This window comes from Lactuca serriola, chromosome 1 (genome assembly GCF_051521515.1).
Source record: "Lactuca serriola cultivar US96UC23 chromosome 1, Lser_US96UC23_V15, whole genome shotgun sequence".
Taxonomy (NCBI): domain Eukaryota; kingdom Viridiplantae; phylum Streptophyta; class Magnoliopsida; order Asterales; family Asteraceae; genus Lactuca; species Lactuca serriola.
In genome coordinates, this window is record NC_136408.1 from 194264999 (window position 1) to 194337087 (window position 72089).

The following is a 72089-nucleotide window of genomic DNA, read 5'->3' on the forward strand; positions in this document are numbered from 1 at the left end:
AACTTTACTCATAAATAATACTTCTTTATTTAATCATGAAATGTCAATTACATTTATCTATTATAAGTTTCTAAAACTATCTAATCTAAACTAATATCATCCTTCAGCCCAATACTCCTAGCATGCTGCATGTGCTTAACCCTACTCAGTCCCTTCGTAAGCAGATCTGCTGGGTTATCTTATGATGATATCCTCCTAACCACGAGATGTCCTTCTTCTACTCGATGTCTAATAAAGTGATATTTTTTGTTGATATGACAAGACCTACCATGATCCATCAGTTCCTTGGTCAAGGCAACCGCTCCTTCATTATCACAGAAAATTTCCATAGGCTCCTTTATGGCAGGTACAACTCCAAGATCACCAATGAAGTTCTTCAACCATATTGACTCCTTCGATTCTTCTCTTGCTGAAATGTACTCTGATTCGCATGTTGAATCAGCTATGGTTTCTTGCTTGGAACTTTTCCAAGTTACTGCTCCTCCATTCAGGGTAAAGACCCAGCCCAACTGCGAACGGTAGTTGTCCCTGTCAGTCTGAAAACTGGCATCACTATACCCTCGCACCTTTAAGTCATCACTCCCTCCGAGGACTAAAAACCATTCCTTGGTCCTCCGAAGGTATTTAAGGATATTCTTGACCGCAATCCAATGGGCTCTGCCAGGGTTCCCTTGATATCTACTAACCATACTCAAAGCAAAGGCTACATCAGGGCGAGTACAAGTCATAACATACATGATTGAGCCAACTGCGAAAGCGTAAGGTACTCGGCTCATCTCTGCTATCTCGGCTTCGGTACTCGGACTTTGAGTCTTACTCAACTTGGCATTACTTTGTATCGGTAATTCTCCCGTCTTCGAATTCTCCATACAAAAACGTTTTAGTACTTTGTCTAAGTAAGTGTTCTGACTAAGTCCTATTAGTCTCTTACTTCGTTCTCTCACTATCCTTATTCCCAAGATATAGGAAGCCTCTCTGAGGTCCTTCATAGCAAAGCACTTCCCGAGCCAGGACTTAACCTCCTGCAGTGTCGGGACGTCGTTTCCTATAAGTAGTATGTCATCAACATAAGAAACGAGGAAGCTGACTATACTCCCACTGGATTTGACATATACCCATGATTCATCTTCGCTTCGTACAAATCCAAACTCTTTGACTTTCTCATCGAAGCAAAGATTCCATCTATGAGACGCTTGCTTAAGCCCATAAATGGACTTCTCAAGCTTGCACACTCTATTTGGATGATTTGTATTGACAAAACCCTCTGGATGAGCCATGTAAACATCCTCAGCCAACTTCCCATTAAGGAAAGCGGTCTTGACATCCATTTGCCATATCTCATAATCATGAAATGCAGCTATGGCTAGCATCACTCTAATAGACTTTATTTTCGCAACTGGTGAGAAGGTCTCATCATAGTCAACTCCGGGAGTTTGAGTAAAGCCCTTCGCAACCAATCGCGCCTTATATGTGTGTACATTCCCATCCACGTCGGTCTTCTTCTTGAAGATCCATTTGCACCCAACGGTCTTACGTCCGGGTACATTATCAACCAAATTCCAAACCTGGTTGTCATACATGGATTGAATCTCGCTGTCCATTGCCTCTTTCCATTTTACAGACTCCGAGCTTGCCATGGCTTCCTTATAGCTATTAGGTTCATCTAGATTTATTAGTGTACCATCACTAATATATGTGTCCCCTTCGGTAGTAATATGAAAACCATAAAACTGGGGTTGAACTCTAACTCTGTCGGAACGTCTAAGAGGTAAGGACTCGTCAATTGGTTCAACCGGAGTTTCCTCCTCGGGTTGAGCACAAGCGGTAGAGGTTCCTTCATCACTCGATTCTTGAATCTCTTCAATTTCGATCTGCCTCCCACTGTCTCCTTGTCTTATGAGTTCTCGCTCTCGGAAAACTCCTCTCCTTGCAACGAAGACAACATTGTCATTCGGTCTATAGAAGAGATATCCAAAGGATTTCTGCGGGTAGCCGAGGAAAATACATCGCTCACTACGAGGTTTGAGCTTGTCGTGAGTATCTCGTCTTACGAAAGCCTTGCAACCCCAAACCTTGATATGTGCTAACGAAGGAGCTTTCCCTGTCCACATATCGTGAGGTGTTTTGGCAACCTTCTTAGTAGGGACTCGGTTAAGGATATGGGCGGCAGTCTCTAAGGCATACCCCCAAAATGAGATAGGTAGTGAAGCACGGCTCATCATAGAACGAACCATGTCTAACAAGGTTCGATTACGCCTTTCTTCCACACCATTCAACTGTGGTGTCCTAGGTGGCGTCAATTGCGAAACTATTCCGCATTCTTTGAGATGGTCGTGGAATTCAAGACTTAGGTACTCTCCTCCTCGATTGGATCGAAGCATCTTGATTTTCCTGCCCAATTGATTCTCCACTTCATGTTTGAATTCTTTAAACTTTTCAAATGTTTTTGACTTGTGCTTGATTAAGTAAATATACCCATATCTACTATAATCATCGGTGAAAATCACATAGAAGCGGTTCGCATCCTTTGTGGTGGATCTAAATGGTCCACATACACCGGTATGTATGAGATCCAATAAACCCTCACCCCTCTCACAAGTACCAGTGAAGGGTGACTTGGTCATCTTTCCAAGCAAACAAGATTCACATGTGTCATCTTCCCTAAGGTCGAATGACTCCAACACTCCATCCTTTTTGGAGTTGGGCTATGCGCTTTTTGTTGACATGTCCAAGACGACAATGCCACAAACATGCTTTATCCATACCATTGGAAGAATCCATGCATAAAACATCATTTCCTAAGTTATCTACAATCATAACAGTCTCATAAATTCCATTACAAGGCATTGCTTCAAAATATAAAACACCATTTAGATAAGCATAAATCGAACCATTCTCATTATTAAATGAATATCTAAATCCTTGTCTAAACAAACCATGAAATAAAATGATGTTTCTTGCCATATCTGGCAAGTAGCAACTATTATTTAAATCTAAACTTAATCCATTACTAAGCACTAAAGAATACACTTTAATCTTGGTGACAGGTGACGATCTTCTGTTTCCCATGATTAGATTTATTCTTCCATGCTCCACATCCCTATTTCTTCTTAGTCCCTGCAATTCAGAACAAATGTGGTAACCACACCCAGTATCAAGAACCCAAGAAATAGCATGAGATGAATCATTAGATTTAATTGTGTAAATACCTGCGAAAGACGGCTTGATCTTTCCATCCTTGATGGCTTGCAGATATTAAGGGCAGCTTCTCTTCCAATGCCCTATTTTGTGGCACTCTGCCTCCTTTGGGTTAGGGTTGGGTTTAGCAGGATCAACCTTGGTCCCACTAGAAGAGGAACCATCTCGGGACTTTCCCTTGCGGTGGCTCTTTGACGGAGCCTTCCTCTTTTTGCCCCTTCCCTGCCCTATAGCCAAAACGGGAGCAACGGATGGATTGGGAGTTTGTGCAACAGACTTGTCCTTAAGGTTGCTCTCAGCAACCCTTAGGATACCTTGGAGCTTGCTTAGGGTGACCTCTTCCTTCTTCATGTGGTAGGTCATCCTAAATTGGTTGTAACACGGAGGCAAGGAGTGAAGGACCATGTCGATAGCCAAGTCTTCCCCAAAGTCGACATTCAGCTTGCGAAGACGATCGATATACCTTTGCATCTTTTGCAAGTGAATGGTTAGAGATTCTCCATTTCCCATTTTAGTAGTGATCATGTTAGTAAAGATCTCGTAACATTCATGCCTCGCATTTTGATGGTATCTCTCCAATAAGTCTTGATGCATCTCGTACGGGTACATGTCCTCATAGGACTTTTGGAATTCGGCGTTCATTGTGGCTATCATGATGCAATGAACCTTCGTTGCATCACGCTCGTGAGTCTCAAAAGCAGTCATTTCAGCCGGAGTAGCGATTTCTGGATTGATCTTTTCGAGCTTCTTGTCAAGGACATACTCCTTGTCCTCGTAGCGAGCAATCGTGCGAATGTATCTTATCCATTCGCTAAAGTTCGTTCCATCGAAAATCACCTTTTGGCAAAGGCTCATTAACGTGAACGAGCTAGCAGCAGCGTTGTTTGCGTTCGACATCTACAAGTAGAAAAGACAAAGTTTTGATTAGAATTGAATCCCTAATTATCACCCAATATGAAAAATTAGGGCTAGGATCCAACAACATTATTTACATATTAGAAAAGGGATGCCGTAATCCAACATGCAAACAATTTGAAGGTAAGTGAATGACGATTCACTAATTCTCCATCACAAAACATAACCTTAAGTTTTATTTAGAATTCCTAGATTTCGATGAGATTCATTGAACTTCTCAATGGCATGTTTAAATCTCGATATGCCCCTCTCGTTTGTGACTGGGATGCCGAGGATCACAAAGCGGGTGTGAATAACCATGCAAATCTACACGGTGCCTTCATTGTTACAATCACCTATTCGATGTGTCGGTAAACCACACACGCTCCACCGAACTATGATAAACAATGAATCACCCTTTGCCACCTTTTCTTAGAACCAATTAGTGTGCCGGTAAACCACACACGCTCCACTAACTTCTTAGCAAGGGTGCAAAGTGTAATTTCATGGGTTTGCATCAATTCACTTTTCCTAAAGTAACTAGGATTGGGAATTTGAAAAACATGTAGTTACTTTGTATTTTAATATTCTACTTTTAATGAGGAGATAGGGTTGCCCTATCCTACCCGTTCGGCTAACGACCCTCCACCGATCAAGCAAGCGGTGGGTGTGAGTGTACACCCATTAAGCGCCATTTTATAGGCAACAACCTTATACCCACCTTATAGATTGGTTTCGTGAATGAGGCCTACTAACGGTAAGACTAGCATTTTAATTATACATACATATATATATATATATATATATATATATATATATATATATATATATTAAGCTTGTAATCATATAGTAGTATAGGGTTGAATTTTAAACTTGTAAAATTCTAGGGTTTGAAATTTAAATTGTTTAAATTAAACTTTTAATCACAAAACTTAAATTTCAAAACTTGAGGACAAGTTTTAAATTTTTCAAAACATAAGGGATCAAATAACAAATAATTTAAATTAACCATTTAATCTTATAATTATCCATATTTGATTTATTTAAATGTTTCTTGCAAAACAATTTACCAATTTAATTAAAATAATCAATTAATATCATATAAGGAAATTATTATTCAACTAATTGGTAAATATCTTTTGTTAGGTCAAGAATATACTCACATATATGTTAAAATTCGAATTTTATTGACCCATAAAGATTAAGACAAGTTTCCATAAGAAAAACAGCAAGAAATCCCGAAACTAGCTCCTTCTGACGCTCGAACTCGCCGAGTACCACAATGGACTCGCCGAGTTGAGGCCTACTCGCCGAGTCCACTATGGAACTCGCCGAGTTCATCAGGCAGAGGGAAAAAATCGAATTTGGCAATCAACAAGCAATCAATTAATGCATCAATTCAATAGAAACCAATCAAGGCTCTGATACCACTGATGGGTTTGAGCCATAAGAACTTTCCTATGTGCACATGCAAACCCTAATGCTTGGATCTAGGTTTCTCTAATTGAACATGCAATGTATCCAAGACTTTTATTGATAGATCTAGTGAAAACATTCAAATCATAACATATGAAATCAGATCTAAAGGAATACCTTGAATTGCTTGCTTGAATCTTCTTGTCTTTGGAGCTTAGAGTCACAATTGTCACTCCTCTAATGGCTTACAAACACCAACTAGCAAGAGGATGATAATAGAGAGAGAGAAGGGTGAGAAAATCGGCTCTAGGGTTTCTTGAAATGCAAGAGTGCCGATTTCCTCCACCTTAAGGGTCTATATATACTATTGGCTACTAGGGTTACACCTTAAACTCTAATTGAATAACTTAGGCCCTAAGCAATCCAATAATCCCTATGGACTAGGCCTTGGACGATTTCTAGGTTTCTACAAACCCTAAAATCATCCACCCTCTTATCCATAGAGATTCATAGCCCAAAATACAACTATCACACATTTGACAGTTTATGCCCTTTTATTCAATTAACCTCTTTAAGTCACCAAATTAATTCCTAATTAATTTATGACTTATATTAATCAAATAACAATATTATTATTATTTATATTATTCTCATAATATATTAATAATATTTCTTCTCTCATTATAAATCATCCTGTCAAGTTGCTATGGTGAAGGCAACCCAAAAGGACCATGCTCAACCGGGTCAAATACTTGCCAAATATAGTTACAGCCTTAGACACTATTCCAACACACCCAACGTACCCTCTGGTACGCCCAACATACTAGGTGGCTTCCGCGTCAAAAGCACGTATATGATTACGTTGAGCATACACTTGCGTACGCCCCGCGTACTCATTTACCACATTTTCTCAATAAGGGGCTAAAATGGACAAGTACTCAAAAGATCAAGGGTTTCAAGGTATACCTGAACTCAGGATGTTATAATGGTATAGAGAATTTGAGTTAAAAACTTAATGGATTAAGTCATATGTAAGCTTAATTCATAGAGCTTAATCAGTTTCTTGACATGAATTTTTCAAGTTAGTATTTTGGGACAAAAATATGATTCTGGTGAATTGGAATGTTTTTAAGATCTTAATCGTTTAAGGTGAGTTCAGAGGAATTTATATGTTATGTGAATATGTATTTAGCAAGAGATTGATCAAGCTAACCAATTAGATATTTGAAGCAAAAAATGGTAGTTAGTCTTCACTAACTAAACGTGTGGGTAACCACACTTCTTTCTAGGTATATGTATCTAGATGTGTCACACCCCTAAACCGGATGGCGGAAACGTTTGAGGGTGGAACGAGAATCACAGTATCACAATAAATGTATACATTGAAACACACGTACATAAACAACCATCATATCATATGATTATATCAGTTACATGACCTAATTGTTACTTAGTATCAATATACATTACAAGATTTGCCTGTTATCAAATAAGTAGTTCCCGTAATGATATTTGGTGTCTTGCCTTCAAAAGTAGATCCACTGGCCCGAGCTTAATTGTTTCCTGAGATTACAAGTCGTTTTAAAAGTCAACATAAAGTTGGTGAGTTCGTAAGAGTTCATTTGTAGAAAAATCGAATATTTTTCATTGTGTAAAAATTGTATCCTTGTAATGTGTTTGTACGCCTTCAGTGTAAAAGAAGAATGTATGTGTGTAGTATGTATCCAAAAGCAATTATAAAATAAAAGTTCCCATAAATTCTAAAGTTATAAAAAGTGTGACTTGTAATGCGATTATTATCTGAAAAACGAGTGTATAACTAATTAACCATACTTATAAATGTAATATATAAGTAAATAACCATATGTATAAATGTTGTGTATAAGTAAATAACCATACTTATAAATGTTGTGTATAAGTAAATAACCATACTTATAAATGTTGTGTATAAGTAAATAATCATACTTACAAATGTGGTGTATAAGTAAATAACCATACTTATAAATGTTGTGTATAAGTTGTCACACCCCAAAACCAGGAATGGCGGAAACGTTCTGGGGAGGAGGACGTCAAGTACAGTATCACAACAATGAATAGTAGTAAACAAGCAACAACATCATCGATTGCATTAAATATATAATTTTAATACAAGTGTTCTGACATGCTTTAATAGACACTAAAGTATAAATCAAAATGAAAGATGAGTCTTGAACGAGCTCCATCTTCTTTAAAACCTTGCATCGGTACCTGTCTACTGTTGAGCTGAGGATACAAGCTATTTTGAAAGAGAGTATCAGCTTTAAAGCGGGTGAGATTATAAGTATTTTAGTGTCTTAATTTGTAAGGAAGTATTTGTAAGTATGAGAAGTGTAAGTATGTAAAAGTTTTGAACCTCCTAGAAAACCCTATGTTTTCTACTAAAAGTAGCCTTCTACCCAGGGCATCTAGTATCTGTGCATGTCTCTTTGTAAGAGTGTGTATTTTCCCAAATCCGACTATCATTAACCAAAAATATAGCTTTTACATTACCGTGCATCGTGTGAATGTTCACGAAGTGAATGTAATGGGAAAAATATTATAGTACTGTAGTATTATAATAAGTGAATATTGTTGTACTAACTACCTTAAACCAAATGTAATTTAAAGTACCATGTGATCGGCCTGTATCCTGCTACCGACTCAATAGTAAAACGACGATGTAAGACGCCGTAAGAAATAACATTTGGCACTCGTAGACTTGCAAGTCCCACTGTAGCGAGTAGCAAGGTGTAGGATAGTCAATCTAGTATAGATCTATACACAAACTCATACGCTCCCCAATTAAGGAGATTCTGGATACAAAAACGGACATGGCAGGTAGTGCCATGCTCCGTTTAGTGGCCCCCATAACTGTATGAATGTATATGTAATGAATGTGCTAGTTGTATTGTATGTTCTCCCTCTGTCTAGCCTGTATGTATTGTAATGTTTTGCGTGTACTAGCTGTATTGAGTGTTCTCTCTCTATGTAGCATGTATAGTAATGTACTGTGTTCTCTCTCTATCTAGCAAGTAGTGACTCATGTATGAACTGACTCATTGTATTGCTCTAGTATAGTATTAGTAACTTCCTAAACTACGCCTATCGTAGTTTACTAGTAATATGACCTATACGTATGAACATGAACGTCTACCCTCGCTACCCAAGGGTATTGAATTGTGTAACATCCCGAATATTAAATAAATAAATAGATAAGGGTTAATATGAGTCGAAACCCTATAATAATAATAATAATAATAATAATAATAATAATAATAATAATAATAATAATAATAATATGGCAAGGTGTTGGCCTCGAGTAGTTAATTGTCACGATTTAAGCAGCTGGGGGTTAAAAGTGTAAATTCCAGAGTGGTTTGTATATATTTTCAAAGGCAAGGGCTGATTTGTAAGTTACTGGGACTTAATTGAATAGATTTTTGGGAAGAAAGGACCAGATTGTAAATTTTGGATTCAATTTGTAATGATTTATGAGGGCGGGGGTTATTAGGTAAATTTTGTACTTAGTTTGAAGAAAATCGGGTAAGGAGGGGCTGAATGTGATAAAATGAATGGAAGTTTGGAGGGATGCGAGATCAGCCGGTGATCTTTATTCCCTCCCGTGTTCATGAATCAAACCCTAACCACTATTCTATCGAGCCGCTGCCGATTGGGAGTCCTCCTTCTGCCGCCACTCTTCTTTCCGGTAAATCGTGATCGGTGAGACCATGACCAGCCATCGGAGAAGCTGCTGCCAGTAGCGTTGAGCAGCACAACGAAGTCAGCAGCGAGCCACCACTGCCCAGTCGAGATTGTCTACCACGATCGCTACCGATGAGACCTTGAACCGCCGAGCGCTCTTCTGTGATGCTAGCGCCGACGAAGCCGGATACCAGGAGCCAAGCCCCACAAGCTGTCGTCGCCACCACCGCCCTGTGGTTATTCCAAATCTGCTAGCGAGCTCCGGCTGCCGCCACGACGAGGGCTGTGTTAGGGCGTATTTGGTGATCTTCATGCAGGTGTGTGTTGCTGTTTCCATTTCAGATTTGTGTGTGTTCTCCTTGTGGTCGAAAACCCACTGCCACCACCATGAGGTGGTGGCTTCCATCCATTTGTGTTTTCTGCCACCCTCTGCCGCCACCAGCCGCCATGGGAGGTGGCTGTGGGTGTGTTTGTGAGTTTATGTTTGAGTATAATTATTGTTTTCGGAAATTATGAGGTTGAATGGGTGCTTGTATGGCCGGGAAACACCCCCCCCCCCCCCACCACCGTGAAAGTGGTGGCCGCCGCCGTGAGCCGCCACTGACCACCACTACCTAAGGTGGCAGTGGGTGGTCCTTGGCATAGTGAACCCTAATCAGCCCAAATGCTTGATATGGGCTTGTTGGATGGTTTATGGGCTAGAAACCCTAATTAGGGTTTAGAAAACCCTAATTTTGGGGTTTGTTGGCTTGGGCCTATTGGGACGCGCATTTGGACCAATGGACTGAAGTTATAACCCATGACGATTTTATTGTATGATGGCTTAGTGGAATCATGGACTTAATGGGTTAAGCCCTTAATGGGTTAAGTGAGAAACACTTAACCCTAATCATCATTTTATGTTGAAACCCTAGTTTCTACTTGGGTCGTGTGTTGAGCCTTTTATTAGGCTTTGGTGATTGGGCCATTGATGAGCCATCCAAGAGCAGTCATGTGGACTAGAATATTTAGATGAGCTTTAGGGTAAGACCTGTGTGAGGGTTTGGGCCCAATTTGGAAAATTGGGCCATGGTTGGGCCAATGGAGGACTGTTTGTGAACCCATTTGGTATTGGGCCTTGGCGGGCCCATTGGGGTTGGATTATTTATGGACCGGATTGGTGGACCATATTTAGACCTAATAATGTGAAGGTTTGTCTTATATCCCAATAGGGTTATTTGTGGGTTTGGCTTAGTGATAGAAGCTAGAGTGTACCAACAACATTTATAGGATCTGTTCGCTATCCGAGGTGAGTCTTCTCACTATACTTTACCTTGAGTGGTAGTTATGAGTGAGCGGAAGGTCTTACGTGCTTACATTGAGTATTATGTTATCCTGTTGTATGTGATATGCTATGCATTATGTCTTTGTGATTTATGCTATGCGGAATTTATAGACCGGACCGAAGGGTCCAACGATTTATGAGGCCGGAAGGCTTAAGCAGACCGGACCGGAGGGTCCAACGAGCTTAGGACCAGAGGGTCCACACAGTTAGGGCCAGAGGGTCCACATAGTTAGGGTCGGAGGGTCCACAGAGTTATAGCCTCGAGTGGCTAATATGTGTTGTATGTGGTATTTTGGGGGACTCACTAAGCTTCGTGCTTACCGTGTTATGTGTTATGTGTTTCAGGTACTTCTCAGGATCACGGGAAGGCGACGGCTTGATTGTACACACAAGATGAAGAGTTATGTTTTGGAGGATCCTGGATTATTAATCAAACAATTATGGATTTGTGTTTTTTTAATTTGATAATTGTGGATTTTTGTGTAATGTATTATGAGAATTTTATGATTTAACAATGAAAATTTTATATGAAAATTTTCGGTGTTACAAATTGACTAATAGAACTTTTATGTCTATATATGTATACATAATATATAACTAATATTTAGACGACCTCCAGACTAATAACTGATGCGTTAAAGCCACATCTAAACCTGGCAATGGGGCAGATTTGGAGCGAATCGACCTTGATCCAAACCCTTTTAACAAATTTCAAAATCCGATCCAAATCCGCTCCGTAACCCGTAGGGTTTTGAATAATCAAATCCATACTCTTATCCACCGAATCAACGGATATCCAAACCCGCCCCATAACCCATAGGCTTTTTGAATTATCAAACACATTTTAATTAATTCATAAAACAATATTTCTTAAATAAAAAAAATGTTGATTTAGAAAACACATTACATACTTGAGGACTTCCGATTGGAATTAAAAATCACTATTGTAGTAACTTCTGATTTATTTTTTACTGTCAATTGTAGTGATAGAAAATAGCAATGACAAACTTTCTTTCTGTTGATGAATGAATTTATTGATTTATGAATGAAATATGATGACTGCTTGATGAAATATAAATGAAATGACATCATAATTCTTAGTAGAAGACTGAAACTCTAGAAGTCGACTCCTTGATTCTTATGTATAAACAGTTTGGACTTTGGCATTTTCCCTTTGTATTTTTGATTGGAATTAAAATTAAACTTTAAGCAATATAAAATATAAACCAATAATTCAAAAATTATATGGGGCGGGTTATAAACGGAGCGGGTCAGTGATGATCCATACCCGACCCTTTTAATAAAAGGGTTAGCAGGTATGGGTCGTTAACGGGTAAACGAATCAAAAACTATGCTCCAAACCTATATAATTCTTAAGGGTTTGGATCGGATCAGGGTCAAAACCTGCACCATTGTCAGACCTAGCCACATCCCAACGAGGAAAAGGAGATAAAGCGAGCTAGCCTTCCTAAGTCCTTTAAACATTACTTATATAACTATACATATATAGGCATGAAATTGACAATATAAAAGCACAAAAGAAGTTTTGTAAAACCATTGAAAAGTTTAGTAACTAAGAAAGGATGACTTGATGTTAGTTTGTAAAACGATTTGAAAGCAGTTTATTTGATAAGAACAGTTTTAAGTATAAGGAAAACCTTTGTTTGAAACACAAATGTAACAGGGTTTGAAAAGAAACATTCATTATGTAAGACAGTTTAACAAAAAGTTTTTAAACGAGTAAAAATGTTTTGGAAAGCCATTTGAAGTAATTTGTTTGGTAAAACAACTAAAAGAGTAGTAAATCCATTTGTATGCTGCTTATTAATCACATGTGATTGATATAATAACTAGCATGATTCAACTTGTATCCCCCCATAAAAGCATTTAAAAACATTTAAAATATTGATTAAGGGGTATGAACTCACCTGCAGTGAGCGGATCGGATGGAAGTGTCGGACAAGTGCTTGGTGTCAAGTGAAGACTTAGACACACACAATGATCCTAATAACATATGAAGACATATATATATATATATATATATATATATATATATATATATATATATATATATATAATTAGTGATTATAACACTAATTAAACATGTATAAACATCCTAAAGTGAGGAAAACACTTTGGTCAAAGTGTCAGGAGGCCATTGGGTTGCGACAAAGGAGTGCAATGTCACAACTAGCATTTTTGCTAGGAAATTCTACTCTCATGCAATCATACACCTAGTGTAATAACTTGTACTTTAAGTGAATACAATACTTCATTCAAGCACTACAAATAGTCAACAAAGAATTGGAAAACCCTTGAAATCCCGGTTTAAGTCCATTTTGGGCTAGGATTTCTTTATTGGACCTAATGGACCAATAAGTTTCCAATTTAACTATCTTGAACCTAGAACTCTCAAATGGGCCCTAATTGGACCCATATACATGAAACTTAATATTTTGGGCCTTATAAGCCTAAAATGAACTATGTTATCTTTAATGGGCCTTATTGGGTCACAACAAATTTAAATTAGCCCTAATAGGTCATAAAAATCATTCTTTGATTTTTATTGGGCCAAAAATCATCTAACTTAACCATAAAATGGACTTAAGCATACAAGGCCCAATTATTTTTCCTTCCTCTCTCTTTTCCTCGGCCCAACAACACCAAAAGAGGAGAGTTGACTTCTCATGGCCACCTCACTATTATTTGTTGGGTTTCCATGGAAAAATCCCATGCTTCCATACAACCATCACCTCATCCATTCTCTCTTCTCCTCTCTTTTTTTTCTCTCGGCCAAAACAACACAGACACATTTCACTCAAACTCTCTCTCAAAGAAACTCTCTCCATTCTTCATAAAAATTGCGAGATTTAGAGCTTGATAAGGAGATTCTTCCACAAAAATCATCATTCAAGGTAAGTTTATGTTTAGATCTATGATCTAGATACTTCTTTTTGTCTAAAATCTCTTCCTAATCTATTCAAACTCATAATCATCATCTTAGAAACACCTAAGTTCGAGATCCTCTAAGGAAAGCTTACTAGGCCAAGATTTGCACCAAAATTCTTCATTTTTCTCTTCAAAACCGAAACCACAACTCAAGGTAAGCTTCGTACCCCTCTCTTTTCGGTTTTTATGTGTTTTATGGGGGAGAATACAAGAAAATGTGTAGATCTATATGTATATGTGTGCTAAGTGTGATTTTCATGCATGTATGTGTATATTTATGTGTTTTGTGATAAATATGTAACTAAAAAGGGGTGAATCTAGAGATCTATGATATGAGAAGAAAAACAAACATAATCTAAGTTATTCTACACTAAACAATTCAAGAATAATAATCTATAAGATTATGATAAACATATTTCAACATAAAAATCCATTTTGGGCTTAAAATGTGAATATATTCAAAACTAGGGTTAAAAATGGCCAAGTCACGGTTTCTTAAGGGCCAAAAGAGTCAAAACAGTTTCCATAATTGTTTTTCTGAATAATAAAGTTTTCAAAGGACTTGAAATGTAAATGACAAATTAAGGGGCTGAAATGAAACTTTCTTCAAAACAGGGGACAAATAGCATAATAAAACTATTTCAGGGGTCAAAAATGCTTTTCATTATAAAAAAGGACCAAAAATGTAAAGTTTTTGGATTTTGGGCCAAAACTATAAAAGTTGCGAAAAATTGGGTTTTAACCGAGAAATACCATTTTGGAAGGGCTGAATCTGTTAATAAAATAATTTTTGGGTTAAAACTATCTTTTTAACAAATTTATGATGCAAAAGTGTCAAGAAAAATGTTTTAAGGACTAAAAATGAAATTCTTTTATATAAAGGACTAAATTGTTATCTTTATAAAAAGAAAGGTAGTGAAAAGGTCAAACTTCTACTTTTAAACAAATTAATTCATTAAGTCAAAATACAAAACCTACGACTACCGACAAACGGAAAACAAATACACGTTCCAAATATCGTTATAAACGAATTGATTCGGTCTTGAATCAATACAAAAACAATAACCATTAAATCAAACACTTCAATAGATACGCGATAACTACGATGAGTAAACTTACAAACTTTGGGCTTGAGAGTTTCAAATCATGCTTGATGGATCTTGCAAGTCCATCAAAATGATCTTTGGGCCCAAAGGGATAACGCTTACGTGTTATTGGGCCTTCTATGACCCAATTACGTGTAAAAGGACTTTCAATAGCTTTTATGTGCTATTAGGCCCTAGTGGCCCATTAGTAAGGCCGGTAAGGTCAAAGTAATCAGATGCGAGCTGGACCATCGTGTCTTTCACATCCCCGACAGCCTAAGGTACATACGATAGTAGCATGACCTAGTGCTCCTCTTCTCTTCGTTCGCTAAGGCTTATGAGAAATCAAAGTAGACGGGATTAGGACGATATTCAATGTGGAGTAATCAATATTCATTCGATATGACGATACAAAAATAAGTAATCACGGATACCTTTCAACATCGGAAAACATCGGGTTTTCCGGGGAATTCGATACTACTCGCTCGAAATTTCTCTAACTGTAATACAAAATACCCTTCATATATATGTTTTTGAATTCATTCATGCATCAACTTATAGATCTTCACACTTTGATAAAGAAAAGTCTTTTCAGAAAATATCGGATTTTCTGGTGGTTTTCAAAGCTATACAAATCATTTTCACAAACATGCTTATGAACTCACCAACATTTTTATGTTGACCGTTTTCAAAATAACTTGTATTCTCAGGAAACCGTTGAAGCAGGATGAACTAAACAAACTAATGGATATTATGTTATATTTTGTTTTATCATACTCTTACTATTTTGGCATGTAATATTCAAATACAATATTCAATGTAAACAATGAATGTTGTTATATTACATGTGTGATGATGATCATGTTATGTTTCAATTATACTCACTGTAATAATATTTCAAGATGAAGTCACGCACAAGCCCCCGGACGTTTCCGTCGTCTGGTTCGGGGGTGTGACATGCAAGGCCTTATATGGGAGTTCATGGTCAATGGACCATGTTTGTTGGTGTTTATGGTCCAGGGGAGTTTACTCCTGAACATAAACTCACAATTAGGTCTCCAAATGAGGCTTAAAACTATAAAGACTTAAGTGGTTAAGTGCTCCAAAGCTTAAACAAGAGGCTAAGTGAGTTTAAGGTCCAAAAATGTCCCTAACTTGTGTTTACGGCCTGGGGACCACTTCCCCATGATTTTACGGCTGTAAACTCATGGTAAGAAGTACCAAATTGAAGTTTGAAGTCCCTAACTCAATGGTGTAAGGTCCCATGCTAATATCCAAGGCTTATTAAGGTGTTAAGGGCATCAAAACACTCTTTGGGGGTGTTTACGATTTTGGGAGATTCCCAAACTGTAAACTCATAATAATGGGGGGGGGGGGGTTGGTGTTTTTTAGGCGCTACACTCATCAAGGAAAGGTTCTATGCTAAGTCCTAAGCATAAGGAAGGAGCTAGGGCACACTTTGGCACCCTTTTTAGGGTTTACGGTTCAAGAACATCTTGAACCGTAAACACCTTTGATCCTTGGTTTCTTGGGTGATTTCTTGATGTATGGAAGTGTAACAAACCTTAAGATACTCTAGGATAGAAGTACTTACAGGATAAAGACTTGAAATGGTACCAAAAGGCCAAGAACACTAGTGTGTGTTCTTGGTGAAACTTGAAGATCTACACTTTTGGAATGATTTCACGGATAGAAGTGTGTTAGATCACTAGATTAAGTAATATATCAACTTAATAGGGCTAGAAACACTTACAAGTTGAAGATCTAGGAGGAAAAGTCGGCTGCTACTTGAGAGAAAATTGAATTTGGATCTTGAAAAGTGAAAAAGTGAGATAAATGACTAAGTGTCATATATATAGTCACTAGGGTTTACGGTCCAAATACCATTTGGGCCGTAAACTCGAAACTCTTGGAGTTTTGGGAACTTTAGTGATGCACAATAAACCTTAGGGCATCCTCTCTCCTGATTTCTCCTAAAGTGCTAATCCAAAAATGCTCAAACTTTTTCCAAAAAGCTTGAAAATTAGCAGAAACTGTTCTGACTTCTAATGAAGTGATGGGTTGTACATAATAGAAATTTTGGTTTGTCACATAAGTAAATAACCATACTTATAAATGTTGTGTATAAGTAAATAACGATACTTATATTGTATCTTGCACTAGAATTTACTATTCGATGTTATAGTGAGTCCTTATAATCGAGCTATTGACTGTAATGCTGCACGCCACGACGCTTCTTCGGACATCGTGAAATGTTAAGACAATTGTCATCCCAAAGTTTTCGGTCTAGCTGTAGCTAGTAGCTTAGGTGTGGATTGTCAACTGTGACAACCCGAAATTTCCATTATGTACAATCTATATCACTTCAATAGAAGTTATAGTGGTCACTGTTAATTTTCAGACTTTTTCACATAAGTTTGAGTAATTCAGGGTTTACACTTCAGGAAATATCAGGAGAGTGGGTGCACTAGGGTTTTGTGCAACACTATTATTCCAACACTCTATTATATTAGAGATCATTTCTGGAATAAAAATATTTTCTGCCAAAAATATCTCAGGACTATAAATAGATTTCTGAACCAAATTCATTCATTATTCACATTTCCGACTAGAGAAAAGCCATTTTCTCTCTGACGGATCTTCGGGTTTTTATCCCAAATTGTGAGTACCCTTTTCTAGTAGTGTTAGAATGCTTATTATGTGTTTATAACATGATTTAGAAGGCTAAATCACTAGATCTAGGAGTTTACTCCCCAAGGTGTTCTTGGGCGGTAAACTCCCGAAACGAAGCCAAAACCGACCCTTGTGTTATACAACTGCTTTAGACTATTATGTATGTGTGTTAGGGACAAGAAAACATCCATAAATCCACCCAAGTTTGGGAGTTTACGGCCCAAGAATATCATAGGCCGTAAACTCCATTTTCAAACCTCAAAATGGTGTTTTAAGGCCACTAAATCATTAAGGCTTTTATCTAGACTAGATCCCATTTAATCTAAAGCCTTAAACACATCAAAGAACACCAACAAATGAGAGTTTACGGCCCAAGTGTATCTTAGGCCGTAAACTCCATTGAAATGGACAAAAGGGGTGTTTTCATGACACCTAAAGCCCTAGACCTTTACAAGAAATTGTTACCCACTTAATGGAGGGACCAAACCACATCAAAATCACTTAACAAAGTGAGTTTACGGCCAAGACATGATTCTTGGGCCGTAAACTCCTAAAAAGGGCACCAAGGTGTGCCTAATGCCTTCATATGCTAGGAATAAAAGTCTAGAACATATACCACAAGTGCAAGAGGCTTGAAAGCAACAAAAACAACACCCCAAGGGAGTTTACGGCCGTAAACTCCAAGGGGAATGGCCTTGAGGCCGTAAACTCCTATTTGGAGTATTTCTAGACCTTAAACCCTTCCAAGGACTTAGCCACCAAGTTAGAATAATTCTAGAAAGCATTTTGGACTTCAAAACACACCAAACACACATGTTTGGGAGTTTACGGGCGTAAACTCAAGAGTTTACAACCGTAAACTCCATGTGTGATGGTTTATGGGGAGTAAACTCACATGTAGGGTCCTTTGGAACCCTAAACACAAATACCTTGTCCCACAATAGCTTAGATGCAATCCTTAAGGCTTAAAACACTTATATAAAGTGTTTATTATGTCTAGGATGTCTTAACATTATCAATTAGTCATTTGAGTCTAATTGAGTGCATATATGTGTGATTATATGTTCATTAGGATCGTAGTGTGTGCACAAGTCCTCGCTTGACACCTAGCCATCCTATATCGTTCAGTTCATTCCAATCACCAACTACAGGTGAGTTCATACCCCTTAATCAATGATTTAAATGATTTTAAATGCTTTAATGGGGGGGGGGAATACAAGTAGAAAACATTCTGTTATTAAATCAATCTTATGTATTTTATAACTGTGTTTTCACTCAGTAGATTTCACATATTTCAAAAGGTGTCACATGAAATGGTTTTCTATCTTAAAATACTTTGATAACAAAAGTATTAGTTTTGAAATGTTTAATGACATCAAGTCACTCTAAATTATTGTTCAAAACTCCTAGATATCTTACAAAACCATTAGTTTACCTTCTTGAATAAAACTATACTTATGTGCATATGTTCATTTATATGTTAGAGATTATAGTTTTCATCCTTCGTTCAGTTTCCCGCACCCTGGTGTATCGAGGGTGCATAAATCTACTTGAACAACCACATACTTTCCAGTTAATTATCATAGGGATAGTTAGAAGAAACAAAACATTATTCCACTTACAAGGAATCACACAAGAGTCAGTTCATTCATGAGTCCACGCCAGTACATTACCTGATACATGAGTACAATTACAGTTGATTACATGATACCTGAGTACGTTTACATATACTTACTTGATACATGATTACGCTTACATGAACACATTACATGAATACCATACAGGAACACTGTTACTTAGGTGCATTATCCTGTATTTACTTACCTGGATACTTGTACTTAGAACTACGAGGATGATTTATTAGTATTTACTGTGTAAATTATCTTTCCTACCCTAGTTCAATGGGATAATTCGGCGGGACTTACCATTCCGAATCCCGCTGATTAGCACCAGTGGTCGATGAACATCTATGGATGTCTAAGGTTGTTACTTACTTAGTAGTCAAAGACGGGACTAACCATCCCTCTGTCCACTGTTGCAACAGTGGATGAGATGTGAATCTTCGGAGGATCATTAGGTTGACGATCTGTATTAAGAGATCGATACGGGGACTAACCCTCCCTCCACCCTGCTGCCGCTACAGAGAATGAGGGGACACTCTTCGGATGTTCCATAGGGTCTATCTTTCGCTTCAGCGATGTCGTGTTTTTCCTGGTAACCCAAGACAATAACACTTACATGATTATATTTTCTTGTTTACTTTATTTTGTGATACTTTCACATAAACGAGGAGTTAGACTAAGTACTCAAGTACTAGTCAATAGAAAGGAAAATCTATCATATTACTTACAAAACATTCGGGTCTTGGTAGAAGACTACACTTCATACTGATAGAACATTCGGGTCTTGGTAGAAGACTACATAGTCATAACAAAACATTCGGGTCTTGGTAGAAGACTACACTTCATACTTATAGAAAATAAGGGTTTTTCTAGGGTTTTTCATACTTACATCAACATCTTCACTTAAAGGTTTACATGGCCTTCAGGATAGATTTTCATAAACATGACAATGACATTTAAATACTTATGAATTCACCAGCTTTAAAGCTGATACTCTCTTTCAAAATAACTCTTATTCTCAGGTCATCAGTAGACAGGTACGGAGGCCAGGTTTTGAGAAGACGGAGCAGACAAGTCTCGTCTTTTATTTTGATTGTATATTTTTGGTGTCTTACTACAATGAAAGAACACACATGTATTAAACTTTACTTATAATGCAATGGATGATGTTGATGCTTGTTTATTATATTACACTGTTGTGATACTGTACATGACGTCCTTCACCCCTGAACGTTTCCGCCGTTCATGGTTTTGGGGTGTGACAGATTGGTATCAGAGCATTGTTTATAGTGAATTAAGTATATCAACCCATAAAAGATATACTAACTATAAATACATGGGATTAAAACACTCTGTCTCAGAGTTATACGTTTAAATAATAAAATATTTAAGTAAGTATACGTGCCTGCATTCATACTAAAATCAGTGTCACAACGACAAGAACAAAAGTATTACGATTTTTGAATATCACAAGTAAGCCTGGGGATATATGGTCAGTCTTGGGAATGGCATAGCCTGATCAACTATGCTGGTCCGAGGAGTGACTAGAATATGCCCAAGAATGGTTGTGACATGGCAACAAGTCTAAAAACTTACCAACACAACCATAAAGAAACTCACCATGGCGATCCGTACTTCCCGAACGAAGGCAATGCTGGTTGGCTAGAGGCAGAACCAGAAGATGATCACCCAATCCCTTTGGATGATCACCATGCTGAAGGTTTTTCTGATAGTTCTGACTCGGAGCCAGAAGTCAACAATCTACCCCCAGGTGCTCAAAACCCAAACCTGAACCCCCACCCTGTGTTTCAAGGACCCACTCCTCTGTGGGCCACTAACTTGATTACATGGAGTCATGAACAGGGTCAGCCCATTCCCTACAATGGAGACCGAAGTTTCTACAACCTCACTGAAGGAGGTTCTGCTGATAGAGTCCTACCAATTATGGTGCGTAGGATTAAAATGGCTGGTTTTCACCATGGCGATCCGTACTTCCCGAACCAAGGCAATGCTGGTTGGCTAGAGGCAGAACCAGAAGATGATCACTATGCTGAAGGTTTTTCTGATAGTTCTGACTCGGAGCCAGAAGTCAACAACCTACCCCCAGGTGCTCAAAACCCAAACCTGAACCCCCGCCCTGTGTTTCAAGGACCCACTCCTCTGTGGGCCACTAACTTGATTACATGGAGTCATGAACAGGGTTAGCCCATTCCCTACAATGGAGACCGAAGTTTCTACAACCTCACTGAAGGAGGTTCTGCTGATAGAGTCCTACCAATTATGGTGCGTAGGATTAAAATGGCTAGTTTTCACCATGGCGATCCGTACTTCCCGAAACAAGGCAATGCTGGTTGGCTAGAGGCAGAACCAGAAGATGATCACCATGCTGAAGGTTTTTCTGATAGTTCTGACTCGGAGCCAGAAGTCAAGAACCTACCCCCAGGTGCTCAAAACCCAAACCTGAACCCCCGCCCTGTGTTTCAAGGACCCACTCCTCTGTGGGCCACTAACTTGATTACATGGAGTCATGAACAGGGTCAGCCCATTCCCTACAATGGAGACCGAAGTTTCTACAACCTCACTGAAGGAGGTTCTGCTGATAGAGTCCTACCAATTATGGTGCGTAGGATTTCTCGGAACTCGATAATAGCTCAGGCGACTATTAATCAAGTCTTGGAAGTTGACGCCAACTCTGGTGTTAACACTGTCCACATTCGCCAACTAGAGTCTGCTCATGAAAGGACTCTAGTCCGCAATGCAAATCTGCAGAGAGAACTTGCTGAAACCCAAGCGGAAGTTAGAGAACTTCGAGCTCAGCAAGCAAGGACGAACAGGCGTATAAGGGACATTGAACGTCTACTGTCGGGATCGAGGACTCATGCTAGCAGTTCTCGTCGCCGATAGAATCTCGACGACTCATCTTTCGGATATAACCTAGTTTATGTAAAACTTTGGTCTAATTTCCTATCTGTATAAATCTTAGACCTGTTAGGTCTTGATCTAGTCTTAATTCTGTCAAAATTTTTCATCTTGGTTGATGTAAGGCCTACTTCTAGGCCATTTTTCCCGAACTTGTTACATCTGTAATTCCAATATTATTGACGAATATCTAATCTAATGGAAATTATTATCCAAATGCTATCTTCTTCATTTAGTGATACTATTCTTTCTGTTGTTGGGCTATGGAGATTTAGTCCATGAGACACATTCATTAATCATTTATTCTTATCCATGTCGTCATCTTTTAAACGTATAGTTAAAGATGCCGCCACGCAGAAGTACAAGACGTAACCCAAACAACGAAGCACCAATACCACCACCTCCACCACCACCTGTACCCCTTCAACCACCAAATCCTTTCGATACCACTATGTTCCAGGCAGCTTTCACAGCAGCAGTTGCAGCTGCTGTGTCAGCAATCAACGCTCCTGCCCCTAGTGGATCAGGAACAGGTGCACCACCCTCGAACCACGGTGAAAGCCATGGACACCCTCGGGAATGCACTTACAAGGACTTCACTAACGCCAAAACCCGCAGCTTCAATGGAACTGGGGGTGTTATGGTGTTGAGACAATGGATTGAGAAGATGGAATCTGTCTTCGAGATCTGCGGATGCCAAGAAGGCAACAAGGTCAAGTTCGCAGCTTGTACCTTCTCTGACAGAGCACTAACGTGGTGGAACAGCCATGTTAACTATCTGACTTTGGTGGTGGCGTATTCCATCAGCTGGGAAAACTTGAAAGACATGCTGATGAAAGAATACTGTCCTCGAGGCGAAGTTAAAAAACTCGAGCAGGAATTCTGGGGTCTACAAATGATTGGGTCCGACATCACGACCTACACAAATAGGTTCTGTGATCTAGCAAACTTATGCCCTGACATGGTTGCTCTCCAGAGCAAAAAGATAGAGAGGTATATCTGGGGACTGTCACCCCAGATCCAGTCAAGTGTGATAGCTTCTAGGCCTATTACTTTTGATAGCGCCAAGGAGCTAGCACAATCTCTCATCGATCACCGGAAACCTCAGAACGCAACAATCCCTACACCTGTACCACAAAAGTCCAACCCCGACCACAACAGGAAGGGGTGGAATAAGAGGAAAAGAGGGGCTTCGCAAGGGTCCTCCAAGAAACAACAACTTGTGGTGATCAATGCTGCCACAGTTACTCCTATTGTCCCTGCGAACCTCTTACCAGCAAGAACATATGCTGGAACTCTCCCGAAGTGCACCAAGTGCAACTTCCACCACCACGGACCTTGCAAAGAGATGCAGTGCTCTAACTGCAACAGGAAGGGACACACAGTCCGTTTCTGCAAGACTCCAACAACTCAAGCTGCCCAGGTTCCTAACGCCGGCATGGGCCAAGCTTGCTACGGTTGTGGCGAAGTGGGCCACTACAAGAGGAACTGCCCTAAAGCAGGGATGGCTGGAGGAGTGGGAAGAGTTATGGCTCTAGGCCACGAGGAAGCGGTAGCTGATCCTACGATAGTTACTGGTACGTTCCTCCTCGATAACTCATATGCTTGCATACTTTTCGATAGTGGAGACGAGAAAAGTTTTGTAAGTCACAAATTTGCACACCTGCTTAAACAAAAACCACATGCATTAGATAGTTCGTTCACGGTAGAAATGGCTAACGGGAAAACAGAGAGTACAAACTGCATATACGTAGGTTGTACCTTAACTTTAGATGGCCATACTTTCAAGATAGATCTCATGCCAGTCCCAATTAAATGTTTCGACGTTATCATCGGTATGGATTGGTTGAGTCTTCTTCGTGCCGACATTATGTGCTTCGAAAAGGCAGTTCGTCTTAACCTTCCTAACAACGAAACCTTAGTTATCTAGGACGACAAACCTAGTACGAGTCTTCGCATCATTTCGTGCATTCAAGCCCAGAAGTGCTTACGGAAGGAGTACCATGCATTTCTTGCACACGTCGTCGATACTAGTCAAGAACTGAAAGACATCCAGAAAATCCAAGAAGTACGCGACTTTCCCGACATATTCCCAGAAGAACTTCCCGGTTTACCACCACAACGCCAAGTCGAGTTCAGAATCGACTTAGTGCCAGGGGCTACCCCCGTAGCCAAATCTCCTTATCGTCTGGCACCGGCTGAAATGCAGGAACTTTCCAGTCAACTTAACGAACTTCTCAAGAAGGGATTCATTCGACCAAGCTTCTCACCATAGGGAGCACCGGTCTTGTTCGTCAAGAAGAAGGATGGATCGTTTCGCATGTGCATCGACTATAGAGAACTCAACAAACTTACCATTAAAAATCGTTATCCCTTGCCCTGCATTGACGATTTGTTTGATCAACTTCAAGGAGCCAACTACTTCTCGAAGATAGATCTGCGATCCGGATACCACCAGTTACGAGTGTTAGAGGAGGATGTTCCCAAGACAGCCTTCCGAACTCGTTATAGGCACTACGAGTTTCTAGTGATGCCATTCGGATTAACTAACGCGCCCACAGTATTCATGGATCTGATGAATAGGGTGTGTCATCCTTACTTGGATCAGTTTGTCACCGTCTTCATTGATGACATACTCATCTACTCTCGAAGTAAGGAGGAACATAGTCAACATCTCCGTAAAATCTTAGAAACATTACGATCGGAGAAGCTCTACGTGAAGTTCTCCAAGTGCGAATTTTGGATTCGGCGAGTCAAATTTTTGGGCCATGTGGTTAGCGAAGAAGGTATACACGTGGACCCTTCCAAAATTAAGGCCATCGAGAACTGGTCAGCACCAAAGACACCTACTGAAATTCGTCAATTTCTAGGTCTAGCTGGCTACTATCGCAGGTTCATCCAGAACTTCTCCCGCATAGCGAAACCTCTTACAACCCTGACCCAGAAAGGCGTGGCCTTTGACTGGGAAGAGAAACAGGAAAGAGCGTTCCAAACGCTCAAACGAGCCTTGTGCACCGCCCCGATACTATCCCTTCCCGAAGGGATAGAAGACTTCATTTTCTATTGCGATGCATCCAATCAAGGACTCGGATGTGTTCTGATGCAGCGAGGTAAAGTCATCGCCTATGCCTCGAGACAGCTGAAGACACATGAGGTTAACTACACAACCCACGATCTTGAACTAGGAGCAGTTGTATTTGCTCTGAAGATCTGGCGACATTACCTATAAGGTACAAAAAGCACGATCTTTATAGACCATAAGAGTCTACAACACATTTTCGACCAGAAAGAGCTCAACATGAGACAACGACGATGGGTCGAGCTACTTAGTGATTACGAATGCGAAATTCGTTATCATCCGGGTAAAGCCAATGTAGTAGCCGACGCCCTAAGTCGGAAAGAATATACTGGTCGTAGAGTCAAGTCTTTGACTCTAACTATCCATTCACACTTGTCCACACAAATAAAGGAGGCTCAGCTCGACGCTTTGAAACCTGAAAACGTGGCGGGTGAATCCCTTAGAGAGATGGATAAGAACTTGGAAGTCAAGGGTGGCGGAGCCTTATACCTCATGGATCGGATCTGGACACCGAAACACGGTGGCTTCAGAGACTTGGTCATGACCAAAGCTCACAACACTCGTTATTCCGTCCACCCGAGTTCAGATAAGATGTATCTGGATCTTAAAAAGTTATACTGGTGGCGTAACATGAAAGCAGATATTGCTACCTTCGTGAGTAAATGCCTTACTTGCGCAAAGGTCAAGGTCGAATACCAGAAACCCTCCGGTCTTCTACAACAACTGGAGATACCAGAATGGAAGTGGGAGTGGATCACTATGGACTTCATAACCAAGTTGCCCAAGACGACGGGTGGACTTGATTCCATATGGGTCATCGTCGATAGACTGACTAAGTCTGCACACTTCCTACCGATCAAAGAAACAGACAAGATGGAGAAACTTACCAGAACATACATTAGGGAGATTGTAAGGCTGCACGGTGTTCCTTTATCTATCATCTTAGACCGAGATAGTAGATTCACTTCGAGGTTCTGGCAGTCATTACAAAGTTCCCTAGGAACTAGGCTGGATATGAGTACAGCCTACCATCCACAGACCGACGGGCAAAGTGAGAGAACTATCCAAACCTTAGAAGATATGTTGCGTGCCTGTGTGATTGACTTTGGAAAAGCTTGGGATATCCATTTACCCCTTGTTGAATTTTCCTACAACAACAGTTATCATACGAGCATAAAGGCAGCTCCATTCGAGGCCCTCTATGGCCGAAAGTGCAGATCCCCTCTGTGCTGGTGGGCAACCGAGTCCTACTGAAGGTCTCACCCTGGAAGGGCTTGATACGCTTTGGAAAGCGTGGGAAGCTCAATCCAAGATACATAGGGCCTTTCGAGATTCTCACAAGAATCGGCCCTGTGGCTTACAAGCTCAATCTACCGAAAGAACTCAGTAACGTACATCCTACCTTCCACGTGTCAAACTTGAAAAAGTGTCTATCCGACGAGACTCTTGTTATTCCACTCGACGAGATCGAGATCAACGAGAGCCTCAACTTTGTGGAGGAACCAGTAGAGATCATGGACCGAGAGGTCAAGCAAACAAAGCAGAGCCGTATCCCGATAGTGAAGGTGCGCTGGAACGCAAAGCGTGGACCGGAATTCACTTGGGAACGTGAGGATCAGATGAAACTGAAATACCCTCACCTTTTTGCTTAGTTATTTGTAATTTCTTACTTGCTTAAATTCTAATTTCGGGACGAAATTCCTTCTAACGGCGGGGATGATGTGACAACCCGAAATTTCCATTCTGTACAATCTATATCACTTCAATAGAAGTTATAGTGGTCACTGTTAATTTTCAGACTTTTTCACATAAGTTTGAGTAATTCAGGGTTTACACTTCAGGAAATATCAGGAGAGTGGGTGCACTAGGGTTTTGTGCAACACTATTATTCCAACACTCTATTATATTAGAGATCATTTCTGGAATAAAAATATTTTCTGCCAAAAATATCTCAGGACTATAAATAGATTTCTGAACCAAATTCATTCATTATTCACATTTCCGACTAGAGAAAAGCCATTTTCTCTCTGACGGATCTTCGGGTTTTTATCCCAAATTGTGAGTACCCTTTTCTAGTAGTGTTAGAATGCTTATTATGTGTTTATAACATGATTTAGAAGGCTAAATCACTAGATCTAGGAGTTTACTCCCCAAGGTGTTCTTGGGCGGTAAACTCCCGAAACGAAGCCAAAACCGACCCTTGTGTTATACAACTGCTTTAGACTATTATGTATGTGTGTTAGGGACAAGAAAACATCCATAAATCCACCCAAGTTTGGGAGTTTACGGCCCAAGAATATCATAGGCCGTAAACTCCATTTTCAAACCTCAAAATGGTGTTTTAAGGCCACTAAATCATTAAGGCTTTTATCTAGACTAGATCCCATTTAATCTAAAGCCTTAAACACATCAAAGAACACCAACAAATGAGAGTTTACGGCCCAAGTGTATCTTAGGCCGTAAACTCCATTGAAATGGACAAAATGGGTGTTTTCATGACACCTAAAGCCCTAGACCTTTACAAGAAATTGTTACCCACTTAATGGAGGGACCAAACCACATCAAAATCACTTAACAAAGTGAGTTTACGGCCAAGACATGATTCTTGGGCCGTAAACTCCTAAAAAGGGCACCAAGGTGTGCCTAATGCCTTCATATGCTAGGAATAAAAGTCTAGAACATATACCACAAGTGCAAGAGGCTTGAAAGCAACAAAAACAACACCCCAAGGGAGTTTACGGCCGTAAACTCCAAGGGGAATGGCCTTGAGGCCGTAAACTCCTATTTGGAGTATTTCTAGACCTTAAACCCTTCCAAGGACTTAGCCACCAAGTTAGAATAATTCTAGAAAGCATTTTGGACTTCAAAACACACCAAACACACATGTTTGGGAGTTTACGGGCGTAAACTCAAGAGTTTACAACCGTAAACTCCATGTGTGATGGTTTATGGGGAGTAAACTCACATGTAGGGTCCTTTGGAACCCTAAACACAAATACCTTGTCCCACAATAGCTTAGATGCAATCCTTAAGGCTTAAAACACTTATATAAAGTGTTTATTATGTCTAGGATGTCTTAACATTATCAATTAGTCATTTGAGTCTAATTGAGTGCATATATGTGTGATTATATGTTCATTAGGATCGTAGTGTGTGCACAAGTCCTCGCTTGACACCTAGCCATCCTATATCGTTCAGTTCATTCCAATCACCAACTACAGGTGAGTTCATACCCCTTAATCAATGATTTAAATGATTTTAAATGCTTTAATTGGGGGGGGGGGGGAATACAAGTAGAAAACATTCTGTTATTAAATCAATCTTATGTATTTTATAACTGTGTTTTCACTCAGTAGATTTCACATATTTCAAAAGGTGTCACATGAAATGGTTTTCTATCTTAAAATACTTTGATAACAAAAGTATTAGTTTTGAAATGTTTAATGACATCAAGTCACTCTAAATTATTGTTCAAAACTCCTAGATATCTTACAAAACCATTAGTTTACCTTCTTGAATAAAACTATACTTATGTGCATATGTTCATTTATATGTTAGAGATTATAGTTTTCATCCTTCGTTCAGTTTCCCGCACCCTGGTGTATCGAGGGTGCATAAATCTACTTGAACAACCACATACTTTCCAGTTAATTATCATAGGGATAGTTAGAAGAAACAAAACATTATTCCACTTACAAGGAATCACACAAGAGTCAGTTCATTCATGAGTCCACGCCAGTACATTACCTGATACATGAGTACAATTACAGTTGATTACATGATACCTGAGTACGTTTACATATACTTACTTGATACATGATTACGCTTACATGAACACATTACATGAATACCATACAGGAACACTGTTACTTAGGTGCATTATCCTGTATTTACTTACCTGGATACTTGTACTTAGAACTACGAGGATGATTTATTAGTATTTACTGTGTAAATTATCTTTCCTACCCTAGTTCAATGGGATAATTCGGCGGGACTTACCATTCCGAATCCCGCTGATTAGCACCAGTGGTCGATGAACATCTATGGATGTCTAAGGTTGTTACTTACTTAGTAGTCAAAGACGGGACTAACCATCCCTCTGTCCACTGTTGCAACAGTGGATGAGATGTGAATCTTCGGAGGATCATTAGGTTGACGATCTGTATTAAGAGATCGATACGGGGACTAACCCTCCCTCCACCCTGCTGCCGCTACAGAGAATGAGGGGACACTCTTCGGATGTTCCATAGGGTCTATCTTTCGCTTCAGCGATGTCGTGTTTTTCCTGGTAACCCAAGACAATAACACTTACATGATTATATTTTCTTGTTTACTTTATTTTGTGATACTTTCACATAAACGAGGAGTTAGACTAAGTACTCAAGTACTAGTCAATAGAAAGGAAAATCTATCATATTACTTACAAAACATTCGGGTCTTGGTAGAAGACTACACTTCATACTGATAGAACATTCGGGTCTTGGTAGAAGACTACATAGTCATAACAAAACATTCGGGTCTTGGTAGAAGACTACACTTCATACTTATAGAAAATAAGGGTTTTTCTAGGGTTTTTCATACTTACATCAACATCTTCACTTAAAGGTTTACATGGCCTTCAGGATAGATTTTCATAAACATGACAATGACACTTAAATACTTATGAATTCACCAGCTTTAAAGCTGATACTCTCTTTCAAAATAACTCTTATTCTCAGGTCATCAGTAGACAGGTACGGAGGCCAGGTTTTGAGAAGACAGAGCAGACAAGTCTCGTCTTTTATTTTGATTGTATATTTTTGGTGTCTTACTAAAATGAAAGAACACACATGTATTAAACTTTACTTATAATGCAATGGATGATGTTGATGCTTGTTTATTATATTACACTGTTGTGATACTGTACATGACGTCCTTCACCCCTGAACGTTTCCGCCGTTCGTGGTTTTGGGGTGTGACATCAACCTCATATAGATCTATACACAATTGTCCCGCTCATTTAAGATTTAATGATTATAAGGTCGGGACTTAGCGTAAATGGTTGAAGAAATGTCTCACATAACCCGTCGAAAATATGTTATTTTAGGTTGTAACTGAAATCGAAGATTTCCCATGTTCGAAGTGTTGTTCTACATGTATGTTGGTTACCCGCTGTGTAATAGTAATACCCAATGGATAAAGGTATTATCCAAGGGGTAATGATTTTATCCAATGTGTAAATATAAAGTTTTAATCTTGCAAAACTAGACTTTTGGTAAAAATGTTAGTTTGTGTTCATCCAGTGTGTAATAATATTATCCACCTTACAAAAGCTCCAATATGAGAAACTTGTGCATATGAAACAATAAGAATTGTGTGCTTTCTTTGAAAACATGAATATATGTATATATCTTCATAAAAAGAACATAAAAATGCATGAAATAGTATTACCCAAAGGTTAAAAGTTTTATCCAACATATATTAGATTTAGGACCTTTGTGTAAAGTTATTGTCCAAAATGTATTTTGTTTGCATGACATGTAACCTCCCCCGAAAGTGTAAAATGAGTGAAAACTAGTAGAAATATGAACTCACCTTTTATGCTTTCCCTAGAAGATGACAATAAATGGTGAGAAAGATGATGTGGGAATCAAGCTTTGGGAGATAACATCTTCTTGAACTTCAAGATCTTGCCTAGGGTTTTTGATTCAAGATTATGAGTAAAAATAACCAAAAGATGATGATGGATGGTGGTAAATCTCGAAAATTAGGAGGAAAACACTTACCAAAAGTCTTGAAAAAAGCTTGGAAACAACTTGGGTGTTCTTGGAATCACTAGAGAGTGTGTAAGAGAGTTTGAAGATGGAGAGAGGGTGGGGAAAAGGCCTCTTGGCTGAGTTTTATAAAGAGGAGAGGGGAGGATGGTGGTGGCTGCATGAGGAAGTAGCAACACTCTTTCTTTTGAATATAAAATTCTAGGGTTAAGACTTTTAGATTATTATATTCCAAGTAGGATTTACTTTGAATTATAATATATAAAGTAAGATTTCTTTTGATTATAATATATAAAGTAAGATTTCTCTTGATTATAATATATATATTTTTTGATTATAATATATAAAATAAGATTTTTTTTATTATAATAAAAGAGGATATGATTATGTTGTGATAAGATGGATATGTTGGGAGAGAGAGATCATAATTTGTCTCATATTGGTTTTTATAAAAATCTTCATCTATTTTATAAAACTTGTCGCTTTTATAAAAATGTAGTAACAAAATGTTGTGTAATTAAGTAAATTATAAGGTATATCAACTAATAAAAATAATGTTATTTGCTATTATAAATCATAATATTAAAACCTTATAATTTAAGTATTTTTTCTCAATCAGCTTATATAAAATATGAGCACTAAAATGCGATCCCTTTCGTTTTCTCAATGTTTGCCCCTTTTTCTGGGAAAGCAACCGTAGTATGAAGTTACATACTAGGTCACATTACGTTCCATGTTTCTATAGATTTGTGATCACATATACATGTTACTAATATTATTTATACCGAAATAATATTTGTGTGTTTGACCCAGTTTCAAGCTACTAACATGCTACTTATATGTAATTAAAACGTTTACTTGATAATTGATTCGAAATACCATATGTAATATTATAATACCCAATAATACATTAGGAAAGTTATGAAAATTACATTTCACCCATTTAACCTAATTTACGCTCAGTTGACTTTTGTTGACCAAAATTTGACGGATGTCACAAGATGTTTGTTTATTATTGTACTACACTAATTTTGTAATAAATACAATATTATGATTTTTGGATTATTGGATTAGAACCTGTAAGGTTTGAGAATGGTTGAGAGTTGTGGGAAACTGATATAATTGAATATTATATCAGGTTATTGTTATGTGGAGTAACGAATTGGTTGAGTTGCATTATGAATGAGTTATGTAGATTATATAATTAATCTAGTTGAATAATGGAATGTTTGTATATCCGTTTATGGATATGTGAAATGGAGAATTAATATAGTGAAGTATTATTGTGGATTGCATACAAGTAGTTTGGTTAATAACTATTAATTGGTATTAGAGAATACTTCCATTATATTATATATGAAATTGTACGTCCGTTGTACAATGGGATATTGATGTACCGTTAGTGTATAAGTATGTGTTAGACTAAGGTAGTGATATGCAATAAGACAGAGTAGTGAGGTCGTATAACTTTGATGGAATCATGGCAAGAATAGTATTATATTGTGAGTCCATATGTTTCAAATGTATAGTAGATGGGTGACTGCAATACCATTATTAGAGAAATTCAAGTCAATGGCAAACTTGGTGTGAGTAACGCTATACTTGAGGATTGCTCATAATGAAATAATGGTATGTTCTGTGCTGTAATTACCATCGTGTGTGAATTGGTTATTAGTGGTATGCTTAGTGTTGTAATTACTACTATATGATCTTTGATGAAAGTATGGATTATAATGGTATGCTTGGTGCTGGAAATACCACTAGAAATGAATATTATTAGTCATGATAGTCTTAGTGACTATGATATCATAGACTAATATTAGTGGTGGTCTTGGTGACCGTAACACCACTGTATCAACAATTGTTATTTGTAGTGGTCTTAGTTACCGTAACACCATGGGGTTGTGAGAATGTTTGAATGCTTGTATGTCAATATTATATTATGATAATAACATTGGTGGTTGTAATATTATCATTTGGAGAATTGTAAATATATAGTAACCTTGATGATTGAAATACTATATTTACGAAAGAATATGTTGTTGTGAAAGTTTAAATGGCTTTAATGTCAGGGAGAGAAATATTGATTAGAAGAATTGTAAATTATTAATTATTAGTAGGGAGAGGTTGAGTGTAATTGATGATGACTTGCTTGACTGTAAGTCCAGTATAAATGATAAATGGCAGACTTGGTGTCAGAAATGTTGTATTGAGTATTGAATGATTGGAAGGCATTTAATATACGATTGAGAATGTGATGATATATATATTTAGTTGTATAACTAATTTTTGTTGTGTTATGCAGGTTGCTCACTAAGCTCTTTGTAGTTTATCTATTTGTTGTTGTCTTTTAGGTTCAAATAGATGTGTAGAAGGAAGTGGAGTTAGTAGCGTCCAACTTAGGATTCTTACACTAGATTCTTGTTAGATTCTTTTAATAACTACTTGTACCGATTTGCGATACGATTGTAAACCGAATGTAATGATTCATGTTTTATAAAAAATCTGGGTGTACTTTGTGTTAAAATTTTGGGCGTTACACCACCCACACTGCACTAAACCGCATAACGCAACTTAGAACCTTCGCGACGCAGCTTGCAGTTTCCGTAAATCTAAAACCGAACATGTGGTGCAGTTTTGACTCTAAACCATACCAAAATGCACCGTACACACCCCTAGATTTTTATGTACCAATGATTTTGTTGCATAGATGCTAGTTTATCCCAAATAGTTCTATTCTAGATGATGTATTGTTGATATATGAAACAAAAAAACAGTAATGATATTTTGATTTTTGTTTATTTGTGGACATGTATTGTTGTCATTTTATAATATTTTTATCACAATTTTGTAGAGAAAAGATTGGTTGAAAATAAACTTTTGTTGTTACTTTATGTAAAAATTAAATTTAACTTAAAATGAATTGTTACGTGCATATTCAAAATTGAAAAAGAAAATTATAATTAAAAATTGGTTTAGCCATTTCATTCAAAGAATTAGACGTAACCAGTGACATATCACTTTTGAAGATTAAAAGCAATCATCATTTTGAAGAGTAAGGGCATTTTGGTCGATTCAATGTTATGGATATTATTCCTTATTTGGTGGTGGCATGAAACGCATTACCATACATTATTTTTATTTTTTATATTTTTTGTTTCGTATATCAATCAATAACTAATTATATTTGATAAAGTTATTTAGATATATTTTATTTATTAATAAATAACCTTTTCATATTAAGTTTCAAAGCAACTTTTAAATAAAGAGTAAATTACAAAAAGCATTTATATCATGACATCTTTATATTAATAAATTGTACTCGTAAATGCTCATATACATGGTATTTTATATTAGAAAAAAGAATTCGTTGGTCAAAGTCCAGAAAAAAAATGTGATGACATATCATTTTATAAATAGTTATTTTTATAAAATTTTATTATTATTTTAAATAGATGAAACTAATTTTTTTATACAATTTTATGAATGTTAGTTTCCCCGGTTAACACCGTTGGTATATATATGATTTGTGAGGGAGGAAAATTGACTAGGGTTTCTTCTCTTCCAGCGTAGGTTCAAAGCTCAACAATTCGTTTTCGTTTCTTCCTTCCATTAAAATCAATCCAATTCCATGGGTTCTGCTTGCAAGGTACTTACTAATCTTCTTCGTTATCACGTCTGTTAATTCGGTATCCTTGATTTTCTGAATACTTGCTTTTAATCGGTTGATTTCCCCAACGAACAGTTCCTCTTCTATAGGATACGAATTCTGAATTTTCGATTTCATCTAAACGAACCAATTGGTAATCAGGATAGATACTAGAAGAGTTGCACTTTTTCACCCTGCAGTTTTTCCTAATTCTCTGATAAATCATGAATCATCAACATAAATTTGCACTGTTTTGCCAATACGTAAATGAATTTGTAAGTGGTGGCTCATGTAGTTAAACATTTTAGCTGTAATCGAATTCATTAGGTCTCAACTCTCAATGAGTTTTGGCTCTATGAAAGACGATTTGATAGCGTAGGGAGGATTTTTATTGGTCAAAAGAGAGGAAAACTACAGAAATGATTGACAGCATGTAGCTCTTGGATGAAAGGATATTTGAAGTACGTAGGTTGAAAACACAAAGAAGTTCCTCTAAACTAGTCATCATACTCATACGAAGGTTCTCATGGTAGTGAAATCCCCTGTTTTACATCCAACCAAGTTCAAAAGCCAATCATCATTGCATGAATGATGCTAAAGACTATCCCTCATTTGATGGTGAAATGGAATTTAAATTGAATTCTCTCAGAGTTTACAAAATTCTTTGACTTTAGGCTTTCGACAATCCATCCTAAAACCCTTGGAATCCAATTCGCAACAATTCCTCCTGTTAGAAATACTTAACACTTGACAAAGTTCCATTCTTTGGGATTCCAAATCCTTCAAAGTCCAATTCCTTCTAAAATATTCTGCAAACAAAACGACCCATCGTAGAATACCCCTGTTATGCAATAAGTTTCAGATTCTATAAATCCATGGATAGTAAAGCCTTTGAGGAAAATACATAACTAGATTAAACCAAGAACCACTAGTAAATAAGTCAAAGTTCTTGTACATAAGTACATGGAAACATCATTATACTTTCTCACTTACATAGAAAAATATTTATCAGCTCAAAGTTATAACTATTTCATCATAATTGTCTAACTTTTAATCATATTTTCTTAACATAGAGAATGAATAATAATAATATGTCAAATGAACTTGTATTCATTTGTCAATTGTTCCATCTTTTGTCCTTCTCTCCCAAATTGATCATTCATTTGTCAATTTGATAAAAGTTAATGGATAAGAATGTGTAACTGATATGATTATGAAAGTGTACGTATATGATTCATAAATCAATTTGTTCAAAAGACGTGAATGCCCTTTGGTGTTAATAGGATGAGAGGGAAGAAGTGATTCAGGCATGGTATATGGATGATAGCAATGAAGACCAAAGGCTTCCCCATCATAGGGACCCAAAGGAATTTGTGTCTCTAGAAAAACTTGCAGGTAATTTTTTTTAAAATTATATAAACTACTTTTTTGTATAAATTCTTGGAAGTGTAGAATCATTATAAATAAATTAGTTTGTGAATGACACAGAACTTGGGATACTTAGTTGGCGTTTGGATGCTGATAACTATGAAACTGATGAAGCATTGAAGAAAATCCGTGAATCACGTGGATACTCATATGTGGTTTGTGTTAAATTAATTCATCTTTCTTAAATCTTGCACAATAAATGGAATCGGATAATATTTGCATAAAAAATTCATATGAAAATTGAATCTAATATCAAACCATACATTGAATTTACTATTTACATATAATAATAATAATATAATTTCAGGATTTCTGTGACATTCGGCCAGAAAAGCTTCCAAATTATGAAGAAAAGATCAAAAGCTTTTTTGAAGAGCATCTTCATACTGATGAGGAGATCCGCTATTGTGTTGCTGGAAGTGGTAATTACTAATTACTAATTATTTTATTTTTGTGTTCTATTTATTTATTTTTTAAATTGTTGTTGTTTTTGAAGGGTACTTTGATGTGAGAGATAAAAATGATGCTTGGATACGTGTCTGGGTGAAGAAAGGAGGCATGATTGTGTTGCCAGCTGGCATTTATCATCGCTTCACACTTGATTCAGATAACTACATCAAGGTAAAATAAAAAAAAAATTCATTAATTATTAAAATTATGATTATTTATTTATTTTATGAGTAATTGTCGTTTTATTTTGTTTGCATGGCAGGCGATGCGGCTTTTTGTTGGTGACCCAATTTGGACTCCATTTAATCGACCACATGATGACTTGCCAGCAAGGTATCTATTTTATTTTATTTTTATTTATTTTCAAAAACATTCTATCTAAGTTTTGTTAATTTTTTTAAATGAAAATGATGCAGGAAAGAGTATCTTGAAACTTTTGTGGAGAAAGGGGACACTGTTGATGCAGCTGCTTGAGAGTTGAGAAATAATATTTGTTGCAATTATTATATTATAATAAAATACTTAATAATTAAAATTAATAAGCAGCAGTGACTTGCTATGCTGATGTATCTTTCTATCTCAATATCAACAACCGATGTATGTATATGTACTACATTAACTTTGTGCCTAAATCATATATATGCATATGGTATTATGGTTACGTTTGTCTATAATTACTTACATATGATATATGGGTACAACAACTTTAATGCCATTCTGTAAAGAAATATTTTCATATTAGTTTGGTTTAGTTTAACTATTTATTTAAGACCAAATTACACAAATGGTCCTTTAGGTTTTCCGTTTTTCCTTGAAATGGTCTTTACGAAACTTTTTTCCCTAAGATGGTCCCTAAGGAGCAAACATTGCTCATAAAAGGCCCCTATGATTAACTTTGTTAAAAGGTTCTGTTAAATGACAAAATTACCCTTTGTTTTATGCACATAAATGGTCTCTCTTTGAAATAACCCATATCAAAAATTGGATCTTCACATCTTCAATTCAATAATTTGTTTACAAATTTAGCCTGCAATCAAAAGCAAAATAATCCCTCCACCATATGTTCTTGTAACTTGTTCTTTTAACGTCTTAGCTTAGTTTAGGTTAGTTTTTCAGGTCCATACCCATTTTCTTAACAGCTTTGAATGCATCTTCAACTTCACCAACGCAACTAATTGGGTCTATCAAGCGTCCCCCATAAATCGCTACATGTTGAAAATCAAGATCCCTTCTTGAAGTTTCTTTTAGGAATTCTCGCAAACAGTTGCATACCCATTAACCAAACTTGTCCAAGCAATTGTATCTCGTTACAACATTTCATCGAACACTTTCTAGGCAGAATCAGTTCTTGAATACACAACACACATATTTACTAAAGTGTTGCCCTCACAAACATCTAATACCCAAGTTTAATTACCATCATATGACAGTTTTGAGCAAAACCCAACAGTGGCCGATGGTGTGAACAAGCTGTAATGGAAAACATAAAGGTGTAATCATCTAGAACTGGTAAAGAGCAATTTCTTTGAAAAGATACAACGAGTCTTTGTTAAATGTTGCTTTCAAATAAGCTTAAATGATGCGATTTCATCTGGTATGCACCTCTGCTATCCTCTGTTATCCAAGGTTTTTGGGTAAAGGTGGAAGTCTATCCGACAACGGAATCGTTTTGCTGACAAGAGGATAGGGGCGAAGAAGATGAAGCCCACAAATTGATTTCGTTTATGGGTTCATGGTTGAACACGATTAACACAAACCTATAAATCAATTTATGGGTTTTGTTTGAGCTGCTAACTATCGATTTTTAAGAATCAGATAAGAGCTTCTCTAATTGGAATCAAAATCGGATAAGAGCTTCTCTAATTGGAATCAAAATCGGATAAGAGCTTCTTTAAGTTAGAGTTGAGTTTGTTTAAGCTAATGATTTCAAGATTTGGGCGTGGTGTTGAAATTAGGATGGAGAGAGAGAGAGAGAGAGAAGGACCATTTGTGTGCATAAAACAAAGGGTAATTTTTTCATTTAACACAATTTAACAGAATTTTTTAACAAAGTTAGTCATAGGAGCCTTTTACGAGCAAGGTTTGCTCCTTAGGGACCATCTCAGGGAAAAAAGTTTCATAAGGACCATTTCAGGGAAAAACAGAAAACCTAAAGGACCGTTCGTGTAATTTGTTCTTTATTTAAATACAAATATGCTCTATAGATACAATACATAAAATCATTGAAGAATACCACCCTCTATTTATGTACATTCAACGCATGATTTATATAGTTTGAAATTTATATTTAGGGTTATTGTCACTCTATCCCAACCATCTTTCGTATATTGGTTTAAATGGTTCCCCGTGACTATTTTTGCTTTTAAAGGGCTTATACTTGTAAATGACCGGTCAATATGGTACTGTAACCAACAATTAAAGGTAATATAACTGTGTGACTTGCCAACTAAGCAGCTGACTCAACATTGACTTGGACTAGTGCACTCATCTTCCACCTAAGCCTCCAGCTAACCCTCATTAACTTGCCATTATTGCTACCAACCCATTAACCACCCTTAGAGGACAAGGAAGCGTCGGTGGTGGAGGCATAAAGCAGCTTCACAAATCGTTGGGGCTTAAGCTAGCAGAAATCGATACCTTTTTACCCTAATAAGCCAAACACGATTCCGACCAACACCCTAAAATCTGTCAATGTCGGCTCCACCACCTCCTTCACCTGACTCGATAAATTCTAGAGAGTTTCTCAACCTCAACGACGTGCATTCCATTTTTTGCGACTATAGAGACAAGATTGTTTCCTACCAGATCGAGATGCAGACACTCAAAGATTAGGTGGGTAAAGATTTCATTGCGTGTCATGTTGATCACATTAGTCTGCTTCACAAGTTGGAAGATCATGAGAGGAAGTTAAAAGCGATTGCTGTGGTGATGGGCGACATCATGGTGGCAATGCTTGGGATGATGATGGTTGGTGTCAAAGTCCTTATATAATATAGGATAGTTATGAATTTTATGTTCTTAGTGTTTTTTTTTTGTTTATTTGTGTTTGGTATCTAACGATCATATGAAAAGACCTGTGTTAATGACAGACATTGTGTTCGTATGTTAAGGTTTTTAATGGAAAAGGACCTGAGTTGCTCTCAGGCGTTTTGTATCTAATGTTTGGCCATTTTTAGTTTGGTTGAAATATCATGCAAGAACAAGGAACAAAACATATGTTGGCTTGTTGTACCCCACGTGCGTTACACGGTGAGGGTAGTTTTGTCATTTGATGTTTACAACGGCTATAAAAAGGGTGTCTCATTCAAAAGGGTATATGTTTCATTTTTTTGTTCTCTTTTTCAAAGCAACTGCGGAGTAAGATTCAAAAAAAAAATCGACAACATGAAGATTGTTTGTGGGTGTGGAAGTCCAACAATAATTCGCACATCTAAGACTATCAATAACCATGGAATACCATTTTAATGTAACCTTAATTTTTGTTTTAGGGAGCACGATCAGGTTTCATTTCTTGGGTTGATGAAATAAAATGCAACAATGAAGAAATAATTTGAAGTGTACTCCTGAGCTCGAAGAAAAACCTGGAAGCAGAGATCTTCAAGTTGAAGCTGATTTTACTTTGTAGTTGGGTATTTTTTTGGGTTTAATCATTTATAAGTTGTAATCAAATGTACTTGAGTAGTTGAATCGAGAACACTATGTAGTTATGTGATGGTCCAGTGATGTGTTGTTGTATCATTATAGATAATATGTTATGTCATTACCCTTAATTACATATAGCCTATTCACCGTTAACATCACAAGGACCACTTTTTTGTCCATTAAGCACACAAGGACCATTAACATCACAAGGACCACTCTTTTGTCCATTAAGCACACAAAGAGCACATGACAAATAATGGGAATTACATGCATGCAAGGTGAAAACTAATAGGAATCCGAAAGTCTTAATATATAACAACCAAAGCATGATAATATTACAAAGGGTAAATGCCATTGTAGCCCAACAAACTTACATGTTTTGGTTTAAAAGGTCCCTTATCTTATTATTTTTTTTTGCATTCTAAGGGTACGAATTCATGTTTTTAAGATTTAAAAGGTCGTTTTGAAAAAAAATGAAGGGGTCATCCGGTGAACCCCTTCCTAGTCAGCAGGTTTAATATGCAAACTCAATTATTAAAGTCTTCCCCTCAATTGACACGGTACATGACCTACAATAACCCTAAATTCAATAGCGGTGGCCATGAAATCAATGAAGACTCCTTCTGCTTCTCATTTTAGAGATAACAATTAATCACGTCTAAAATGCATCACAACAAATTGGAGGTTTAAATCAGAAAAGATAGCAGCAGTGTCTCTTCCGATTTCAATCAACATTCTTCACTCTGTTTTTCGTCTTCTTTGTTATTGACAGAGTAACCTAATCATAAACATCAAATCTTAATCGAAGACGATTCTTCACTCTGTTCTCCGCCTTCCAATTTCAACCAGCCCTAATCATGAACATCAAATCTGATCGATGACGGTGATACAATTTACCCATTTAGAAAAAAGAGTATAAAAGTTATAACCATTTTCATCCGGATCACACACTATAATATCACTCTCTTTCTACTCCTTCCCTAATTCTTCACCCACCCTTCTTCTTCTTCCCAATTTCTTTCTCTGAAATAACCAGTGTGTGAGAGAGAGAGAAATTGCCCACAAGACGAGGTTCATCTTCCTCCTACTGCTGTTACAGTTCATTCCCAACTCATTCGCTGCCAAATCAGGTGAATTACCGAAATACCAAACACTAATTTCCCTCAAATCCGCCATCTCTGACGACCCTCAGTCCTCCCTTTCCACCTAGGACCTTTCCACCAGCCACTGTACTTGGTCCGGTGTCACCTGCAAACGAACTCACATGTTCTATCCCTCCCGAAATTAGAAACTTAACAAACCTCCAACACTGCCAACTGTGGTCTCTCCGGTGAAGTTCCTCCGGAAATCGAGAAGCTTCAAAACCTAGACACGTTGTGGTGATTAAAGGCCACCATTGTTAATGGAATTAAGTTTTTTCCATTTCCTAATTTTGGAAAAGATAGAAGAAAAAAGGTGAAATCTTTTTTATAGGTAAGAAAAAGTGTTAGAGTAGTGCTTAGATAAATCCCCAAAGTTGCTGACGAGGCAGAAGTCTATTAGGCTCCAAGTGTTGCTGACGAGGCTACATGTCATCATTTTCTAACCTATTTGGCATATCTAACCAGTTATAATGGGTTGTTTACCCAAATTAGCAGGTAAAACACAAGTTGATGCCCTTAGAAAGCAAAAAAAATAATAAGATGAGGGACCTTTTAAACCAAAACATGTAAGTTTGTTGGGCTACAGTGACATTTACCATTGTCAAAGCAAACATACTAACTTCAAACAAACAAGTAGATGTCAAAGCAAACAAACAAGTACAACTTAATGTCAAACCATTGTCAAACATAACCATAGGAAACCATCAAATTCTACATACTCATTAAGGTCTACCGGGTTTGCACTAGTTTCACCTTTCCCATCCTTGGTCTTAACCTTCTTTGCAAGTTTCTTTTTTATGATCCTCTCAGATTTTTTCCTTTTACCACCAATTTTTGGTCCACTCCTTCCTTCATCAACTCTAGTTGTTCCACTCCTTCCATTATCAACTGTAGTTGGTCCGCTCCTTCTTTCAACAACTGTAGTTGGTCCACTACTTCCTTCATCAACTCTACTTGGTCCACAACTTTCTTCACCATCTTTACCCTTGTCAACTGTTTTCCTTTTCTTGACCTTTTAGTTTCTTGGTCCTTTGCACCCTTGACCTTTCTACTTGTGGTCTTTCAACTTTAGGACACATAACCTTGTTATCCCTGATTGTCTACACACACTACACCAGATTCTTTTCCCAGCCTTAGACACAATGTGCCTTGGAAGCTTTTCTGATGCATCTCTTCTTCTATTTACCTTTGGTCTACCTGGCTTTCTTCTCTTCAATGGTGGTAAGGGTGGTATGAACTCAGTAAGTGGCCACATGTTGCTACCATTCATCCCATGTATTTGGTATTTGTAAGTGTTCTTGTAGAAGGCAGCATACAACATTGGATCAACATAAGTGGCTACATCTCTATTCAGATATGATAGTAGCTACTGAATGCACACAACCATACCCATTAAGTTGCCATACTCTACAAGTACGAGTCTTCTTGTCAAGGTCAACAAAATATGATTATTCCAGGTTTCTGGTTCCAAATTGGTTTAGACTACTTGGTAAAACCTGCCAATACCTATTAAACCCACCTTATAAGTTAGTATGTAAGTTGTATTAAGAGAGTAAAGATTAGAAAGTACCTTTGAGCCCTTTTCAATTTATTTAGTAGGAGTGTAATTGATGGGCAAGGTTTGTAATCAGGTCATGAACAACCTTTCATCTTCAAATTGTATAGCCTCTCCATAACATATAATCTAATATCCTCTAACATGGTGATGATTGGCTTTTTCCTTGCATCCCTGATGACACTATTAAAGCTCTCAGATAATCCATTTTCCCTGCATCACACATATTTCCTTCTTGAAAGAATGCTCTACTCCAAGATTTTGGGTTTGTTTCCACAAGGTAATCATAGGCTACATGATTAAGTACTTGAATCTCCTTCATGGCAGCATTAAATAAAGGCTCAGTGGATGCTTTGCTTGCCTTCCAAAACATGGTCTCATAGTGTACACCACTGAATCTTTTCCTAAAGTTGGCAACAATATGTCTTGCACATTGCCTATGTTTAGCAATAGTAAGCACTTCCTTGACAGCCTCTAACAACCCCTGTCAAATAACAGTGGTATTTTAAACATCATACTTAATTGTAAAATATACTCCCTCCGTCCAAATATTATTGTCCAAAGACAAAAAAACACACAGATTAAGAAAAACATTAATTACCACTAACTTTATTTAATAAAATGACAATTTTGTCCTTACTTTGCATTTAATGTTTCATTAAATGTTTAGTTGGTTAAGTTATAATGAAGGATTATTTTGGTAAAAATGTTATTTATTTTTAGAAGTGGACTATTATTTTGGGACAAACCAGAAAGAAAAGATGGACTATAATTTTGGGACGGAGGGAGTATAAAAGTTGATAATATAGGACATACCTTGTGTTGATCTGACATCAATGATATACTAAAACCATCCTCTAGATGAAGGTCATCTTTTAGATTTTCCAAGAACCATTTCCAATTTGCTTTGTTTTCTACACATACCCCATGCAATTGGGAATATGTGATTATTAGCATCCCTTCCTACAACAACAATTAGCTTTCCTGAACTTATACCCTTTAAGAAACACTAATCCAAATTTATTACTCTGCAGCTCACTCTCCACCCTTGCTTTAGACCATCAAAACAAATGTAAAACTTGCTAAAATAAATCTTACCATCTGGCATAGCATTGACATTGATTTTGACTGTTGATCCAGGATTTGATCTTCTTATCTCCTCATCATATGACCATAACTTTGCATAGTGATCCACTAGTGTTACCTCAATCAACTCAATTGCGTATTTTTTTGCTCTTCTACATTGTCCCATACTTATATCTATCCTAAATTTCTCTTTAACCTCATCCCTAAGGAGCCTAACACTAACTTTTTGTTTCTGTAAGAATTGGGTGGTGTAATGTGTACCTATCCAAGCATAGTTGACAATTGAACCTAATTTGAAGTTTCTTGCACAATTATGCTCATTTATGAGACTCTTAATTTGGAAAGCTTTTTCCTCACTCGTCCGAGATGCCCACAATCTAAACTTGCAAGCACCAGAACAACATTTTACTAAAAGTCTCCTGCTATCATTTTTCTTGTAGCATAACTGATAACCATTTGCAACAACATAGTTACACAACATGTGTTTCAGTTGTTCAGGATTCACAAATCTCATACCTAATACAGGCTTTTGTTTTTTCCAATGAACATTTTCATTGTAAATAGCTTGGTCATTAGATATTACTTTATCCTCATCTACATGATCATATGGCTCTTTATGAGGAAGACTGTCAGGGGTAACTTGGTCCTTTGGGTATAGTTTGCTCAAAAACTCATCATCTTTTGTCCTATTCATAGGAATACATTATCAAGTTCATTGTCAACTTCCAAGTCAATGCCATCATCTTCCTTACCTTGCCAATCCTCCCTACTACCTTGCAGATCCTCCCTATCACCTTGAACATTCTCAACTTCAATGTTAATTCCATCACCTTCCCCATCTTGCAAATCTTCCGTAGTGCCTTGCAAATCCTCCGTAACACCTTGCAAACTATGACCCACCAGATCCTCAATTTCAATTCCATCATCCATATCTATACCACCTTGCCCTTCTTCATCAACTTCATTTCTAGCAAACAATTCGTCTAATGAACTGCATAATTCGCCTTGCTCATCAAGAATCCATTGATGCACGTTAACACCAAGATGGTCCATATATACATTAATAACACTAGCAGAAGCATATCCTACTTCGATGAAGTCCATATAGTCTATATCAGTAGCTATTACCCTTAATCCATCAGGGAACTCCACATCCGGCATGCAAAAGTAAACATTGACACATACCTTATTAGCGAATCTTTGAATAAACCCCACAAACTCGTTCCTGTCCATTCCAGCAAAGTTGACATCATTGAACCTTTGTTCTGCACCATCTGAGTAACAAATAGCGGGGTACCTCGTAAAAATTCTGGCTCTATCTTCATGTAGACAGCCATAGGATTGATTATGTTGCTTGATTTGAGCGAGGAGAAGTTTAAGAAACGGATTCGCGTCAATCACGGTTTGAAAAAAATATACCAACAAAAAAAAGTAGCTAAATAAATGAAAGGGACAATTGAAAGGATTTAAACAGATATCAAGTTTCATTTAGTAACATAACACGTGACATATTTAATCTAGTTGGCAAAGAGGTGGAATAAAACAACGTCCTAGTCGGATGGGTGTGACCGGTTGCACCCTTCAAATTTATAAATGTGACATTTTAAACCGTAAAATGACAAGTATAAGCCCTTTAAAAGCAAAAAATAGTCATGAGGGACCATTTAAACCAATATACGAAAGATGGTTGTGCTACAGTGACAATAACCCTCATATTTATATCGGTTGTCGGTGTATAAGGTGTGTTGGAAAGATGCTCTTAGCCAATTAGTTGAGTATTCTGTTAAAGGAAATGCCATGAAATCAAAGGTCATGACCTTATTACATGTTTATATAATCTTGTAGCAAAACAACACAAAAGAAACCACATCAGCCATTATAACTCTCCAAAAAAACAAAAGAAAAGAAAAACCCAAGTTATTTTCGCCTAAGAAAAGATTCAAGGGGTAGCTTGTCGATTTTTGCAGCGAGTATGAAATCATTTTCTGTGAGCCCACCTGTCCAAAAGTGACCATCATGTTCATTATTATTACTCCTTTATTATAATTAATTTATAGATTTACAATATGAATTTTGCATATATTTTACTCAAAAGACACTTTTGCTCCCTAGTCCCCAAGTTTGGTGTGCATTGGACCAGGACTCACACTGATGTCAATGAGATACAAATTGCAAATTTTTTTACCACCAAAAAGGATGGAACATGAATTCGCTCTCAGTCTCTTGTTTGTGCAAAAGACATAAATGCCCTCCTCATCCTCATTATAAAAAAGATAGCCCTAAAAACTTTTCTAATCTTGTTTGTTACATGGCATAAGGTTGGGACTTGGGAGCTTTCTAGAGCTATTTTTTATGATGAGGATGAGAAGGGCATTCACGTCTTTTGCACAAACAAGAGTTTGAGAGTGAGTTCATGTCCCACCTTTTTGTGTGGGACACAAAATTGCAATTCATGTGTAGCATAACAAACGGGCCCCAACGAATATAATATTTGGTGTTTATAAATCGTTCTTTCATTCATTAAGATTTTATATAAATATTATAGTTAAAAGATTACCACAAGCATGTGTCCATATCTCAATTGTCACATTGTTCCATCCAACAAGATGAAGATCTGGATGATGACCTGTATTTAATCACAAATGGTAATTTCAAAACAAATTAGATATGATTACTCAAAGCTTGATTATGAATAAAAAAGAATACATATTAATCTCTTTATGCAAATACAAAGTTTTCATAAGATATAAAAATATGTATGCACAATCAACATATTTAAAATTTCAATTTTACTTGACCATTTAGAACAAAATATAATGAAACATGAACTTATTTATAGGAATAAAAAATTGTTAATAAAATTCGTTTGTGCAAATTGAGAGTTTTTATAAGAAGTATAATTATCTTTATATAAACTACTAATATAATGTTTACACAAACAAAGGAGGACATCTTCTTTTTTTTATTAGAAGATAAAAATACCCTCGTAAACCAAAAGATATATAAATATATTATTAAAATTTAAAATTTATATAATCTTTATTATTGAATTCTATTCCATTTCCTATCAACCAAACATGTGCTAGATTACGATTCCTTCAAATTTGAATTCCTTTAGATTCCAATTCCTTTGACAGATTCCATTCCTTCCAAAATCATTCTATTAACCGAAGCGTTGTCAGGCTGGAATGGAATTGAATTCCGATTCCAGCCATATACCACAGAACCATACGCCTCTTAATAGGAGATTGTTGAAGTCAAAATAATATATATATATATATATATATATATATATATATATATATATATATAGAGAGAGAGAGAGAGAGAGAGAGAGAGAGAGACCTTCGGCTTCAGCCAAGTCACCAACAACCTTAAAAAACTCCAATCCTTGAAGAAAATTCTTAACTTTCCAATTCCTTCTGAGCTTCATTATGCCACCATCATTTACCAATTCCCATTCCGGCACCTAAATGAATGGAAACATAATATTATTTTCACAAATTCCAGAAAAAAAAAATACCAAAAACAGATAAACCAGCAAACCTTAGGTTTCAACTCACTGGCATTCCCCTCTGTCATAGGACTCAAATCCTTCCTCTTGCATGGGACACATTTTTTAAGTGACAAATCTGTTATTGATAATTAATAATTAATAACAAACACTAAATAGTTAAAAACACTTCATACAGGTCAGCTTTTTGGAAGAAAGAGAATGGTGCACATATATATTAAATAGAGAGAACAACAAAATAAGTATATAAAATATATTAAAAAGGGAAACCTCTCTTGTATTTATATAGCACCAAGTAGAAAGGGTAAAATGAATATCACAAGGCATTGTTTTTTCTACAATTAATGGGGAAAAGTGGAAAACCTTCTTTCTCTAATTTTTACTTCCATTTTCAAAAGTTTTCTGTCATTTTCTCGAATCTTTTTTGAGCATCATTTATCAGGGGAAGAAAGAAACATACCTTGGCTACTACAGAATGTCCTAAATCCATTAAGAATAGCTCTACTTAAAGAAATTTCCACTAAATCTGGTAGTAATTCAGCTACATGAGCACTTGAGCTGTATGCAAAAAAAGCTCTTCATAGAATCATGAAGCTCCACAAAAAGATATACTTATAACTTATTCATAAAAAATCAATTCACAGCGAAAACAAGAAATCAAGAAAACAACGGCCTCATAACTGTGGCTAAGGAATGAATGATAGCAACATTTGAAAGAATCACATTCCTTCAGCCAATCTATTCCAATTCCATTGAGCAAAGAGAATTTTTAATTCCAATAGAATGACACATTCCATTCCTTCTCCAGTTCCATCATACCAAACACTACATGTCTACCGTGGAATTCTTAACTTTACACATAAAAAGCAAACGAAAAGAGACAGTCTATACATCTTTCAACAGTATACTCATAATGTGAAGCAAATTCGAATTGCACACATTGTTGATAAATAGAAGCGATTATTGCTTAGATTTGTCGATCCCTAAAATCGAAAAGCAAACAATTGCTATGAAAATGAAAAGGGGGATGGAGTGGTAAAGAAAAATACCGTCCATAAGGTCGAAGACAGCTTAATTGTGATGACTTCAATGGAACCTGAAGGAAATCAAAAGGAAGAATTAAGAGCAAATATCCACAGATAGAAAGAGAAAGAGAAAGAAAGAGAAGAAATTACATACGTAAGCAAGAGGAAGAAGCAGACGAGTGGGAAGCATCGGTGCTTTTAGAGGATCCCTACCGAACGTAGGGGGAATTCGTGGGACTCCTTAGATGGGAGTATTCGATTTGCTTTTATTTTGACTTTTGAGTAAATATTTATGCGCGTTTGGTTGGAAGAAAGAATTGAAATTGGAATTGGAAAAAAAAAATCGAATCTAATTTTGTATTATGTTTGTTGGAATTAATTCTTTTATTCGTTAGAAATGAAATTGGAATTTATGATTTTTTTTATGTGTTGTGTTAAATTCTTTTTTCTAACTTATATACAAATATTCATTATATAAATTAAAAAAACAGTAAAATTTAGATGGTGGTGGCTACTGACGGTAATGGTGGTGGTGGTGATGGTGGTGGCGGCGTCGACAATGACAATGGTGGTGGATGCAGTGACGCTGGTGGTGGTAGTGAGGCGGCGGTGGTGTCGGTGACAACGATAATGGTGGTGACAGTGGTGGCGGTGAAAGTGGTGCTAGTGATAGTAGTGGTGAATGTGGCATTGGTGGTATTGGCGGTGGTAGTTGCGATGGTGTATGGTAATGGTGGTAGGTGGTGGTGGCAGTGACAGTGGTCGGTAGCAGTAGTGGTGGGTGTTGCTAGTGATGGTGATAAAAAAAATTATTTTGATTAATAAGAATCCATTCAACCATCGTGTAATACTTGTGCTTCTCAAACCCAGGTTTCAAAAACAAAGTTAATTCTAGCAAATCTTGTGTTTCTCGAACCGGTCGTTTAGAAAGCAAAGTTCATTTTAACAAAATTAGTGTTTCTCAAACTATTTTGGAACTAATGTTTTGGGACACTTTTTTACGCTTGAACTCTAAGAATTATTTTAAAATGTTTTACAGGGCCGGTCCAAATGTATATGGGGCCCAGGGCGAAAAGACAAAAAAGGGCCCCTTAAAGACAAATATAATAAAAATTAACAAAAAAATATCTTTTATTCTTCACTATAAACACGTTTAATTAGCAATAACAAACAAGCCAAATTCTTTATGTTTTGAGCTGGTATGAGTTTGAACCAACTTTAGGCCCTAAAAATCATTTTAGTAATAATTGGTTTATATATATACACTAAATAACCCATAAATTTTGGGCCCTTGGAGTCGTGGGCCCTGAGCGGTTGCCTGGGTTGCCCACCGTCTGGACCGGCCCTAATGTTTTATTAAATGTTATTTTAAGTCACCCATGCGATGCTTGTTTCATTGAGGTTTCAAAAAAAAATTGCACTAGTGGTCTCTAAGGCGGTTCCCTTCTAAGATGGTAATTACATATTTGTAAAATGACTATTATACCATTTTTATGTTTTCTATTTTACCGACATTTTTGAATAAAATAGGGAGCATTATATATATATATATATATATATATATATATATATATATATATATATATATATATATATATATATATATATATATATATATATTAAATCAAAAGAACCTTAGGAACAATAAATTTTTTGATTTTAGGTTTTGTCACAAATGTTTGGTGCATTTGACATTTTTTATCCCTAAAATCAAAACTTTTACATTTTTATGTTTTGATTAAGTTTTTATAACATTAGGTTTTTGCCACAAATCTTTAGTGACTTTGGCACTTTTAGTCCTTACAGTCAAAAGTTTTACATTTTGCTGTTTTTGCCACAAAGCTTTAATGAATTTGACACTTTTCGTCTTTGTAGTAAAAACTTTTACATTTTGATTAAAAAACACAAAAGACCTCTTTTAGAATTTTGCCACTACATTTACCCAACTTTGGCAAATTTAAAAAGCGGCGGAGCCGCGCGTCCTTTTCTACTTTTTATAAGATCATAAAGAATACATATTAGTAACCCAACCTTTTCGATTATACTCTACATTTTACGCACCGACGTCCGCCTCTATGACCCGTCGTCGCCTCCTTCACTGGATACACATCTTCCAAATCTATCACTGACTGCCACCTTCACCTCCTTAGTCTTCTCTCCTTCTCCTGCAACTATCCTTAACGCCTATCGCTCATCATAAATCCATCCCTTCTTCCTATTACTAACTTAAACTTTTCCCTTTCTGGTTTCAATTTCATATTTTCTTTTATTTAAGCACCCATCATTGAAAAACTCCATTCACCACCATGATTAGAAGTAAAGATCATAAACTGAAATCCAACTCCATCCATTTAGTGACAACCATTTCACACCAGATCAAAAGTAAAGATTAGAAATGGAAACTTAGAAAGTTTGAATAACCGATGCCACCCCCTTTGTCACATGAACTTGATATGGTTTAATTTTTGTATGGAGATGAACATCCAAATATGATGTAGTTCAATTTCAAAATTTCATCTTATTTTCAATTTTTTAACAACAATTTTGAGTGCCCTTTAATGTGGTTTTCGATTTGTTTGATATGAGTTCAATTAGGTATACTCAGATGAAGATATGGATATGCATTGTTTTTGTAGGCATGTTGTTTTTTTGGACTGTTTATTCCTTAAAGAATGTTTTTAGTGGACTCTTGAACGGTGTATAATATGCTTGTTGGTTCTAATTTTTTGGACTTTTTTTTAGTGTATAAATAAGAAACTAACAATGGTAGTGATGGTTCGTGGTGATGGTGATGTGATGGCTGATTTTCCGATTGCGGGTGGTTGTGGTGGTGTTGGTATTGGTATTGGTGATGGTTGTGGTGAGTGTTTGTTTAATTTAAAAAACTAGGATGTTAGGACCCTATTTGTATATATCTGATGATGCAATATATATATATATATATATATATATATATATATATATATATATATATATATATATATAGTTTTACTGCTCATTGTAGATAGTCAGTCTTGTCTAATAAATTGTAAATAATACACTTATACAAACTGATATGTCAGAGTTTGTTTAGTTAGTTAATCTGAAGATATGTTGATGAAAGTTCATATGTCGAAGACTGAAGATCAACCCCTAATGAGCAAAAGATTCTGAAAACTATATTAGCACCAGAGGTCCGTGTAACACTCAAAATTTTCAAACGAAATTTTCATTTTTAAGATTCCCAAAAACATAGTTTTTTAACACCTAACTCATGTCAAATATAATTTTCAGATACATAACATTATAAATCAAATTCAGAATATCCTAGAATCCGCAGATATCCCCATTAGCAGACGAGTGTGTACAATCATGTCAGCGCCTTCCTGCAATCCTAAGATGTACCTGAAACACATTACATCAACACTGTAAGCACGAAGCTTAGTGAGTTCCCCAAAACTCCACATACACAAATAATTAGCCTCTCATGGCTAAATCTCGATAAGGACCCTTCGGTCATGTGTCGCACCCAAACTGCCGGTCTAGACTCCGCCTAAAATAATCCACAATATAACTCTAATTAATATTAATAACCTCATAATTTTAGACCGAGCCTCTCAATTAAATCTTAGAAGGGTAAAAAGACCATTTTGCCCCTCATTGGCTAAAAGTCCACAAATTGACCTAAAACCCAAAAGTTAACAAAAGTCAACCCCCAGCGAGTACGTTGGGCGTACTGTTAGATAAGCATGTGATAGGGGTTTTCGACTCTACGTCGCACGTAGCTAGGGGTACGTACTGCGTACTCCTTAGACTCCCACTTCTTACTTCCATTGTTATTAACCTGTTAAGAGAAGCATTCCAACTATAGACCTGAGCTAAGTAAGACCTCTTATTCCATAAAGTTGCAGACTTTCATCTCTTATTCTCCAATGCAACAATTAACATATTAAATCCCTTCTTCATTAGATTAATTTGGTTTTGCATTCAATTAATTTTTGCATTCGTTGTTATTCTGCATTCAATTAATGTGGTTTGTAACCAGTGGTGGATCTAGCCGGGAAGTCAAGTGGGGTGCACATTGACCGTTGACTTCACCGTTTTGTCCATGTTATTTTGTTAACTGTATGTCGTTTGTAAATTTTAAAATCTGAGTTTCTACGGAGGAGCACCAAACACAAGAAACAAGAGCAAACATGGGATGAAGAACATAACAGAAGGGTATTTTAGGAACTTTTTCTGTTGGGATTTTATTTAATTCAAAAAACTCATGGTAAATATAAAAAAAAAACTCCTATTTATACTAGAAAAGAAAAGCTAACCAACTGTTATTATCTACTAATAAATTTGCAGGAAAAAGCTAATGAATCAAATGCAAAATCGGATATTTTAAGTTTGAAATTTCTGGATTATTCCAACATTATTCTCCTCTTTAAATAACATTCATAATAACATTTTGAAATGGTTCATACAAAACCATTAAACAAATTAGAAAACCATTACACAAATTAGAGTCAAATCAGATTTCACAGTATAACATTCCAAATAACATTTTGTATCAACTTATCCCACCAAAAATCAGAAAAATCATATTTCAGAGTATAAAATAACCTTATGAATTAGTTTATACATATTATGATTTCTGAATCAAAAGCAATCAATGGAATAAGTTCATAAATATTATGATTTCAATGGAGTAAATGTACAAACTTTCCAACGAAGATGGTGTGTGCTAGGTTCGAGCAATTCCTTCATTTGTTCAATTATTTGTATTAATGGTTTCTATTATTTCCTTCATGAGTTCTTGCAATTGGTAGCTAGGTCAAAAACAGGGGAGAAAAGAGACACTAGAGAGAAAGAAATGTTGGATAACAGTGGGGAGTGGGGACCAAGTATTTTGAAGAGGGGACCAACCATTAATAAATAATAATATCCTTTTTTAGATATATATATTACTGCTAGGAATTTTTTTAAGTGCGGGCCATGCACCCCACTAGTTGCTAATTGAATCCGCCACTGTTTTCCTTATTTTCTTTCTTTTGACGAATGAAGTTGATATATCATCAAAACATCGTTAACAGTTACCAACTCCGTATACAATTGGGTATTTAGTTGTTTATTGATAGTATGAAGAAGAGTGAAGATGTTAGTGTGCTCACGTAGTAAAATCATAACAAACTGTTCAAAAGGGTCGACTAAAAAACAAAGTACGTACCTGGTGATCGACGACGATCGACAACTGTGAAGGTGGTAGCGGAGGTTTGACTAGTGATTGCCGGTTATGGAGAGTTTATGGCTAATTGACGACTGAGTTTGACTGATGGTCACTGGCGGTAAAGGGAGAGTAGATAGTGGTCGCCGGTGATGAAGAATTGCTAGTGATTGTCGTCTGTGTAGACGATGCTGCAACGTATGTGGAGAGGGTATACCAATGGTAACTTTTGGAAGATGATACATACCGGTTCAATTTAGGGTACAGGAGGGTAATTCTTGGATGGAGGGGATTTTAAATATTTTAGGTAAATTACTTGCCCGGTTCCAATAACCAAGATCGGCCCAATTGTTTTTTTTTTCTTAATTGTTTCTATAATGTAGTTAACATGGGAGTCGTGGACACTGGACAAGCTTGACGTCTTGATCAAGCAATAAGGGCAAATTTGGAATTGTATAAAACAACACTAAATGCACGGTCCATACCAAATAATATATGAATTTTAAAACTTAACAGATCATGAAACAATATCTAAACAGAAAATGATAAAATCTGTTTGAATAATAATTATCATTGATTGTTGATTTACTTTAGCTATTTAACGCATAGATAAATCCAACTGGAGACAACACATTTGGGAAAAGTCAACTATGTGTTAAATCCTATTAACATACGTAGAAATCTAAAACATAAAAGCTGCTTGGCAAAACAATAAAATAAGACATATATTTTGAGTCTTTTATTTGAATAAAGAATAGTGTCTGGTTGTTAAGTTATTTGTTAGACTATAATACTTATTGACAAAATCGCAAAAATGGTCCTTATGGATGGTAAATTTATGTGGCTTTGATACAGAAAGTTTTTTTTTGTGCACCAATCGTCCAAAATTTGATCTTTTCATTGTTTTTGGTCCCTATCAACTTAAAAGGACTATTTTACCCCTTAGATTTGTTTTTATATTCTTTTATGTTAATATTTCAATTAATTAAAAATATGACCTACACACCCCCCTCTCTCTCTATTTCTATTTTCTTTTGTTCTCAAGAAAACACACACACACACACACACTCAAGAATATACAACCCTTAGCTGTCATCGTCACCACCGTCTGTTACCATCACCACTAATTGCTATCGTCGTACACCACCATCTGCCGCCAACCATTACCATTTGTCGCCCACCCATCCACCTTATCTCTCCCCCCTCTCATTCTCCATCTCTCCACCTGCCAGAAAACTCCTATTTCCCCCCACGCATCTCCCTTGCCGGAAAGACGTGCTCAGATAGAATCAAGGGGTGCTCAAACCCAAATTGAATCACCCACCAGATTTTGTTTCCAGGTGGGTGGCGTGCTAAATGAACCGGGTCAATAGAGACGACAACATAAATTAAACCCAAACCGAATCACCTGCAAGACATGTAGCCTTCGGTGGTGGGTGTGATACTTCTTTTTGTTTTTCTTTTAATTAAAATAGTAAGAAAATAATTCAAAGAAATTAAAAAAATAAATAATGAAGGACGTATTCCTCATTTTAGGTAGGATGAGGACCAAAACCACACAAAAATGCCAACCATAGGGACGAAATATCAAACAATAAAAGAAATATATTTAAAAAGCAAAATGATTAAATTGTTTACAATATTGAACTGAATTACATTATAATAAACAAAAAACAAAGTTAATAAACACAAGTATCTTCTCTAGTAGATGTCTTCATAACTAAGATGTCATTTTTTGTTTCTGCAAACAAACAAAAAATAGTAAGTATATAATATCGTAATCTATTTCGTTTCAAATGACAACCAAGTTGTTTTATTATGGACCCAAGAATTCTTGGGTCCTCAACATAGAACATCTGTGGAAAGGTTGACAAGTGTGAAACCGTCTTCGTCAACTTTAACACCTCCTTTATTCTTGACCCACTTACACTTGAAGAGAGGTACTATAGTTGATGAATCATATTTTAATTCCCAAATTTCTTGAATGACACCATAATATGAATCTTTGGCTATAATCGCCTGTGCCTGGTGATTTACATTAGAGTATCCAATCGAGGTTTCTATTAACGTCACACCACTATTTTGTTGTGTACTCTTTCGATCCTGTTTTTCAGTGCAAAATGTATATCCATTAATGTCGTAGCTCTGGTAAGTGGACACAACATTTCACGGACCATACGCTAATAGTTTAACCAAAGGATCAATATTTTCTCTATCTAACTTTTCTTTCACCTTTTTCCTTCAACCATGCTGGAAATGTTCTGATTTGCTCCTTAACATACCATTTTTCAGACCTTTGTTTGTTTCTAGATTGTAACATTGACATGTGCTCATTTATGTATGGAGCGACAACTGTCATGTGTTGTAACACTGTAAAATGTGCTAGGTGGAATTCATCACGATTAGGTATGATCACTTTCAATCCAACAACACCAATCCCTTGAAGTCTACCTTCATGTCTTGATTGTGGCATCCCAATAGCAGGGACACCTTTCAGATAGTTTGTACAAAATTCAATCACCTCTTCTGAAGCATATCCTTTAACAATACTGCCATCTGGTCGATGTCGATTTCTTACATGCCCTTTTAAGAAACCCATGTATCTCTCAAATGGGTACATGTATCGTAGATATACTGGACCACAAACCTTTATTTCTCTTACAATATGAGATACAAGGTGAACCATGACATCAAAAAATGAAGGTCGAAAGTACATTTCAAGTTGGCATAAAGTGATGATAATAACTTTTGAATGAATCATGTTGAAAAACAAGCATAACTTTGTAATTGCGTGTCGGACATCATCTGGAAGTATTCCACGGATTGCAATAGGAATCATATGTGTGATTAGAACATGAAAATCATGCGACTTCATACCCATTAATTTAAGGTCTTTCATTGACACCAACTTACTAATGTTTGAAGAATAGCCAGACGACACTTTCACACCATGCAAACATTTACAAAATTTTGTTTTCTCATCTTTAGACAAAGTATGAAAAGCTGGCGGTAGATACGTGCGCTTTCCTTCTTTTTCAATGGGTTCAAGTTGTGGTCGTATTCCCATTGTAACCATGTCCCTTCGAACGTTAACCCCATCCTTTGATTTCTTATAAATGTCCAACAATAATGCTATCAAGGCATCACAAACATTCTTCTCAATATGAATAACATCAAGACAATGTCGTACCTCTAACTTTTCCCAATATGGTAATTCCCAAAAGATAGAGCTTTTTTCCAATTAGTTGGCTGCTTATTGTTATTGCATTTTCCAAACTAGATATCTAAATTTTGAACTCGGGAAAATGTAGTTTTTCCATCCATTGGTTCAGGCATATCTTGCTTTTCAGTTTTACCATCAAACAAGTCTCCCTTATTACGATAAACATGGGTCTTTGGAAGAAATCGTCGATGGCCCCATGTATACATGTTTCTTACATTCTCCCAACCATAAAAATACTGTGTCTTTTTCACAAACTGGATATGCTTTCTTTCCTTTTGTACTATATCCAGACAAATTTGCGTAAGCTGGAAAATCACTTATAGTGCAAAATATCATGGCATGTAGTTGGAAATACTCCTTCTTGAACGCATCATACACCCTGACACCAGAATTCCATAATAATTTCATTTCATCAATTAATGGAGCCAAAAACACATCAATGTCATTACCAGGTTGTTTTGGACCTTGAATTAGTAACGACATCATGATGTATTTTCTCTTCATGCATAACCAAGGTGGAAGATTATAAATGCATAGAAGTACTAGCCATGTACTATGACTGCTACTCATGTTTCCGAATGGATTGATTCCATCTGAACTAAGTCCAAACCGAATATTTCTAATCTCACCACCAAATTCTTTAAATTCAGAATCAATATTCTCCCATTGAGGAGAATCAACCACATGTCTTAATTTTCCGCCCACTGTACGTTTATCGGCATGCCAACGTAACAATTTTGCATCTTCGGCGTTTGCAAATAATCGTTTCAATCTTGGCATGACAGGCAAATACCATAACACTTTTGCAGGGGGGGGGGGGCGTTCTTTTTCACATCACTGTTTACTTCTGTTTGTTTCTTTTTCATATATCTTGATGCTCCACATGTGATACATTCATGTAGATTAGCATGCTCTTTTCTATATAACATACAATCATTTGGACATGCATGTATTCTTTCGACTTCTAAATCCATCAGACACAATAGTTTTTTTGCTTGGTATAATGAAATAGGCAAATCATTATTTTCGGGGAGCATGTCATGTAGAAGCTCTAGCAAGTCCGTGAAACTTTTATAACTCCAACCATTGCTTGCTTTTAAATTAAACAATTTTAGCACGGCGGAAATTTTGGTAAATTTAGTCCAACCAACATACAATGGTTTTTCAGCGTCGTCAAACATTTGTTGAAAATTTTCATAATCTTTATCGGGAATATTATCTTCGATATCGTGTAGCATGTCATCTATTTTATCAAAATTTTCGTTTCGTGAATCATAAATATCATCGCCATTATTTTCAGTATCAACCATGTTACGATCAACAAATAATTCACCATGTCGTGTCCAACGTGTGTAGCCATTCATAAACCCATAACATATCATATGTTCTTGTATTATGTTTAATTCACTAAACTTTTTGAAATTTTGACACTTTTTACATGGACACCAAATTTGAGTCTCTCCTTCTTTTACCCGATGATCATCAGCAACTTTAAGAAAAAAAATTCAAGCAATCTAAATATTCATCACTAGCACGACGCAACTCATACATCCAAGTTTCACGGTCCATCTATAAATTATAAAATCAATATTTAGTAAATAATTATACATGAGATGGATATAGATGGTGCAAGTAGACAATCATAAACCGTTTTTTGAATAATTTGTCTAGGGAATAAATATCAACATATTGACTATTTAAGAAAAAATTGGCAACATTTCATATTAGCATATTGACAATTTATGAAAAAAAAAAAACGACAAAAGTGATTGTGCATATCTAACCTTAGGTATAGAATCATCCAAAATGACTTAGTTATGCATTAAATTAAGTAACTTACTCTAAATTAAGTTTATTCGATTTATAGGCTAAACATTTTTTATGTCAAACTCTCCTAGAGGTCCGTTTTTCATCAGATTTAACCTACTGTTGGTTAAATAAAATTATGAGTTTTATGCAAAAAAGTGTCATTATTTTTGAAAAAAAAATTGATATAAAGTCCTAAAAGTTTTTTTTAACAGAAAAATCTTAATATTTTGATAAAATCACATAATTTGTCATTTTTTGTTCAAATGTAAAAAAAGACTTTTTCGTTAATTTGGACAAAATATTAAATAATCGAGATTTTTTGTTAAAAAAAAACTTTTAATACTTTATTAAAACTTTTGCCAAAATAGTGACACTTTTTCTGCATAAAACCCATAAAATTGTTGCACCTAAGTTTAATTGTAAATACAAAAATAAGATATTTATTACATTAGTTCCACTGCCGATGATTTAATAAACAATATATACAATATGAAATCTTAAATTATACTTTATATTAAAATAAACATAACGTATATAATAAAACAAAATTTTGTTTCCCATTATCATGATTTCTTGGTTTAATATGATTTTTCAAACTTTTGCAAGTTTTATTTCGTTTATAATTTTTTTCAAATGCAAACATTTTGAAATCAAAGATCATATCCCCATTAACCCTTAACTATTTTAAGAATATAAAATATTTTCCAATATATCATTAGAAGCCAAGACCAATTCCATTGTTTAATCTTTTCAATTTGATTCATACATACATATGTGATTATTCCAAAACTTGAGGTATTATCTTTAGAGGAAAACCTAAAATCTAGGCCAATATATAGATTTAATCTAACTTTAATCAAAACTATGATCAAATTAAGAAACAAAAATATAATATCGATCAATTACAAACTAAATGAAAACTAATTTGATTGATAAATGATTATATAAAGATTATTAAAGGAAAATAAAAAAGCATACCTCAACTAACCAAGTCGTCGATTTGATTCTCAATTAAGCAAATAAGTTGCGATTTGATTTAAAAAAAAAAGATTAATGTTACGACTTCAAATTTACATATAATAAGGTTGAAGTGTCAATATATATAATAGGGATGAAGTATGATTTAGATAAATACGATTTATTTGGTATAAAAGCGAGTTTGCTTTAATCTTATCCAAATAAAATACACAAAATAGAATACGACGGATTTTGTTAGTGTATTCTATATCTCAAATAGAATACACTAAATAGAATACATCTACTAGTATTCTCGTATCCTATTTCTTTGTAATTTATATTTGACATAGGATACCCTTAAAAGAATACGGTTTTTTGATATCATGTATCCTATTTCCTATTAGGATACGAAACTAGTTATATCCGTATTATATATGGTGTCTCGTATTTGTTATTTTCTAGTAGTGTTTGAGCCTTTGCATGGATAGACAAGACCCAATCCCAAAAACTCTAACTTTCTCAACATAAAAGATCATACAACTCATGTATGGAGAGATTTAGTGATTAAAGCACTCATTTTTATGGATTAGAACACTCTAGTACACCTAACAGGACAGAAGAATAGCTCTGGAGTTCACCAAACTCACAAAGTTCCATACTTGGGACATAAAACCCTAAAAAGGACCCAAAACAAGAAATAGAACAAACAATGAACAAGTTTTGAACTTGATACCTTTGGAAGATTCACAAAACTGAAGTAGAACTCAGATCCAAGATCTAGAAACACCAACTATCCTTCCTTTAAGGCTTCTTCTCCACCAAAAGCTTCACAAGAACACTCAAATGAGCCACAAAAACTCACACAAGTTAGAGGGACGAGATTAGGGTTTTGAGGAGGTTGAAGGCTAATAATGGTGGCTAGAAATGAGGCCACCATGTTCCTTAAATAAGGACACAAGAAAATATTAGGGTTTCTCACTGAGCCTAGTACACGCAATGTACACTTTGGTACGTCTAACATACCAGGTGGCCTCCGCGATAATACTAAGTACATGAGTACGCTAAGCGTACTTGTAATGCCCGTAGATCCGGGCTAGTCAATTTAGAGACGATAAACGTCAAAAATGACTTTTTGATAGAAGATTATTTAGAAGGAATAATCTTAACTAAGTTATGGTATATGTTACAAGGATTCTGTACATATAAAGAACGTCGAAATACGAGTTATAACGAAGAAGTTATTGTTGGATTAGTGTCTAAGTCCATAACTATTTTGGTATGTACTTGACCCGATGGTGCATGGTCCTTTTGGGTTGCCTTCACTAAAGCAACTTGATAGGATGAATTATGGAGAGAGAGGATTAATTATGATTTATTAATATATTATGAGAATAATATATTAAAGGAGAGATCATATTGTTTAATTAATATTAGTCAATAATTAATTAAGAATTAATTTTGTGGCTAAACGACATTAATTAAACTTAAGGGACTAGAACTGTCAATTGTATGATAGTTGAATATTGGGCTAATGGACTCTATATTAGAGGGGTGGACGAATTCTATGGGGAAACCCATTAGAAACCGTCCTAGGCCTCTAAGGAGGGAGTCCATGGGTTGCTTAGGGCTTAATCAGTCAAATTAGGGTTTCCTTGTTAGATAACCCTAATAGTCTCACTATTTAAGGATCCCTAGAGCACCAAAAACGTGGCTAAGAGTTTCCTTAGGGTTTCTACACGTTTTTGGGTGCCTCCTCTCTTATCATTCTTCATCCTCTTGCTCTTGGTGTTTGTGAGCCATTACAGGAGTGATACTTGTGACTCTAAGCTTTCTAAAGCCATTACAAGGAGGATTTGAGTTGTTATTGCAATATAACAACAAGAGGTATGTAATCTAATCTTCTTGGTGAATTTCAAAAATAGTATGACTCATTAGGGTTTTATTATGTGTTTATAATGTTGTACAACTAATAGTGAAAACATAGATCCAACTCTAGGGTTGCATGCACACATATGATTGTTTATATAAAACCCATTAGTGGTATCAGAGCCATTGGTTTTTGTTTTCAATTAGCTTTTATTCAATTGTATAAACTTGACATATTAGGGTTTATTGCCAATAAACCCTAGGAGGCTAGAATTTTCGAGATTAGGGTTTCCAAACCCTAATTTGCGAAAATTTGAACAAGATTTACAAATCCTTTCCTTAAGCCCCAAGATTTCGAAATCAAGGGTTTGCAAAACCCCATGATTTTCGAAATTAGCCTCCTCCCCAAGATAAGATCCTAAATTTTAGGGATTTGGATTATCCCATATCTTCTAATTATCCGTTAATAGTTAAATATGGTAATTAAAGATTTTGGGATATCTCATCCCTTATTTTCGAAATCTATGTAGAAGTTTACGGGATTAGGATATCTTAAATGTATAAATGGTAATTATCCTTATGATTTAGATAATCCCTTATGATTTAATAATTAAAATTAATAGTCTAATTTAAGATAATTATTAAATCAAGAGTTTTAACATTTCAAATTTTAATTTAAATGTCTTAAATTCGAAAATTTTAAGTGAGATTAAAACCTAATTGTTTTGAAAAGTTTCAAAACTTGCCCTCAAGTTTTGGAATTTAAATTCTTGATTAAAAGTTAATTTTGAAAGTCTAAATTCCAAAACCCTAATTTTGAAAAGTTCAAATTAAACCCTTATGGTTCTATTAATTTAATTAAGTGTATAATTAAAAGAGAGTTAATTAATCCATAATGATTTTGGTTAATTAAAAGTATAATTTAAACCACCTAGTATTTTAAAAGTGTAAAATACACCCTTATACTATGTATAACATTAAAAGTTTAATATTATATATGTATAACTAAAATGCTAGTCTTACCGTTAGTAGGCCTCATTCACGAAGCCGATCTATAAGGGGGGTATAAGGTTATGGCCTATAAAATGGCCGTTTAATGGGTGTCCACTCTCACCCACCGCTTCCTTGATTGGTGGAGGGTCGTTAGCCGAACGGGTAGGATAGGGCAAACCCTTTCCATTAAAAGTATAATGATGTATAAAGTAACTAAAAGTTTTACAAAATTCCCAATCTTAGTTACTTTAGGCAAAAGTGAAATTGATGCAATCCCATGAAATTACACTTTGTGCCCTTGCGAAGACGTTAGTGGAGCGTGTGTGGTTAACCGACACACTAAATGGTTCTAAGAAAAGGTAGCAAAGGGTGACTCAATGTTTGTCATAGTTCGGTGGAGCGTGTGTGGTTAATCGGCACATCGAATAGGTGGCTGTAACATGTGGGGGCACCATGTAAGTTTGCATGGTTATTCACACCCACTTTATGATCCTCGGTATCCCAGTCACAAACTGGAGGGGCATATCGAGATTTAAACATGCCATTGAAAAGTTCAATGAATCTCAAAGGATCTAGGAGTTTTCATAGATTTAAAACTTAAATTTCTTTTTCGTTTTTCATGGTGGAAATTGGTAAATCGTCATTTACCTACCTTCAAATATTCTGCAACTAGATTACGACATCCCTTTTCTAGGTTGTAGCGTATTGTATTGGGTCCTAGCCTTAATATCTCATTTGGGTGATTTATTAAGGACTCAATCAATCAACTAACTTGAATTTGTTTTCTCCCGTCAAAGTATGACAACTATGGTATTCCCAAATCCCGTGGAACAAGCTTTCCACATGAAGATGATATTCCACAATTCGATCGAGGAACAAGAGATCATGCTTCACTTCCTCCACCTCCTCCAATTATTCTCCCTAACCCACAAGTTCAAAGGCTTGAAAAGTTCAAGCTCACGCAAGCCCTTTTGGCAAGTAAACATGAAGAAGGAACGTCGGTGTGTGCACACGTCCTATAGATGAAGTCACACATTGATAGGTTAAGAATGTTGGGATCCGTTGTCTGTGAGGAGCTGGCTATTGACTGGGTTCATCAGTCGCTTCCTAACTCATATAGTGAGTTCGTAAGAAAGTACTATATGATGAACCACAACGTGACCCTTATAGATCTCACCTACATGCTTATTGCTGCTGAATCAACAATGATTTGGCGCACTGGAAAAGAAAAGTTGATTGGTGAATCCGCCTTCTATACTTCCATGGATATAGGCAATGGAAACGAAAGGCATGCCATGATCGAAAAGTTTGATCATAAGAGAAAGGTAAAGTCTGAAGTAGTTCCATGTGCTATTCCAAAAGAGTCAATTTGCTTTTATTGCCAAGAGAAGGGGCATTGGAGACGAAGCTGCCCTATTTACCTAAGAGATCTAAGAGATGGGAGAGTCAAACCGTATGGCTCTGCTTTAGGTAAATTCCATTAACTAACTCTTTTAAGTTCCTATTCTAGATTGTTAATACATAATGTGATAAGATTACAATTGATGTTTTGTAGGATCGAAGAAAAGAGAGGAAGCTTAAGGGAAGAAGTGAGCGGAATCTAATCGTGAAGAAATGGATTTCGATCGCATTACTTGAAGATTAGATTCTTGAGCTACTACTTAGAGTTAGAATAAGAGTGCTAAGAAATATGTATTAGCATAGTTTTTCAATGAATTGCATGGTAAGGACAAATTTTTCCGCAATAAAATAAAATTTTGATTTTATATTATTTATTTATCCTTGCGATGGCGTGTATGAAAAATTGTTGTTTTGAATGTTTCTATTATTAGCAATAATGGATTTGATTCTTAATTTGTGGAAATGTCGAGAATTTACCAAATAAGGAGAGTTTCTCATCGCCCGAGTTTCAATTGGACAGAAACTTGGAATCATGCAACTTGGTTGCATGATGAATGAGAAATTTCATATTTGGAAATTAGACTAATTCGTTGACAAAGTGTGAAGTGAAGGACTAGGAGATCAAGCACACAAAGTTGTGTGTTGATCAAGTCCACCACAAGAGTGACAAAGATATTCGTCATGATTTACTAAAGGTTTAGTAAATATGATTATACTTATAAGATTAAGTGTAATTCTGAGTTGATTGAAAGATTTTAAATCAATAGCAGAACGAATAAGAAGAATCAAGTAGGCAGAAAGATAAAAGTTTCTCTATTCTAAGAAGAAGGGAGAGTACTTTTACTATGTTTTATTATAAGTCTTAATGATTAAGAACCATATCTCAATTGATCCTTTAAGTGAGTCTTAGTGCAATTGTATGTCTAAGAAGAGGAATCAAGAATTAAAGAAATGGTTAAATCAAGAAGTCAATCATACTTCGTTCCAAAAATAAGTCTTAGAGTTAAGATTGTGACATTGAGTGACAAGTCTTAAAAAGGTTTATAACATTCACCAAATGTGGGAAGTTGTGATGTCTTGGATAAGACAAAGACCAACTAGGACCAATTTTGTGAAGTGTTTTGTCTTGATAAAAGCTACACTAACTCTTGAATATTTGTTTGTCGAGAAATGTTTATTGACAAGAGAATCTTATATGTCAAGGAATCAGTGGGAGTCTTAATGGTATTGAAAAGTTCAAGAACTAATCAAGAATAAACCTTATCGATCATTACTAGCACACGACTTGAGGTTCACAACCTATCGTGTTGACACTATCTTGTTTCTGTGTCGTTCCAATTGAGTTAATTATGCATGTGAGCTCTATGAGTTCTCATTTGAACGCATAAAAGGCAAGCACCTTGATCAATGAAAAGTAAAATGATAGGAAAGGATGAGCTGCTTAACTGCTTGGAAGACATGGTGGGCACTCGTGTTACCATAAGGCAAGAAATCAAGATTAAGAGTTCGGTCCATACGAGTTTGGATTTGTCGCAAATCTTGGTTTTGACAAATTCACATGGATAGGAACACATACACCATTAAAATCTAAGTTTCATAAGATTCCCTCCTTCATGAAGATGACTGTGAGGAAATACTTTCACTAAGAGAGAGTTTAAGAAGATAGTGATTGTGAAAATTGGATTCTCGAATTCGATTATGGTTACGGTATCCCTTTCCATGATTCGAATTGTGAGATTTGACAATTAGTCTGAACTGTTTAGACACACATATGAACTATCTTAGGAAAAGGTGTATAAGTTTAAGAAGCTTAGATAAAGGCTTATCGAGGCATCTGGTATTAGAATTCTGAAAGTTCAGCTTATTTCTGAATACATGTCAAAGCTAGTGGGAGCATAAGTGTTATGCTTATATGATAATAATCATCATGATAGTGGGAGCATAAATGTTGTGCTTGTATGATTATTAAGGCAAGTATTGCAAGTTAGCAATATTAATTATAGAAAACAAGAGTTATACTTTGCAAAGTCGTAAGGGTTGAAAAGTTTTTTTGCTATAATTAAGGGAGAGAATATTATGCTTCATTTCAAATCTAAAGGCTTAGGTTGTGGAATGTTAATAAATTTAGTCAAGGATACATAGTGCGTTCTCAAAATTTCGATTATGATTATGGCATCCCTCTTCATAGTTCGAATTGTGAGAACGTGACACATTAAATATTATGGTAGAAGATTGATAAAGTATCGTATCTTTATGTAAGACATTATGCATTGTGTCCCATACACTTCGGGTATAGGATCGATTGCAAGTGCTATAATATTTGACCATTCGAAAATTTTCCAAATGTTTAGCGCATTTAGAGGGAAAAAGGACAAGAATCGGTTTTGACTAAGATAATAAACAACTATCAAAGGACAATCCAAAGCTCGCTGAGGATTGGTCGCTTGTGAGTATTTGGAAGTATGGTATTGGATGGACCATATCGACATTATTATGAATAGATAAGATTCTATTAAGAATGAGTTGTCATATGGCAAATATGGAAATGTTTCCATATTGGGAGTTGGATATTGAGAATCTGTATCTAGATTAGAAACTTTTATGCAAGAAAGGATGTTCAAAGGAATGTACTTTGAGTGAGAGACATCATATCTATAGAATTGTTTCTTATAGAGATTGGCCAAGTCTTGGTGATTTTGAGCTATGACTTTCTGAAAGAATCATTGCATAAAATGATAGAATCTAGCATAAGTAACAAGAATTTGATATTCTTACACTTGTGATAGGGATTAGGAGTTGTGAAATGAGTATGATTGGAAATGTGTTCATTTGATCTATTTCACAAAGTAAGGACCGTAGGTAAACATTGTGTGCATGCTAAGAGCATGGGACAAGTGTAGTAAAAATTCAAGTAAGAAGTTGATTACCCGAAACTACAAATAATGAGTAATCGATATGGTGATAAATAAAAGGTGTTTTATTTATACTCAAGGGTTTGGGACCATATAGGATTAGTATTATTCATGTGTTTCACTTTGCATGTTTTGACTTCCTGAATAATTAATTATTTCAGAATAATCGAATTGTTCGAACGGACCACAGTCGTTCATATGTTGGAAGTAGGTATGAATGAAGACTATCGTGAATTGGTGTGTGGATTGTCTAAAGTGTATTAGACATAAACAAATGTTTGCTGCAACGTTCATGAGTGCTTATGAATATGATTTGAGCATTGGATTAAACCCACGCTCACTTGGATCACTTCATGGATTTTATCACGAGTGATTGGTGAGACGATAATATCTTATATTCTTGAAACCGAGACGTGTGAGTTGTATCTTGCGAGTCGGTTACACATTGATAATATGTAAACACACCAGTAACTTGGTGTCATAAAACATATTGTTGTGTGTGATTCGGTGAGTGAGTGCAAGCAAGCATTGAATCAAAGTTTACCCGTTCCTTTTATCCAAAGTGGGATGAAAGCGATATCTGTGGGCCCCTCGATGATTTAGTGATGACGCCTAAGCGCTTGGCCAAGCCGGGACTAATTTGATGTGTTCAATTGTAGTCTGTTGTCAGTCGTCATAAATCAGAAATCGGGAAACAACACATAGACAGAGAGAATGATTTAAATCCATGTATCAGTCTATACGATATCTAGAATGGAGGAATATATGATCTCTTATCTAAAGGACGCCTATCTGATAAGATCAGAGTTGACAACGACTTTTGAAAGCTACGATTGCGGATCAAGATCTGAAGTCATATGCATAATAGTTATTAGACTTATCCAAGTGGGATACTGTTGGATTAGTGTTTAAGTCCATAACCATTTTGGTATGTACTTGACCCGATGGTGCATGGTCCTTTTGGGTTGCTTTCACCAAAGCAACTTGATAGGATGAATTATGGAGAGAGAGGATTAATTATGATTTATTAATATTATGAGAATAATATATTAAAGGAGAAATCATATTGTTTAATTAATATTAGTCAATAATTAATTAAGAATTAATTTTGTAGCTAAAAGACATTAATTAAACTTAAGGGACTAGAACTGTCAATTGTATGATAGTTGAATATTGGGCTGATGGACTCCATATTAGAGGGGTGGACGAATTCTATGGGGAAACCCATTAGAAATCGTCCTAGGCCTCTAAGGAGGGAGTCCATGTGTTGCTTAGGGCTTAAGCACTCAAATTAGGGTTTCCTTGTTAGATAACCCAAATAGCCTCACTATTTAAGGATCTCTAGAGCACCAAAAACGTGGCTAAGAGTTTCCTTAGGGTTTCTTCACATTTTTGGGTGCCTCCTCTCTTATCATTCTTCATCCTCTTGCTCTTGGTGTTTGTGAGCCATTAGAGGAGTGATACTTGTGACTCTAATCTTTCTAAAGCCATCACAAGGAGGATTTGAGTTGTTATTGTGATATAACAACAAGAGGTATGTAATCTAATCTTCTTGGTGAATTTCAAAAATAGTATGACTCATTAGGGTTTTATTATGTGTTTATAATGTTGTATAACTAATAGTGAAAACATAGATCCAACTCTAGGGTTGCATGCACACATATGATTGTTTATATAAAACCCATCAGTGGTATCAGAGCCATTGGTTTTTGTTTTCAATTAGCTTTTATTCAATTGTATAAACTTGACATATTAGGATGTTATGATTTTTCTAAGTTTCGACTTAGCGGTATGTAGCCCGAATACTCGATTTGAGATTGAGCGGTTTTTAGCCGAAACAATATAAACAAGAATCGAAGATCTCGTTAATAGTAGTGAAACGATAAAAAGATAGGCAAAAACGGACTTCAGATGAAGAAGTTCTGAATTTATAACGGAATTTTCCTGTCCCGGCCTACTAAAAATAAATAATAAAAATAAAGTCAAAATTAGCCGACGGGGTCTAAATGAAAGTTGTAGAGCGTAGTCTCACTTACACGGGGATATAAAGAATGTCATAAATGGAGTTCGTATGACGAAAATATGAATTTTTGAAGTTTATTAAATAATTTCGATATTAAATTTAAATATAAATTCCCAATATTATCCAAAGGGGGGGAGTCAGCGATCTTATCCAGGTTACGCCCAGCGTAACTTAATTTACGCCCAACGTAATTTGGGGTTTCAGCCCCCCTATAAAAGGGAGTCGAGGGTGCTGAGTTTCTTTGCTCAATTCCTCTTCTCTCTCTCTCTCTCTCTCCCGTTTTGCCTCGTTTTTCTTGCCAGAATTATCCCGAAGCCTCGGTATCATTCCCGAGACCCGAAGCAAGTCCCGAAGCCCCGATGATCCCGAGAAGTAGAGTTCCCGAGCCGAAGCTCTGCCCGCGAGAAGCCAGTTTTTGTGAAGATCTTCCAGATCTACCGAAGAATACTACTTCTACAAGTCGTAGTGTTGCCCGGTCATCTTCTGATCAAGTGAGTGTATAGTTACTTTCTTCTAACACATAAATACGAAGTATTTGCTATGAAATACGTGCTGTGTGTTTATATATTATTTGTCTATTTGAGATGGGCGTGGAATTGATGTTTTATACAAGTGTTAAATGATTTAAACTGTGTAAGTATTTATATCTACGAAAATGTTGGGTAGAACATGGGTAGATGGGATAGTTGGTGACTATGGAGTTAGTGCCTATTGTATTAACCTTGGCGACGATGTGACTTCGTGCCTATTTGATGAACCATGGCGACTATAGAGTTAGCGCACGTTGAGTAAACCTTGGCGACTATGGAGTTAGCGCTTGTTGAGTAAACCTTGGCGACTATGGAATTAGCGCTTGTTAAGTGAACCTTGGTGACTATGGAGTTAGCGCCTGATAGCTATGTATTTAGTACCTGATAGATAAACTTTGGCAGCAATGGACTTCGTGCCAATTCCTTAGGTAAATCCTTAAGAATGAATGAATGAAGGATAGTTGGTTCTTAGGGTAAAACCTTAAGAAATAAAGAAGATACTGGGGATGGGTAATTGGGTTGATTGTTTGCCGATTCAATATAATAATTATATTATTGTGGGTTGAAAACCCTATATGCTCACAAGGCTCCTAAGCTTGACCCACTCAGTTTTCTTTGTATCACAGGTATCAATACGAAGACATATTTCACTGAGGGATTAAAGGAGATGTAAACCATTAGTGTAAATAAATGTAAGTTCTGTTTATGCTTATGTGTTTGTATCGGAGCATGACATCCCGAGATTTTGTTATATAATGAAAATACTTTTCTTTAAGAAATGTTTTGATAAATTTTTATCATATTTTGTTTTGGGAATGAATTCCGCAATAGTTTTCTTTAAATGATTAGTCTGATTTTAAAAACAAAGCATAAACAAATCGGTCTTTTCTGGCCATGAAATTGGGAATGTCATAGTACTAATGGGTACGCCCTATGTACTCGAATGCCACCTTTTTCAACATAAGGACCAATCTTGACATATATATATAAAAGGTTAAGGTTTGAGAAGTTATACCTCCTTTTGGGGATGTTACAATTCTCCCCCACTAGCATCAAACTTCGCCCTTGAAGTCATCGTCCGGAAAATAGCTCTGGATACTGCTCACGTATCTCGAAGTCATCCTCCGGAAAACAGCTCTGGATACTGCTCACATATCTCGAACTCTGGCTCGCAAGTACACTCCGAGCCTCTACGGTGTTGTCACTGAACTTTGACCAAGTTCACTGTCTTGTTCCTCGAGGTCTTCACTCTCCTATCTAAGATCGCCACTGCCCTCTCAATATAATTCAGGCGATTATCAACCAGAATGTCCTCTAAAGGAACCAATGTCGTCTCATTGGCAACACACTTCCTCAGTTAGGATACATGGAAGGTGTCATGAATCTGACTCAGCTGTCCTCATTTACTTTTTAGTTAGGATAGGAATTCAATTCCATTCCTGTCCTGCATTTGCTACCAACAAAGATCCCTTATCTAGAAAAAAGCTGGAAGACATCAAAGTAAGTAGCACGTGGTCCTATATCCATGGGACTAAACTGGAATCGGAATCCAGTTCCATTCCAACCCTTCTTTTGGACGCAAGATATCAAGAATTGGAGAAGATGTATGTGGAAATGCAAAATATGAGATGAAATTAAGAATTATGGTACCTTATACTTTGAAATCAAAACTTAATCAAAGTTAAACTTTGACATATGCTTTTGGTATTTTAATGTTAATGTTTGGACTGTATAATTTTTGGATGTGTTTAGTATTTAAATGTTAATGTTTGGTTTGAGATTTTATAATTATTTGATGTTTTTGTCATTTTTGTTTTACATTAGTAACCAAAATAAAATATCATATTATATATTTGCGAGTGATTAGCTAGGGAAAGAAAAAAAATCACATCCTAAATTTGTGAGGGACTAGCTACAGAATGAAAAAAAATCACATCTTAAATTTGTGAGGGATTAGCGACGAAAAAAATAGAGCTTTGCAAGGGATTTGCGACGGAATATTGTATTACGTTTTGTCGCTGGTGTCCTAAATAACCATATTAAGTGACCAATTTGCGACGGACATTCCGTTGCTATAGCCATCACAAAAAAAAACTAATCTATCGCTAAACCCCTTGCTAAGTAATTAGCCACACTCTAATTGGCTGTAGAGTAAATCTGTCGCTGATCTGTCGCAAACACTCTTTAGCGACAGAATAGCGACGGACTCGCCCGTCTCTAAAACCTATGTTTCTAGTAGTGTATGTAGACTTGTGATTTAGATTTCAAATGTTCCACTATTTCATATGATGTTTATTTTGATGTTTAGGTATGAAATCATGATTGTCTTTGAGGGCTCTTTGGTTGTCAAGGTTGTGGTATCTTTTTCCATGTCAAATTCATCACTTTTTCCTCCACGGTTCCAAGTCAAATGACGAACTAATAACAACAATTATCTCTTCCAAAGGTAGTGTTTCTTAAATGCTTAATCATCACTTTATTTTATTTTTGTTTTTTTTGTAGATGTTCATAGGAGAAGTTGTGTGATACATAAAGAAGACAAATAATAGGGATATGGTGGTCTAGATGGTCAAAAAGAAGCATTAGTTGAAATGACTACAAAGCACCCTAGGTATAGGCTAGAGTGCTTCTGTATTGTCTTCATTTCAGCCTCCAAGTAGTAAAGGGAAACCCAAAGACAAATTGCAGTTGTAATGAGTACATGACAATCAAAAGGCAGTTCAAATCTTTAATGTTTCACAAGAAAAAACAACTACTGCGAGACTTGACTCTACGAAAATTAAAATCGACCACGGAACTGTAAAAAACTGAGAAATACATAGTCTTCCATGTTAGACTTTATCTATGGGATGAGGTACTTTTCTCACTGTAGTATCATATTTACATCAAACTCTAACACTATGTTTTAGATTGAATCAGGAAGTCAAAAATAATAATAATAAAAAAAAATAAAACTAAATCAAACCATCACCATCTGTTGTAGTTGGGGTGCATCTGAAAGATTATATGTGAAATAGGTTTGCCATCTCAAGGGTGTTGTTTTTATGTGGATTTTTGTTTT

The 72089-nt window shown here is 36.2% G+C and overlaps 5 protein-coding genes across 5 annotated transcripts; 1 reads left to right on the top strand and 4 right to left on the bottom strand.

The window, feature by feature from the left end:
* Nucleotides 1-34134: 34134 nt before the first annotated feature.
* On the top strand, nt 34135-36820 carry LOC145102445 (acireductone dioxygenase 3). The gene is made up of 7 exons (XM_079039845.1): nt 34135-34281; nt 35565-35676; nt 35770-35864; nt 36017-36131; nt 36206-36330; nt 36422-36492; nt 36576-36820. Exons 1-7 carry the CDS (start codon nt 34264-34266, stop codon nt 36631-36633), a joined length of 594 nt encoding a protein of 197 aa, XP_078895971.1. The 5' UTR covers nt 34135-34263; the 3' UTR covers nt 36634-36820.
* Nucleotides 36821-40793: 3973 nt separating this feature from the next.
* LOC145102454 (uncharacterized) lies at nt 40794-45209 on the bottom strand. The gene is made up of 3 exons (XM_079039854.1): nt 43315-45209; nt 42514-42982; nt 40794-42449 (listed from the first exon to the last, which is right to left on the bottom strand). Exon 1 carries the CDS (start codon nt 45070-45072, stop codon nt 44275-44277), a length of 798 nt encoding a protein of 265 aa, XP_078895980.1. The 5' UTR covers nt 45073-45209; the 3' UTR covers nt 40794-42449; nt 42514-42982; nt 43315-44274.
* On the bottom strand, nt 42638-44098 carry LOC145064865 (uncharacterized). Its single transcript, XM_079012237.1, has 3 exons — nt 43597-44098; nt 43315-43412; nt 42638-42982 (listed from the first exon to the last, which is right to left on the bottom strand). Exons 1-3 carry the CDS (start codon nt 44096-44098, stop codon nt 42638-42640), a joined length of 945 nt encoding a protein of 314 aa, XP_078868363.1.
* A 118-nt stretch (nt 45210-45327) lies between the features above and the next one.
* LOC145102465 (Transcriptional coactivator/pterin dehydratase) lies at nt 45328-48414 on the bottom strand. The gene is made up of 7 exons (XM_079039866.1): nt 48278-48414; nt 48148-48194; nt 47559-47656; nt 47131-47216; nt 46930-47053; nt 46142-46210; nt 45328-45581 (listed from the first exon to the last, which is right to left on the bottom strand). Exons 1-7 carry the CDS (start codon nt 48311-48313, stop codon nt 45502-45504), a joined length of 540 nt encoding a protein of 179 aa, XP_078895992.1. The 5' UTR covers nt 48314-48414; the 3' UTR covers nt 45328-45501.
* A 6620-nt stretch (nt 48415-55034) lies between these two features.
* Nucleotides 55035-57317, bottom strand: LOC145064875 (uncharacterized). Its single transcript, XM_079012246.1, has 4 exons — nt 56775-57317; nt 55536-56510; nt 55169-55417; nt 55035-55055 (listed from the first exon to the last, which is right to left on the bottom strand). The coding sequence occupies exons 1-4, from the start codon at nt 57315-57317 to the stop codon at nt 55035-55037; spliced, it is 1788 nt and encodes a 595-aa protein (XP_078868372.1).
* Nucleotides 57318-72089: the final 14772 nt, after the last annotated feature.

Coding starts and splice junctions, on each gene's coding strand:
- LOC145064875 (XM_079012246.1), bottom strand. CDS start 57,317: ATGCCAAGATTGAAACGATTATTTGCAAACGCCGAAGATGCAAAATTG. Junction 55,418..55,535: donor AGGAAAAAGGTGAAAGAAAA/GTTAGATAGAGA, acceptor ACTGAAAAACAG/GATCGAAAGAGTACACAACA. Junction 55,056..55,168: donor TTGTCAACCTTTCCACAGAT/GTTCTATGTTGA, acceptor GTTTGTTTGCAG/AAACAAAAAATGACATCTTA.
- LOC145102445 (XM_079039845.1), top strand. Junction 35,677..35,769: donor GTCTCTAGAAAAACTTGCAG/GTAATTTTTTTT, acceptor TGAATGACACAG/AACTTGGGATACTTAGTTGG. Junction 36,132..36,205: donor CTATTGTGTTGCTGGAAGTG/GTAATTACTAAT, acceptor TTGTTTTTGAAG/GGTACTTTGATGTGAGAGAT.
- LOC145102465 (XM_079039866.1), bottom strand. CDS start 48,313: ATGCTTCCCACTCGTCTGCTTCTTCCTCTTGCTTAC. Junction 47,657..48,147: donor TGTCTTCGACCTTATGGACG/GTATTTTTCTTT, acceptor TTTTGCATACAG/CTCAAGTGCTCATGTAGCTG. Junction 47,217..47,558: donor GACATTCTGTAGTAGCCAAG/GTATGTTTCTTT, acceptor TATCAATAACAG/ATTTGTCACTTAAAAAATGT.
- LOC145064865 (XM_079012237.1), bottom strand. CDS start 44,098: ATGAGATTTGTGAATCCTGAACAACTGAAACACATGTTGTGTAACTAT. Junction 43,413..43,596: donor TGTCAATGCTATGCCAGATG/GTAAGATTTATT, acceptor GGGTATGTGTAG/AAAACAAAGCAAATTGGAAA. Junction 42,983..43,314: donor TGATGTCAGATCAACACAAG/GTATGTCCTATA, acceptor GTTATTTGACAG/GGGTTGTTAGAGGCTGTCAA.
- LOC145102454 (XM_079039854.1), bottom strand. CDS start 45,072: ATGAAACTTGATATCTGTTTAAATCCTTTCAATTGTCCCTTTCATTTA.